The sequence below is a fragment of the Henckelia pumila genome, chromosome 1, assembly GCF_033568475.1.
Source record: "Henckelia pumila isolate YLH828 chromosome 1, ASM3356847v2, whole genome shotgun sequence".
Lineage (NCBI taxonomy): Eukaryota > Viridiplantae > Streptophyta > Magnoliopsida > Lamiales > Gesneriaceae > Henckelia > Henckelia pumila.
Window position 1 is genome coordinate 31,630,563 of NC_133120.1, and position 69,817 is coordinate 31,700,379.

The 69,817-nt window shown below is 38.9% G+C and overlaps 2 protein-coding genes across 4 annotated transcripts; both read right to left on the reverse strand.

Moving 5' to 3' along the window:
• Window positions 1-4,136: 4,136 nt before the first annotated feature.
• On the reverse strand, window positions 4,137-7,467 carry LOC140860918 (uncharacterized). The gene is made up of 7 exons (XM_073263918.1): window positions 7,146-7,467; window positions 6,692-7,049; window positions 6,310-6,532; window positions 5,796-5,992; window positions 5,651-5,738; window positions 4,683-4,717; window positions 4,137-4,323 (listed from the first exon to the last, which is right to left on the reverse strand). The coding sequence occupies exons 1-7, from the start codon at window positions 7,465-7,467 to the stop codon at window positions 4,137-4,139; spliced, it is 1,410 nt and encodes a 469-aa protein (XP_073120019.1).
• Window positions 7,468-47,937: 40,470 nt separating this feature from the next.
• LOC140863260 (protein DETOXIFICATION 21-like) lies at window positions 47,938-52,527 on the reverse strand. Of its 3 annotated transcripts, none has more exons than XM_073266564.1 (9): window positions 52,426-52,527; window positions 50,587-50,870; window positions 49,513-50,054; window positions 49,237-49,323; window positions 49,106-49,162; window positions 48,765-49,003; window positions 48,514-48,632; window positions 48,303-48,389; window positions 47,938-48,189 (listed from the first exon to the last, which is right to left on the reverse strand). In XM_073266564.1, exons 2-9 carry the CDS (start codon window positions 50,845-50,847, stop codon window positions 48,112-48,114), a joined length of 1,470 nt encoding a protein of 489 aa, XP_073122665.1. In that variant the 5' UTR covers window positions 50,848-50,870; window positions 52,426-52,527; the 3' UTR covers window positions 47,938-48,111. The 3 variants fall into 3 exon arrangements, with proteins under 3 accessions (XP_073122665.1, XP_073122671.1, XP_073122675.1); XM_073266570.1 differs by having other exon boundaries at window positions 50,587-50,867; window positions 52,426-52,461; XM_073266574.1 differs by lacking the exon at window positions 52,426-52,527 and adding an exon at window positions 51,869-51,996.
• Between the last annotated feature and the right edge of the window lie 17,290 nt (window positions 52,528-69,817).

Below are 69,817 nucleotides of genomic sequence, written 5' to 3' on the forward strand. Positions count from 1 at the left end.
ATGAAACGAAGATAATAACCTGCTAGACCCAGAAAACTACGGATCTCAGCGACCGTCGTTGGACGCGACCAATTAAGCACAACTTCAATCTTGCTCGGATCAACAGAAATCCCATCCCTAGATATGATATGGCCAAGAAAAACCATTCGATCCATCCAGAACTCACACTTGCTCAGCTTGGCGTACAACTGCTCATCCCGAAGAGTCTGCAGTACAAACCGCAAGTGAGAAACATGCTCTTCCGTATTACGCGAATACACCAAGATGTCGTCAATGAAGACCATGACAAACTTGTCCAAATACTCCCTGAAGACACGGTTCATCAGATCCATGAACATAGCCGGCGCATTAGTCAAACCAAATGACATCACTAGGAACTCGTAATGCCCATAGCGAGTACGGAATGCAGTCTTGGCTACGTCCTGATCACGAACTCTCAACTGATGATACCCAGATCTCAAGTCAATCTTGGAGTAAACTGACGTGCCCTGCAGCTGATCAAACAAGTCATCAATACGAGGCAACGGATACTTGTTCTTCACAGTGACTCGATTCAGTTGCCGATATTCAATGTACAGCCGCATCGACCCATCCTTCTTCTTTACAAAAAGAACAGGAGCTCCCCAAGGAGATACACTAGGACGAATGTACCCCTTGTCCAAAAGATCCTGTAGCTGATTCTTCAACTCACGCATCTCTGACGGAGCCAGACGATACGGTGCTCGAGAAATAGGTGAAGTACCCGGCATCAACTCTATGCCAAACTCGACTTCCCTAGCAGGAGGAAAACCCGGAATCTCATCAGGAAATATATCTGGGAATTCATCCACAACAGGAATGCTCTCTATCCCAATACTCTCAGCGGACAAATCAACTGCAAAGATAAGGTAGTCTTCCCCGCCAGACTCTAGAGCTCGACAGGCTCTCAAAGTTGATACCAAAGGCATCGGGGGTCGCGCTCCCTCACCATAGAAAAACCAGCTCTCACTCCCCTCTGGATGAAAGCGTACTAATCTCTGATAGCAGTCCACTGAAGCTCGATAGGTAGTCAACATATCTATTCCCAGAATGCAATCAAAGTCTTTCATCGCCAGGACCATGAGATTCGCTAACAGAATGTTCCCTTCGAACTCTAAAGGGCAACCCATCACTAGACGCTCAGCCAAAGCAGATTGGCCCGTCGGAGTAGAAACAGACATCACTACGTCTAGTGCAATGCATGGTAACTTATGCCTCTTAACAAAACGTGCAGAAATGAAGGAATGAGATGCACCAGTGTCAATAAGTACAAGAGCAGGTATACCATAAAGCAGAAATATACCTGCGATGACTTTCTCATTCTCCTCCACTGCCTGATCATGCCTCAAGGCAAACACCTGGCCAGAAGCTCGTGGCCTCAAATGAGAACTCCCAGCAGGCTGTCCCTGTGACCTCTGCTGTACGGTGGCCTGAGAACCAGATCCTGAACCAGAACCTGAACCAGAACCGCCTCCCCCAGATAGTGGACAATCCCTTCGGATATGACCAGTCTCTCCACAATGGAAACAAGCTCCAGAAGCTCTACGGCACTTGTCGGATGGATGGTTATTTCCACAGTGATCACACTTGTCCTTCTTTCTGAAACGGACAACACCAGCAGAGCCAGAGGAAGAAGAAGTAGATCCAGACTTCTTGAAAGATTGGGCACGGAGACCCAAAGAACTAGCAGGCCTCGACTGAGGGAAAGACCTGTTCCGCCGAATGTTGTCCTCCGCCTGGTGACAACGGCTCACCAAATCCTCGTAGGACATGTCGTCGCCAACCGCCACACAGTCATGAATCTCAGGGTTAAGGCCCTGAAGGAACAGATTATACTTCATCCCAGAGCTATCAGCAATCTCGGGGCAATAGGATAGCAGATCAAAGAACCTCTGCTGATACTCATCGATAGACATGGCTCCCTGCCGCAGACTCAGTAGCTCGCCTGCCTTTGACTGACGGAGTGCAGGAGGAAAATACAGCTTCTGAAAAGCTGTGCGGAACTCGGCCCAGGTGGCCACTCCTCTCGCTGCAACAAAAGGTGCAGAAGTAAACCTCCGCCACCTGCGCGCACGTCCATCCAGAAGATAACCCAGAGTCTCCATCTTCTGCTCCTCGGTGCAGTGGAAAGTCTGAAAAGTCGTCTCCATGCGGTCTAACCAGTTCTTCGCATCCTCCGGAGACTCACCTCCAACTAAGGGCTTAGGACCCATAGCTAAGAATCGACGCACAGTGAAACGCTCGTCATCATGATGACGATGACGCCGTTCTCGACGACGCTCTCGGTCGGCATCGCCCCAACGACCGCCTCCACTTCCGTGGCTACTCTCATCATCGTAGTTTGCCATCTACAAAAATACCTCATGATGAGACTAAATCCCAAGAATACTTTTGCATGCTCTGATACCATAAATGTAGTGAACCTTACCCGGATCACCTACTAAACAGAACTTAGGCATGCAATTAACTTAATAAAACAGATATCAGAATAAACTTGCGGAAACCATAAATAAATACAATCCCAAGAAAAGGAAACTGTGATTTGTCCAAATATTATACAACCAAATCGAATAGCTGTATCAACCCAAAACAACAGAAATAAAACCTAGACGAAGCTCCAGCTGGCCAACCACTGCCTAGCCCCTCTTGGGTCCACCCGCCTCGTCCAATCGCAAACCTGCCCCATGGAATAGGGTGTCCAGAAACACAGAGTACGAGAAGTGAGCATAAAACGCTCAGTACGAGAGTATGAGTATACATGCATGCAAAGTGAACTCCCTATAAAATCGAGGTCAAGGATCAGATAACAGAGACAGACCGGGCCCTGGTATGTAGCACGCTGTGCCATCGCTTCAGGAGGTGGCTCCCATACCGAAATACAAGTGGATATGCCGGACCCAAATCGATGGATGTCCAGCCACTAACAGGATAGGGAAAAACCCTACTAACAGACATCTCGAAGGAGATAGCTCAGTATGCAAATGAATGCAGCATAAATCAATGACATATAAACCATGCAGTCACATAATACATGCATACACAGTCAAGATATCTCGAACAGTACTTTCGTACCTCAAATCAGTGCAAGCTCTACCAACTCTAGGTCCACGCCTATAGTCTGCTCTACACTGTCAAATGATACTACTATCATTATAGTGCTCTAAAAGCCTTAACTAAGCTATTGCATACTCCTAAATATTTATAGGAAGCAAAAGCTATACCTTCGTCCGTCTTTAGCCCTTTGATGTCGATGCCTCCAGAACTTGGGCACAACTCCGCTACGACTATCGAACGCCTCGACGACTCCCGGGGCAAGCCTAGGAAGGCTAGAACAACTTGAATACGACTAGAGTAGAGAGGAAATCCGGAATTGGCAATTGAAAGTGAATTCTCGGCCCTCTATTTATAGACAACAATCGGAGCCTCCGATCCTCGATCGGAACATCCGAACCTCGATCGGAACGTCCGATCTTGCCATCGGAGCTTCCGAAGATCCTGATCTGCCGCGTGTCAAAATATCACTTGTTGACTTTGGATAGGGGTGATCGGAGCTTCCGATCCTGATCGGAACTTCCGATCCTGACACACGTCATGCCTGACACAATACCATCGGAGTTTCCGATCCTGCATCGGAGCTTCCGATCCTGTCCGGAGCTTCCGAACTCACCTTCGGAGCTTCCGAACTCTTCCCAAGTAATTATGATTAATTCCTTAATTACTGATTTTGGTTACGGGCTACTACAAAAACTTAGCCACTAAAATTCATGAATTCCTAAGAAAAATTCAAGAAATAAAAGTAAATCTAAGAACAAGAGAGAAAACCTAGCCGCCAAGATGTTTCTCCACTCTTCAGCCGTCCAAAAGATCATCAAATTCGGGTTCTATATGATATTTAAAGAATAGAGTCCTTCTCAAGAAAGTTTTCTAATTAAAATATAATTCGCCGGATTTTTGTCTCGCTCGATCGGTAAGAAACTACTGATCGATCGAGAGTTCCTCTGATCCTTGTCATTTTTTCCTTCTCTTCTCCCGCTCGATCGTTAAAAAGTTACCAATCGATCAAGACCTTCTCTGTCCGAGACTTTGTACGCATATGTAGCCTAGCACAACAGCGCTTCTCAAAGGCTCACAAAGCGCTGCTCCATGGCGCTATAGCGCTTCTCAAAGGCTCTATAGTAGAGCTGTTCAAAGGAGCTGTTTTTTAGAGCTGTAGCTCTAAACAACAGCTCTACTTCATCCTTCTTCCATGGCTTCTTTCTTTGCTTTTCTTTTCTTCTATTCTTTTGCTCCAATTCTTCTATTTTCCTATATCAAAACACAAACAATGATTAGGAACTATAAAATGAATTTAATCAATGCAAATTCTCCTAATCATACAAATTAACATAAATAAATATAGAAAAATATCATCACATCAAACTCTCCCATACTTAACCTTTGCTCGCCCTCGAGCAACACAAAAAAAAAAATAAGTTCGAGCTCATATCTCATAATGAAAAATAACCATGATTTACACATGTGTGCCTCAGAAATTAACTCAATGCATGATCAAGAAAGGCGTTAAAATTCTAACAGCGGAACAAGTTCAATATCCAGACATTTCAACTAGAGATATAGCCCCGAACATGTGTGTGTGTATGATCATTAGCAAGTGTCATGCACACTTCACAGATCCATTCAATGTAAGACCCCACAACAGCTAAAGTTGCACACACCAATCAAGTTGAACCTTTGAGAAAATAATTTTTAATTTTTTCACATTGTCGGATAATTGCACCCGGTTATCCTCAACTTCATACATTCTTCTCCATATTTAGCTATTGGAATTTGTAGGATTAGAATTTCAATCCTCATTCCAATGCCTCCCCACACCTTACTAACTCCATTCTTTTCTTTTTTTTTTCGATTAAGCTCAAAAGAGAGGTTGATAGACTAGCGAATTCCTAAGACTATCACAAGGCTCACACGACCTTCACTATGTCATATACATTTCACAAGCCATGACACATGCGTGCTCAAAAATATTCAACAACCATATCAAAGTTTAATTTGTATTGGAGATCAAAGTGTTCCAAGGTTATCAAATCATCTATTTTCAAAAGCATGCATGTCATCAATTAGATATCATCATGGGCTAGTGAATTTCAATAGTCATATTCATCACTAACTATGAGCTCTAAAAAAAAAAATTTCAAAAACTGGGTAGATTCTCTAATTGACTGGCTAATTCCTCTCCCCCATACTTAAAATTTTACATTGTCCCCAATGTAAGTAAAAATGCAAAACAAAAATAAATACTAAAAATGAAAAGGAAAAAAATCCCCTTGGGTTGCCTCCCAAGCAGCGCCTCTGTTTACTGTCGTCGGCCCGACTGCATGCTTCAGTTTGTCATGGTGGTTTAGATCTGGTTCCTTTGTCCACCTTCACCCACTTGAAAATTTTCACAATTAATTTTTTTATATTCTTGTTCTATTTTGATTTCTTTGATATCTCCATCTCTGGATGATTTCTTCCTTTTACCATGGGTATTCCTTTTGATTGATCCGGAGGAAGTTTTGGCTCAGTTTTAAATGCATGCAAATCAAAAAAAAAAAAATTTAGCATTAGAATTCTCAACAGGTCTTGCATTAACCTTCTTCAACTTATCCTCATTCATAACTTTCTTGTTTTCTTGTGACAAGTGATCATTGATATCAAGATTATTAACAGCACTTTCACAACTAAGAAATTTCAGGGTATCAAAAATATTAAACTTAACAACCTCCCTATCAAATTACATAGTGAGAGTACCATTATTAACATCGATGATAGACTTTGAAGTTTTTAGAAATGGTCTTCCTAGCAAAATTGGACTATTAAAATCATTATTTTTCATGTCAAACACGTAGAAATCAGCAGAAAAAACCAATTTATCAACTTTCACAAGAACATCCTCAATCACACCCCTAGGATAAATAGTAGACCTATCAGCCATCTGGATAACAATTGCAGTTTCATTCAAGGGCCCTAGTTTTAAGGAAGCATAAGTAGAATATGGCATGACATTAATCGATGCTCATAAATCTAACATGGTCGTATCAAGCTGAACATCTCCTATCTTACAAGGAATCGAAAACCTGGATCCTTGCATTTTGCAGGTATCTTTCTCTAAATCACAGCAGAAACCTGTTCTCCTACTTTTATTTTTTGAGATCCTTTCAACTTTTGTTTTCTTTTCGCAGTACACAATTCTTTTAAAAATTTAGCGTAGCGAGGTACTGGTTTAATAGCATCTAACAAGGGAATATTTACCTCACATCTACGAAAAGTATCATACAGCTCCTTAATGCCTTCATCTTTCCTAAACTCCTTCAATGCAAGGGGAAACGGGGGTACGGGTTTATAGTCAGAAAGGGGAGGAAACTTACCTTTTGGTGCATCTTTTTGAATTATCTCATTCTCCTCCACCTTGGATTCCTTGACATCTTCGTTCTTTACTGGTGCTTGCACCACATCTTCACGAACCTTCAACTCCCTTCAACTCCTCAAAGTGATTGCACTTACATTTTCTTTTAGATTCAGCACAGTCTGAGATGGTAAACTGTTAGAATGTTGTGCTTTTAACTTGTTGATTGTGGTTGCCAACTTTCCCACCTGAGTGTTCAAGTTTTGGATACTTGCTCTCGTTTCCTACTGAAAATTCAAAGTGTTAGTGGCAAGATCCTTAACAATATTTTCTAAAAACTCACCAGGAGTTGGAATTTGAGGACGCTGTGGTTGTGGAGGATATGGTGGCCTGTATGCTTGATTATTTTGTTGCACATTAGGTGTTGGCTGGTTCATCGCAGGATTGCCATATCTAAGGTTCGGATGATCCCTCCAACCTGGATTGTATGTGTTTGAATAAGGGTCATAATTTTGCTGTGGTGGCCCTGGAAGTCCTCCTGTTGCATTCACTTGCTCGACCGATTCCTCTTGAAGTATGGGACACATGTCAGTTGCATGTCTCATTGCAGTGAAAATTCCACATATCTTCACATTTTGTCCATTCCCTGCAGCCATTTGACGCACAAGAGATGTCAGTTCAATCAATTTTTGTTCAAGGGAAGAAACATTTACCACGTTGCCCCTTCTGGGTGCTGGATCACTTCTGTTGGTGCCAAATTGCTGAGAATTGGCAGTCATGTTCTCGATCAAGTTTCTTGCATCATGCGGTGTTTTGTCTACGAACACTCTTCCACTAGCCGCATCCACCATGCTCCTATCATGAGGCAACAAACCTTCATAGCAATATTGAATCAAAAGGTTTTCACTTATCTGATATTGAAGACAGCTAGAACAAAGATTTTTGAACCGCTCCCAATATTCATGAAGTGACTCTCCCATATGTTTCTTGATGCCATAAATCTCTTTTCTGATGTTCGCTCCTCTCGAAGCTGGAAAATACTTTTCTAGGAAAATCCTCTTCATTTCCGTCCAGGTTGTAATAGATCCAGGAGGTAGGTAGTATAGTCAATCCTTTGCAACTTTCTTTAAAGAAAAAGGAAAGGCTCTCAGTTGAATTTGTTCCTATGGTACTCCATGGGATTTCATGCTTGTGCATACCACGTGGAACTCCATCAGATGTTTGTGGGGATCATCACCTGCAAGACCATGTAAAGAAGGCAAAATATGTATTAGTCTATATTTTAGTGTTCGAAATTGGCATTAACTTCTAGAGTAGGAAAAGTAATGCATAAGGGCTACTGAATCAGATCAGGGGTGCCAAGATGCCTCAAGCTTAGATTCGCATTTGCAGTCATCTCTTCTCTAGAATCTTCAATTCGAAATTCTTCTTCCTCTTCTAATCTTCTTTGAGCTTCCTTCTTTCTTCTATGGAGTGTTCTCTCTATCTCCTAGTCTTAGGGAATTTCTTATTCAAAAGATTCACCTGCAAGCATGAACAAACCAGAGAAGCACTGGGGGGAAAAGAATATAAATAAAAATAAAAACAAAAACACAAATAAATTAAAAGCCTTCCCCGGCAACAGCGCCAAAATTTGGTAGAGCTTAGTCGTATCACACCCAAATTAACCCAACTCAGATTAACTAAATAAACATGTAGTAGCGAGAGTAAGGATCGTTTCCACGAGAAAAGTGAATTTAATTGTGTTCCTAAAATTACTGAAAATAAATAAAAAGGGGTTTTCAATTTTGAAATTAACTAACTAAAATTAAAAGCAATTTAAAACAAATTTTATTGACTAGCATGCAGGATTAAGAGTATGAAAAATCAATGAATTAAACAAGCCTTAAGATCGGTCGACTACGCCTTTGAATTTATTCACTCGATCATCGATTTTCTAAAAATAATTAATTAACATTTGAATATTCATCATTGAAAATTAAATTACTATCTCACCTTAATCTTAGTTAATTAGACACAAGCGTTCTAAATTAACCCTTACCAATGAATAAACCAAAATACAAGCGATTAAGATTTAAATTCAAGGTAGCATTCAAACTAGTGAAATATTTGATGAAGCTAAACAATACAAACACAAGCGGTTGTATTTAATCTAGTCAATTGTTGTTCCTACGAATTAACAAATTCACAAGCGAAAATTATTAATCATAGTTGCTTCACAAATTAGATGGATCAAACAATTACGGATTCGATATCTAATTTAGCTTTAGATTGTATGAGAAAATTATTAGGTGATCAAGCAAATAATTAAACATGCAAGCATGACAATCAATTCCAAACAACTCTTGATACTCAAATAAAAATTAAACGATGACAATCAATGTAGTAGCCCGTACCCAGTTTTAGTAAGTAATTGCTAATTAAACCGATAAACAAGATTAAGAAGACTGCTAATGGATTAACGGAGCCCAGGATTAGACCCAAAATGATCAGAAATGGTCCGGAGGGTCAGGCAGAACGGAAGCAACATTCTAGGAACGGATGCAACGTTCGTGCCATCAGAAATGCTTCACTGCTTACGTACTTGATGTGACATTGGCACCATCGGAAGCAACGATGGTGAACGGACGCACCGTTCGTCAGGAAGAATGGACGCAACATTGAGGAACGGACGTTCCGTTCGTGTAGTAACCCGCATTTCTAATTAGTGATAATGAGTAATTAATCACGTGATCATGTTTAGATTAAGTAAAACATGATTAAGTAAGTTCCTGTTGGGATAAAGGACTTCAGAAATGGATTTAGGACACTCGAAAATAGCCGGAAAGGTCCCAAGGGTTCGGATGGTTCGGAAGCTCCGAACCAAGTTAGGAGGCTCCAAAAGGGTTCGGAGGATCCAAACTCAGGATCGGAAGCTCCGTCGGTAAGATCGGACGTTCCGATCGGGACCAGGGCACATGTCATCGCTTACATCAGCAAGGTGACGTCATGGCTGACGTAATATTGGGCGATCGGACGCTCCGAAGGAGGGATCGGAGGTTCCGATCGTGTTCGGATGATCCGAACCAGGTTCGGAGCCTCCGAACCTTGCTTATAAATAGAGGGTCCGAGAATTCATTTTCTCGCACCAATTCCCTCTCTTCTCTCTCAATTCCTAAGCCTTCTAACTCAGATTTAGGGAGATCTAGGCATCCTATGGGGAATCCGGAAGTGGCTTAGTGATCTAGACGTCGTCGTGGAGCTACGGCCTAGTTTTGAGGCTATCGACAGCAAAGGGCTAACGACGGACGCAGGTATAGCTTTGGCATCCTAAAAATATTTAGGAGTATGCAACAGCTTAATTAATGCTTTTAGAGCTTAATTGTTGATGCATGGATATTTGAATTGTAGTAGCCAGTAGACAGGACTAGTAGGCTTGGAGTCTAGGTCAGTGGAGCTAGGTTTGACCAGCAGTGTTAGAGGTACGTAAGTACTGACCGAGATAGCCGGCATGATATATTTGCTTATATGTTGCATGAGTATGTACTATATGTTTTATCATGTTTTAGCATGTTTTACCGTCTTAGCACATACATGATTTTACGTGTGACTGCATCCGGAGAGATGTGAGTCATTGACAGTCTCTATAGGAAACAATGATCTTATTTTGGACTCGAGTCAGGTATGACAGTTTTCACATGAAACTTGTATCCTGTTTTGGATTCGGGTCAGGATGGGGTTGGCTCAGCCCTAATATGGAATATACAAGTACCCCGCAGAGTAGCTCTCTAGCCGGTACTGTATATTCCCGGCGCCATGAGCAAGTGTTTTCACTTGAGTTTTAAACCATCTGTGTGCGCATATTTGTATTTATATCATTGCTTCGTATTGAGCGTTCTAGCTCACGCCCCTGTGTTTGGGTATCGTGTACCTTGTGGCGGGGCAGGTTTGAGGCTGGACGGTCCAGGCGGCTCTCAGCAGGATTGAGCTTGGGGAGTGCGAGGTTGTAGAGTTTAGGGATTTATTTACCCTGAACCTTTGATTTGGTTGTATAATAGTATTTATACACTTGTGATAGCGTCGGCTGTATTCTGCCGATTGGATTTTCTGTATTTTAATTATCCGCACTTTACGCTTTAAGCTTTTATTGCGTGCGCTTTTACTATAAATCTGATTAGGTAGTGGATCCGGGTTGGGTCACTACATTTTTGGTATCAAAGCGACGCATTGCACTGGAAATTTTGTAAAGCGGATTAAGTAATTATCTGTTCTTATGTAACAGATGGCAGATTACGAGGAGAGTCATGGTAGCATAGACGGCGGTCATTGGGGCGATCCGAATGATCGTAGACGTCGGGGACAGCCCAAGGAGCGCAGGCGAGTGAGCATGCGTAGATTCAAGGAAGTTAGCCCGAATCCTTTGACGGGTGGTGAGACAGCTGAAGAGGCGGAGGATTGGATGGAGAGGATGGAGCAGTGCTTCCAGGAGTTCCGTTGCATCGGCTGAGGATAGGATGGAGATCCTTGCCTTGCTTGAGGGCAGAGCAAGGAAGTGGTGGAGATCTACTTCCGCACCGTTCATAGCAGCTAGAGGTGCAGCTACTTGGGTTGAGTTCCATACTGCTTATCAGAGATTTTATTTTCCTCCAGCTCTTCGTCAGGCGAAAGCCAGTGAGTTGTTGAGTTTGCGACAGGGGAAGATGACGATCGAGGAGTACCAGCAGAAGTTCTTTGATCTGCTACCTTTTGTCCTCATATTGCTGATAGTTCTATGGCGAAGTTTGATCACTTTCTTCAGGGTTTGAACCCTGACATTTATCGTATGGTTGTTGTGGGCGGCGATGGGACTTACGAGGATTTGGTGGACCGTTGTCGCCAGGCCGAGGACAGTATTTGGAGGAACAGGGGATTTTACTCTTCTTCTTCCAGGCCAGCGAGCTCTAGTCCTTTGGGTCCGAGAGGAAAGTCCTTCAAGAAGCCAGGAGGTACTTCTTCTTCTTCCTCTGGATCTGGTGGAGTGCATCGTTTTGGTGGACAGAGACCGAACCGGTGTACTCAGTGCCGACGCAGACATCCGCCAGGACAGTGTGGTCGATCGACCACTGCATGTTTCCAGTGTGGCCAGGAGGGTCACATGAAGAGAGATTGTCCTATGCTGATTGGGGCAGCGAGTGGTTCTGGAGGTTCTCAGGCATCTGTTCAGCCACCTCAGTACCAGCAGCCATCTTTCCAGCAGCAGTATTCGCAGCAGCGCCAGCATCCGCAGCAGTCTCAGAGGCAGCCTACTTAGACTCCTTCTCGGGGTCATTCTTCTTTGAGGCCACGCACCCAGGATCAGGTCTTTGCGCTTAACCAGGAGCAGGCAGAGGCTGACAACGATCGGATGATTGCAGGTATCTGTAGTTTATGTGGTTTTCCTGCATATGTTTTAATTGATACCGGTGCATCGCATTCTTTTGTCTCAACACGTTTTGCTAAGAAGTATAGATTGCTGTTTATTACTTTAGACGTGTTGCTAGTGGTTTCTACTCCTATGGGGAGCGAGGTTTTAGCCAAGCGTTTAGTTGTGGGTTGTGTTTTGGATTTTGAGGGACATCAGCTTAGTGCTAACCTGATGATTCTAGCAATGGAGGATTTCGATTGCATCATTGGGATAGATCTATTAACTACCTACCGAGCGATAGTGGATTGCTATCAGAGGTTTGTTCAGTTTCGTCCAGAGGATGACGAGTCATGGTATTTCTATGGTGAGGGAGCGCGACCCCCGATGCCAGTGGTTTCAGCTCTGAAGGCACGACGTGCTTTAGAGTCTGGCGAGGAAGGCTACCTTATCTACGCCATTGACGCATCCTTAGGAGAGCCAGATATCCAAGAGATACCAGTGGTTCGTGACTTTCCAGATGTGTTTTCGGAAGAGATTCCAGGTTTGCCACCAGTAAGGGAGATTGAGTTTGGCATTGAGTTAGTGCCAGGGACTACACCGATTTCAAGAACTCCTTACCGATTGGCACCGTCAGAAATGAAAGAGCTGCAGAAGCAATTGCAAGATCTTCTTGATAAGGGTTATATTCGACCTAGCGTTTTGCCATGGGGAGCCCCAGTACTGTTTTTCAAGAAGAAGGATGGTTCGATGCGGTTGTGTATTGACTACCGTCAGTTGAATTAGGCGACAGTGAAGAATAAGTATCCTCTTCCGCGGATAGATGATCTCTTTGATCAGTTGCAGGGTACTTATGTCTATTCGAAGATTGATCTTCGGTCTGGGTATCATCAGTTGCGAGTTCGACAGGAGGATGTTCCTAAGACAGCATTTCGTACGCGGTATGGACACTATGAGTTTCTAGTGATGCCGTTTGGTTTGACGAATGCTCCAGCTATTTTTATGGATCTGATGAACAGAGTTTTCCGCGACTTTCTGGATAAGTTCGTGGTGGTGTTCATCGATGACATTTTGTATTCTCGCAGCATGGATGAGCATTCCTACCATCTCTATACTGTACTGCAGGTCTTGAGGGAGAGACAGTTGTACGCAAATTTGAGTAAGTGTGACTTCTGGATTGACCGAGTTGTGTTCCTTGGTCATGTCATTTCTCAGGATGGCGTATCTGTTGATCCTAGCAAGACAGAGGCTATTCTGAATTGGTCACGACCGACTACAGCTTCTGAGATTCGTAGTTTCCTTGGTTTAGCAGGATACTATCATCATTTTGTGGAGAATTTCTCTCAGATAGCTAAGCCTTTGACTCAGTTGAAGAAGAAAGACGTTTCTTTCGTTTGGTCTGATGCTTGTGAAGACAGTTTTCGTGAGTTGAGACGTCGTCTGACGACAGCTCCAGTTCTTGCTTTACCGTCTGGATCAGGTGGTTTTGTAGTCTTCACTGATGCTTCTCTCCAGGGTTTGGGGTGTGTGTTGACTCAGAATGGCCACGTGATCGCTTATGCTACCAGACAGTTGAAGACTCACGAGGAGAACTATCCCATACATGATTTAGAGCTTGCAGCCATTGTCTTTGCTCTTAAGATATGGCGTCACTATTTGTACGGAGAACGATTTGAAATCTTCACCGATCATAAGAGTTTGAAGTATCTGTTCACTCAGGCTGAGTTAAACATGCGGCAGTATCATTGGATGGATCTGTTGAAGGATTACGATTGTGAGATCAAGTACCATCCAGGTTCTTCAAATCCCGTTGCTGATGCGCTTAGTCGCAAGGTTTATGTGAGTTCCCTTCGTACCAGTTTGGTTTCGAAGGAAGTGGAGGAGTGTTGTTCTTTGGGATTCACGTTCCGTCATAAGAAAGAACAACAAGGGATTCGTGTCTCTTCTGTGCTTGCAGAGCCAGCGCTATACAGACGAATCCGGGAAGCTCAGAATTATGATCCGAAGACTCAGAAGTTGGCCCGGCTGGCTGAGGGTGATAATACTTCTGGTTTTCATCTGCGAGGAGACGGTCTGTTGTGTCTTTCTGGTCGAGTTGTGGTACCCGAGGATTCTACTTTGAGGGATGAGATCTTATCGCAAGCTCACCGCAGTCGATTCTCTGTACATCCAGGCAGCATGAAGATGTATAAGGATCTTCGCACTCAATTTTGGTGGAAAGGGATGAAGCGCAACATTTATCAGTTTGTGTCCCGATGCCTTGTGTGTCAACAAGTCAAGGCAGAGTTTAGACGACCCGGAGGGTTACTTCACAGCCTAGAGATTCCTAAATGGAAGTGGGAGCATGTGATGATGGACTTTGTCACCCACTTGCCTATGTCTTTCAGGAATTGTGACGCTATTGGGGTTGTCGTGGATCGGTTGTCGAAGTCAGCGCATTTTCTTCCCTATAACCGCGATTACACCTTTGATAGGATGACGCAATTGTATGTGCGAGAGATTGTTCGATTGCATGGGATTCCGTTGAGCATTGTCAGCTATAGAGATCTGAGGTTCACCTCGAGATTTTGGGGTAGTTTTCAGTGAGCCCTTGGTACTACTTTGAGCATGAGTACGGCTTATCATCCAGAGACGGACGGACAGTCGGAGCGTACTATTCGCACTCTAGAGGATATGCTTCGAGCGGCGGTGATGGATTTTGGTCCAGCGTGGCATGATCATTTACCCTTGGTGGAGTTCGCCTACAACAATAGTTTCCATCGCAGCATTGGCATGGAACCATTTGAGGCTCTTTATGGATGCCATTGTCATACACCTTTGTTTTGGGACGAGGTTGGTGAGCGTCAGGTTGAGAGTCCTCAGATGATTCAGCAGATGATTGATGCTGTAGAGTTGATCCGACGCAGGGTTAAGGCAGCCCAGGATCGACAGGCTAGCTACGCGAACACTCACCGCAGGCCACTTCATTTTGAGGTAGGAGAGTATGTTTTCTTGCGTGTGTCACCTTTTCGAAAGGTGATGAGGTTTGGTCGCAAGGGTAAGCTGACACCTAGATTTATTGGTCCTTTTGAGATTCTCGAGAAGGTTGGGGATGTGGCTTATCGTCTGGCCTTGCCACCCGATCTTTCGGAGATCCACGATGTGTTCCACGTGTCCTTGTTGAGGCAGTATGTGGCGGACGAGTCGCATATTTTGCATCCGACCGAGGTAAAGGTAGATCGGGATCTGTCGTATGTGGAGAAACCCCTACGGATTCTTGATAGAAAGGACAAGGTACTTCGTAACAAGCGCATACCATTGGTTATGGTACATTGGCAACGTAGAGGGACAGAGGAAGCTACTTGGAAGTTGGAGAGCCGGATGTTAGCCGAGCACCCCGAGTTATTTTGAGATTTTGTACTTCTTTGTATCGAGTTATACTTGTTCAGTTGTAATAAAGAACATTTGGTTGGCTATTTATGTTTTCCTATAAGAATTAAATTTCGAGGACGAAATTTCTTAAGTGGGGGAGAATGTAGTAACCCGCATTTCTAATTAGTGATTAATGAGTAATTAATCACGTGATCATGTTTAGATTAAGTAAAACATGATTAAGTAAGTTCCTGTTGGGATAACGAACTTCAGAAATGGATTCAAGACACTCGAAAATAGCCGGGAAGGTCCCAAGGGTTCGGAAGCTCCGAACCAAGTCAGGAGGCTCCGAACTCAGGATCGGAGGCTCCGAAGTGGATCGGAAGCTCCGTCGGTAAGATCGGACGTTTCGATCGGGACCAGGTCACACGTCATCGCTTACATCAGCAAGGTGACGTCATGACTGACGTAATATTGGGCGATCGGACGCTCCGAAGGAGGGATCGGAGGTTCCGATCGTGTTCGGACGATCCGAACCAGGTTCGGAGGCTCCGAACGTTGCTTATAAATATAGGGTCCGAGAATTCATTTTCTCGCACCAATTCCCTCTCTTCTCTCTCAATTCCTAAGCCTTCTAACTCAAATCTAGGGAGATCTAGGCATCCTACGGGGAATCCGGAAGTGGCTTAATGATCTAGACGTCGTCGTGGAGCTACGGCCTAGTTTTGAGGCTATCGACAGCAAAGGGCTAACGACGGACACAGGTATAGCTTTGGCATCCTAAAAATATTTAGGAGTATGCAACAGCTTAATTAAGGCTTTTAGAGCTTAATTGTTGATGCATGGATATTTGCATTGTAATAGCCAGTAGACTGGACTAGTAGGCTTGGAGTCTAGGTCAGTGGAGCTAGGTTTGACCAGCAGTGTTAGAGGTACGTAAGTACTGACCGAGATAGCCGGCATGATATATTTGCTTATATGTTGCATGAGTATGTGCTATATGTTTTATCATATTTTAGAATGTTTTACCGTCTTAGCACATACATGATTTTACGTGTGACTGCTCCGGAGAGTTGTGAGTCATTGACAGTCTCCATAGGGAACAATGATCTTATTTTGGACTCGAGTCAGGTATGACAGTTTTCATATGAGACTTGTATCCTGTTTTGGATTCGGGTCAGGATGGGGTTGCTCAGCCCTGATATGGAATATACGAGTACCCCGCAGAGTAGCTCTCTAGCCGGTACTGTATATTCCCGGCGCCATGAGCAAGTGTTTTCATTTGAGTTTTAAACCATCTGTGTGCGCATATTTGTATTTATATCATTGCTTCGTATTGAGCGTTCTAGCTCACGCCCCTGTGTTTGGGTATCGTGTACCTTGTGGCGGGGCAGGTTTGAGGCTGGACGGTCCAGGCGGCTCTCAGCAGGATTGAGCTTGGGGAGTGCGAGGTTGTAGAGGGTAGGGATTTATTTAACCTGAACCTTCGATTTGGTTGTATAATAGTATTTATATACTTGTGATAGCGTCGGTTATATTCTGCCGATTAGATTTGTTGTATTTTAATTATCCGCACTTTATGCTTTAAGCTTTTATTGCGTGCGCTTTTACTATAAATCTGATTAGGTAGTGGATCCGGGTTGGGTCACTACAGTTCGTGGTCTATAAATAGAGGTGTCGAGATTTATTTCAAAGCACACCATTCACCTCTTCTCTCTCGATTCCTTAGCCTTCTAACTCAGATCTATGAAATTCTAGGCGTCCCATTGGGAATCCGGAAGTGGCATAGCGATCCAGGCGTCATAGCGGAGCTGTGGCGTAGTTTTGAGGCAATCGACAGCAAAGGGCTAACAACGAACGAAGGTATAGTTTTGCTTCCTAAAAATATTTAGGAGTATAAAATATCCTAGTTAAGGCTTTTAGAGCTCTTTAATGATATTAGTATCATTTGGCAGTGTAGTGTGGATTATAGGCGTAGACCTAGAGCTGGTAGAGCGCGCCTAGTATTTGAGGTACGAATGTACTATTCGAGATATCCTGACTGAGTATGCATGTATTATGTGACTGCATGATTTATATGCCATGATTTTATGCTGCATACATTTACATCTTGAGCTATCTCTATTGAGATGTCTGTTAGTAGGGTTTACCCTATCCTGTTAGTGGATGGACTTCCATCGATTTGGGTCTCGCGTATCCACTGGTATTTTCGGTATGTGAGCCACCTCCTAAAGCGACGGAACAACGTGCTACATACCAGGGTCTGGTCTGTCTTTGTTATCTGATTCTTGACCTCGAGTTTTAGGGAGTTCACTTGCATGCATGCATACTCATACTCTCGTGCTGAGCGTTTTATGCTCACGTCTCGTACTCTTTGTTTTTGTATACCCTATTCCTTGGGGCAGGTTTGCGATTGGACGAGGAGGGTGGATCCAAGAGGGGCTAGGCAGTGGTTAGCCAGCTAAAGCTTCGTCTAGGTTTTTATTTCTGTTGTATTAAGTTGATACAGCTTTCGATTTGGTTGTATAACTATTTGGGTATTTACAGATTCTTTTTCTTGGGATTGTATTATTGTTTATGGTTTCCGCAGCTTATTTTGGTTTACTGTTTGATTAAGTTAATTGCATGCCTAAGTTTTGTTTAGTAGATAATCTCGATAAGGGTTACTACATTTATGGTATCAGAGCATGCATAGTATTCTTGGGAATTTAGATTCTACATAAGATAACCGTGAGGAAATTTTTGTAGATGGCGGATCATGATGATCAGAGTAGTCACGGCAGTATTGGTGGACGTTGGGGCAATGCCAGCCGAGAGCGTCGTCGGGAATGCCATCATCGTCGTCATGATGAGGATCATTTTAGTGTGCGTCGATTCCTGCAGATGGGTCCTAAGCCCTTGGTTGGAGGCGAGCCTCCAGAGGATGCGGAGAACTAGTTAGACCGCATGGAGATGACTTTCCAGACTTTCCACTGCACTGAGGAGCAGAATATGGAGACACTGGGTTACCTTCTAGATGGGCGAGCCCGTAGGTGGTGGAGGTTTACTTTGGCACCCTTTGTTACGGCGAGAGGAGTGGCCACCTGGGCCGAGTTCCGCATAGCTTTTCAGAAGATGTATTTTCCTCCTACACTCCGTCATTCGAAGGCGGGAGAGCTACTGAGTCTGCGACAGGGAGCCATTTCTATTGACAAGTATCAACAGAAGTTCTTTGATCTGTTGTCTTATTGCCCTGAGATTGCCGACAGCTCTGAGATGAAGTATAATCTGTTCCTTCAGGGCCTTAACCCTGAGATTCATGGTTGCGTGGCGGTTGGTGATGACATGACTTACGAGGGTTTGGTGAGCCGTTGTCACCAGGCAGAGGATAGGATTCGGCGGAACAGGTCTTTCTCTCAGTCTAGGCCTGCGAGTTCTTTGGGTCCCATGCTCAGACTTTCAAGAAGTCCGGATCTACTTCTTCTTCCTCTGGTTCTGCTGGTATTGTCCATTTTGGAAAGAAGGACAAGTGTGATCATTGTGGGAAGAACCATCCGACCGACCGATGCCGCAAAGCTTCTGGAGCTTGTTTCCGATGTGGAGATGTTGGTCATCTCCGGAGGGATTGTCCATTGTCTGGGGGAGGCGGTTCTGGTTCTGGTTCGGGATCGGGTTCTCAAACCACTGTTCAGCAGAGGTCGCAGGGACAGCCTGCTGGGAGTTCTCATTTGAGACCGCGGGCTTCTGGCCAGGTGTTTGCCTTGAGGCATGATCAGGCTGTGGAGGAGAATGAGAAGGTCATCGCAGGTACATTTCTACTTTATGGTATACCTGCTATCGTACTTATTGACACTGGTGCATCTCATTCCTTCATTTCTGCACATTTTGTTAAGAGGCATAAGTTACCATGCATTGCACTAGACGTAGTAATTTTTGTTTCTACTCCGAAGGGTCAATCTTCTTTGGCTAAGCGTCTAGTGATGGGTTGCCCTTTAGAGTTCGAAGGGAACATTTTGATAGTGAATCTCATGGTTCTTGCGATGGATGACTTCGATGGTATTCTATGGATAGACATGATGACTACCTATCGAGCTTCAGTGGACTGCTATCAGAGATTAGTACGCTTTCATCCGGATGGGAGTGATAGCTGGTTTTTCTATGGTGAGGGAGCGCGACCCCCGATGCCTTTAGTATCAGCTTTGAGAGCGTGTCGAGCTCTAGAGTCTGGCGGGGAAGGCTACCTTATCTATGCAGTTGGTTTATCCGCTGAGAGCGTTGGGATAGAGAGCATTCCTGTTGTGGATGAATTCCCAGATGTATTTCCAGATGAGATTCCGGGTTTTCCTCCTGCTAGGGAAGTCGAGTTTGACATAGAGTTGATGTCGGATACTTCGCCTATTTCTCGAGCACCGTATTGTCTGGATCCGTCAGAGATGCGAGAGTTGAAGAATCAGTTACAGGATCTTTTGGACAAGGGGTACATTCTTCCTAGTGTATCTCCTTGGGGAGCTCCTGTTCTCTTTGTGAAGAAGAAGGAAGGGTCTATGCGGTTATGCATTGACTACCGTTAGCTGAATCGAGTTACCGTGAAGAACAAGTATCCTTTGCCTCATATTGATGACTTGTTTGATCAGCTGCAGGGTACTTCAGTTTACTCCAAGATTGACTTGAGATCTGGGTATCATCAGATGAGAGTCCGAGAACATTACATAGCCAAGACTGCATTCCGTACTCGCTATGGGCATTATGAGTTTCTAGTGATGCCATTTGGATTGACTAATGCGCCGGCTATATTTATGGATCTGATGAACCGTGTCTTCAGGGAGTATTTAGACAAGTTTGTCGTGATCTTCATTGACGACATCTTGGTGTATTCGCGTAATGCGGAAGAGCATGTTTCTCACTTGCGAGTGGTACTGCAGACTCTTCGGGATGAACAGTTGTACGCCAAACTGAGCAAGTGTGAGTTCTGGATGGATCGAATGGTTTTTCTTGGCCATATCATATCCAGGGATGGGGTTTCTGTTGATCCGAGCAAGATTGAAGTTGTGCTTAATTGGTCGCGTCCAACGAAGGTCGCTGAGATCCGTAGTTTTCTGGGTCTAGCAGATTATTATCGTCGTTTCATTCTAAATTTTTCTCAGCTAGCTCGACCGTTGCGAGTGCGAGGAGAATTTTTGTGAGCTTCGACGACGGTTTACTTCTGCGCCAGTGTTGGCATTACCGTCAGGATCTGGAGGGTATGTGATGTACACGGATGCTTCTCTTCAGGGGTTAGGTTGTGTCCTGACTCAGAATGGGCATGTGATCCCATACGCTTCTAGATAGTTGAAGTTGCACAAAGACAATTATCCAGTTCATGATTTGGAGTTGGCAGCCATTGTGTTCGCTTTGAAGATCTGGCGTCATTATCTGTATGGTGAGAAATTTGAGATCTTCACCGACCACAAGAGTCTCAAGTATTTGTTCACTCAGGCGGAGTTGAACATGAGGAAGAGGCGTTGGATGAATTTGCTTAAGGACTATGATTGCGAGATTAAATACCATCTGGGAGCTGCTAATCTCACTGCTGATGCCTTGAGTCGCAAGGTTCGACTGTCCACACTTCAGACTTGTTCTATGTCTTGTGCGATCGGTTATTGTTGTTCTTTAGGGTATACCTTCAAGCACAAGAAAGGTATGCAGAGTATCCATATTTTTGCGATATTATCCGAGCCAGCTTTGTATTCGCGAATTCGAGATGCTCAGATGTCGGATTCAAAGACCCAGCATTTGGCTTGTCTAGCCAACGAGGGTAGTACTTCTGGATTTCACTATCAGTCATATGATTTTCTGTGTTTGTCTAGTAGACTTGTGATTCCGTAGGACGAAGAGTTGCAAGAGGAGATCTTGTCTCAGGCACATCGAACCAAGTTGAGTATTCATCCGGGGAGCAACAAGATGTACAAGGATCTACGTACTCAGTTTTGGTGGAAGGGGATGAAACGCAGCGTGTATCTGTATGCTTCGAGATGTTTGGTGTGTCAGCAGGTCAAGGCAGAGCACCGACGACCTGGAGGTTTGCTTCATAGTCTGCCTATTCCGGAGTGGAAATTGGAGTTTATCACGATGGATTTTGTGAACCATTTGCCGATGTCCTCAAGGAATTGTGATGCTATATGGGTTGTGGTGGACCGGCTCACCAAGTCAGCGCATTTCATTGCCTATAGCCAAGAGTACACAGTGGATCGTATGGCCCGTTTGTATGTTCAGGAGATCGTTCGACTTCATGGAGTGCCTGTGAGCATTGTTAGCGATCGAGAAGCCAGGTTCACTTCTAGGTTCTGGGGGAGTGTTCAACGTGCGATGGGCACTATTCTCAGCTTGAGTACTGCCTATCATCCGGAGACAGATGGTCAGACAGAACGCACTATCCGTACTTTGGATGATATGCTTCGAGCTTGCACTATGGACTTTGGTACAGCCTAGCAGGATCATTTGCCATTGATCGAGTTCGCGTACAACAACAGCTATCATACTAGCATTGGGATGGCACCTTTTGAGGCATTGTATGGGCGACGTTGTCGTACTCCACTCTTCTGGGAAGAAGTGGGGGAGAGACAGGCTGAGGGACCGGAGTTTATCCAGCAGGCAGTAGATGTTGTTGATCAGATCAAGAAATGGATTAAGACTGCACAGGATCGTTAGGCCAACTATGCTAACACTTAGCGTAGGCCTCTGCAATTTGATGTTGGGGAGAAAGTGTTTCTGAGGGTGTCACCTTTCCGCAGGATTCTCAGATTTGGCCTTAAGGGCAAGTTGTCTCCCATATTTATCAGTCCGTTTGAGATCTTGGAGAGCAATGGCAATTTGTCTTATCGATGGCTTTGCCACCGTATCTGTCCAGTATTCACAACGTGTTCTACGTATCTCTATTGCGACGGTATGTGGCAGATACGTCTCATATTCTACAGCGGTCTGAGGTTCAGGTGGATAAGGATTTGATCTATGTTGAGAGACCTATTCGTATCCTGGATCATAATGATAAGGTCTTATGAAATAAAGTCATTCCTCTGATTTTAGTTCAGTGGCAGCACCGAGGCACTGAAGAAGCAACTTGGGAACTTGAAAGCAGGATGCGTATAGAACATCCTGAGTTATTTTGATTTCCTTTTCGAAATTGTATTCAGTTGTAAACTCTGTAAACGTATGATTTGAATAAAGAATGTTTCTGCACCTAGTTTTACATTCAGTACTTAAGATCTGATTTCGAGGACGAAGTATCTTAAGTGGGGGAGAATGTAATAGCCCGTTCCAAGTTTTAGTAAGTAATTGCTAATTAAACCGATAAACAAGACTAAGAAGACTTCTAATGGATTAACGGAGCCCGGGATTAGACCCAAAATGATCAGAAATGGTCCGGAGGGTCAGGCAGAATGAAAGCAACGCTCTAGGAACGGATGCAACGTTCGTGCCATCAGAAATGCTTCACTGCTTACGTACTTGATGTGACATTGGCACCATCGGAAGCAACGATGGTGAACGGACGCAAAGTTCGTCAGGCAGAACGGACGCAACGTTGAGGAACGGACGTTCCGTTCGTGGTCTATAAATAGAGGTGTCGAGATTCATTTCAAAGCACACCATTCACCTCTTCTCTCTCGATTTCTTAGTCTTCTAACTCAGATCTAGGGAATTCGAGGTGAAACATCTACTACTAATAAATGCGGAAAAACTTTTTTTTATTTATTTTATTTTAATATACTAAAAATAATACTATACATATACGCCCATACATATATGTATATAAAAATAACATACTTTTCTTAAGTAACCTAAAAAAAATATTAAATAAATAAATCCTTAAAAATGTTTCATGCATCAATTTAAAATAATAAACAATACTGCTGAAAAAATCTCATACGCGGAAACAATAGTAAAATAAATCATGTTTCAAAACTCAATGCAATAATCTAAATAACTGCGACGGTCACGGGGTCCACTGCCATGCTCGCTCATACGTCCTCGCCACCGGTAGGAGCTACATAGACATCATCATACTCACCTGCACCATATAAGCGTAGTGAGCCTAGAGGCTCAACATGTCTAATCTTTGATAACGAGATTTAAAATAATGCATCACATAATCATACTAATACATATAACTTACATGGACATGCATGCATGATCTTAAAATAAATGCATCATAAAAATTATTCATCATCAGTCGTACATACATCATAACTAATCATACATAACATAATTGAGCATGTCATAATCATAAAAACTGAGTATGGTCATATCCATGAATGTGACTAATAACTGTGCCGACTGATCAGTCTAAGAACCATCGTACGTGGCGGTGGATAAATCCACCTCTATGCTGGTAGTAAACTACCTCTGTGCCAGTGGTAAAACCACTTCTATGCCGGTAGTAGAACTACCTCTGTGTCAGTGGTAAAACCACTTCTATGCTGTCACATCACTTCAATTTTCATAAAAATATTTTTCATGCTCAATTCTTAATCATAAACACATCATAAAATATTTCATGTATGCATGCACTTAAAATATGTCCGTAATATATATTTAATTAATTTTAATAATAAATATATTTTTACTTAAAATAGACTTCATGCATAAAAATAATTAAATATATATTCCGGACTTAGTTTATTTTCATGGGTTGGTCCAGCCGATCACCCCTCTCCTTCTCTTCTCTTCTCGGCTGGGCGAGCAGCAGTCATTCCATGGCTGCGGCCGCCCTGCTCCAGCCGCCCCTGGCCGGAGCACCACCGCCCATGGATAGCCCACATCCAGGGGGTTCTAACACAACAAGAATCAGACCAAACCATGGCCCGAGGAGTGAGAACGAAGCTCTGCACCAGACGCCTTCCTCCTCCTCGCGCGCAGACTGAGCAGTCGCCAAACTTTCGTTCGTGCGGCTTCCTCCGAAAACCAAAGACCGTGAAACCACTTCTCAATTTTAGCCAACATCTAAATCTTTTAAACCCAACAAACCACGCACAAATCCATGGCCTGAGGAAGGAGAACGACCCCTCTCTTCCCAAAGCCCTAATCTGCGCGTCTGTATGCATCAGAAGTGAATAGCTTCGTTTCTAGCCTTTGACACCTTAAAACTCTGAAAAAACTCGACCTTAAGGCACCCTGGGACCCCTCTGACTCGAGCCCTCAGCCCTGGACCGTACCATGCTTGGCAAAAACGTGAATCATGACCCAAACAAGCAAGAACATGCATCAATACAAAGCATACATGCATAAACTCTAAATTTCCTTGAAAAGTCTGATATAAAACACGTCATGCATGATTAATAGCTTATATGGTGGCCAAATGAAAGTTTTAGACATGCCTTTTAAATTAAATACGAGGAGTATTGCGTATTCGGGGCTCCGGGACGACGAACGAATGAAAAACCACCAAAAATCCTTGAAGAATCGGCTATGGAGGTTGAAGAAATTCTGAAAATCTGATGGTGAGGGTAGGAGAGGGTTGAAGGCGGCTAAGCGAGACAACGTAGGGTAGGGAGTGTTTTATTTTGGGTAGATATAGGTCAATAATTGGTATAAATTTATTAGGTAGATAATATAATCATAAAATATAACATTTTAAACTCCTAAAATACTTACCAATCTGATAATAAATTAAAATCCCGAAATACTAATTTATAGTATTTTAAAAATTAATAAAATTCATTAAAATAACTTATTTTGGCTAAAAATCAAATCTTAAATAAATATATAAATAAATACTAAAATTTTCTTGACAAAATACATTAAAATAATATTTTAAGCCTCATAAAACTCATAAAATATTTTTGGCTAAAAAATATTGGTATCTCGTCCGTCCACGGTCCCGTCTACGCGATCAACTCAATAAAATTCTTAAAAATCTAAAAATACAATAACTGCGGGTTAAATGATAAAATAAATTTAAATCATGCATATAATTCACATAATAACACATAAATGTCATTTAACCCAAATATAAATTTTTAAATAATTAATTTCCCTAAGTATGCATGCGAATTTACGTATTAAAATTTTCGGGTATTACAATTCTCCCCCCCTTAAATTGAATTTCGTCCTCGAAATTCGACTGATCAAACTCTAATAACGAAGTCCCTCAAAATTCTAGTTTACTAACTCCACGATTAGTTATCTAGTTTTCAAGTTTCAATATCCCAAAATCACGTAAATCGCAATGCATAACTAAGTATTTTAAAACTTTGATAACATAAAGTCTTAAGTCATAATATATGCTCCTGATAAATCATAATAAAACATTTAAAACTTACAGACCGGTAGTGGGATTTCTGAGCTTCACGTGGCAGACGGACACCCTCCAAGGACCGTGCTTTGATACCAATTGAAACATCTACTACTAATAAATGCGGAAAAACTTTTTTTTTATTTTATTTTAATATACTAAAAATAATACTATACATATACGCCCATACATATATGTATATAAAAATAACATACTTTTCTTAAGTAACCTAAAAAAAATATTAAATAAATAAATCCTTAAAAATGTTTCATGCATCAATTTAAAATAATAAACAATACTGCTGAAAAATCTCATACGCGGAAACAATAGTAAAATAAATCATGTTTCAAAACTCAATGCAATAATCTAAATAACTGCGACGGTCACGGGGTCCACTGCCATGCTCGCTCATACGTCCTCGCCACCGGTAGGAGCTACATAGACATCATCATACTCACCTGCACCATATAAGCGTAGTGAGCCTAGAGGCTCAACATGTCTAATCCTTGATAACGAGGTTTAAAATAATGCATCACATAATCATACTAATACATATAACTTACATGGACATGCATGCATGATCTTAAAATAAATGCATCATAAAAATTATTCATCATCAGTCGTACATACATCATAACTAATCATACATAACATAATTGAGCATGTCTAATCATAAAAACTGAGTATGGTCATATCCATGAATGTGACTAATAACTGTGCCGACTGATCAGTCTAAGAACCATCGTACGTGGCGGTGGATAAATCCACCTCTATGCTGGTAGTAAACTACCTCTGTGCCAGTGGTAAAACCACTTCTATGCCGGTAGTATAACTACCTCTGTGTCAGTGGTAAAACCACTTCTATGCTGTCACATCACTTCAATTTCCATAAAAATATTTTTCATGCTCAATTCTTAATCATAAACACATCATAAAATATTTCATGTATGCATGCACTTAAAATATGTCCGTAATATATATTTAATTAATTTTAATAATAAATATATTTTTACTTAAAATAGACTTCATGCATAAAAATAATTAAATATATATTCCGAACTTAGTTTATTTTCATGGGTTGGTCCAGACTGCTGATCACTCACTCTAAGCCCATTAAACTTAAATAAAATCAAATAATCATATTTTAGCCCAAATAACTTAATTAAACTTAACTTGACCTAAATAAAATATTTAAGCCCAATTACTTAACTTAAGCCCAATAAAACTCTAGACTGGCCCAAAATCCACTGACTGGCCCAAAAATTCTCATGGACTCCCAAGCCCATAAAAATCATTGTGTTAACTTAAATAAATTATTTAAGACCCAAATAAAATTATTGGAGGTCCAAATAATTTTATTTCTAATTAATTGGCCCAAAAACCAATTAAAACATTAAACATTTAAAAATTAAAATACTCAAGCCCGGCCCACCTAACCCGGACCCGGACCGACTTAACCCGACCCATGACTACCTGACCCGACCCAGAACTCAACCCTGACCCATAACCCGACCCAGCAACCCCCCAAACCCGATCACCCCTCTCCTTCTCTTCTCGGCTGGGCGAGCAGCAGCCATTCCATGGCTGCTGCCGCCCTTCTCCGGCCGCCCCTGGCCGGAGCACCACCGCCCATGGATAGCCCACATCCAGGGGGTTCTAACACAACAAGAATCAGACCAAACCATGGCCCGAGGAGTGAGAACGAAGCTCTGCACCAGACGCCTTCCTCCTCCTCGCGCGCAGACTAAGCAGTCGCCAATCTTTCGTTCGTGCGGCTTCCTCCGACAACCAAAGACCGTGAAACTACTTCTCAATTTTAGCAAACATCTAAATCTTTTAAACCCAACAAACCACGCACAAATCCATGGCTTGAGGAAGGAGAACGACCCCTCTCTTCCCAAAGCCCTAACCTGCGTGTCTGTGTGCATCAGAAGTGAATAGCTTCGTTTCCAGCCTTTGACACCTTAAAACTCTGAACAAACTCGACCCTAAGGCACCTGGGACCCCTCTGACTCGAGCCCTCAGCCCTGGACCGTACCATGCTTGTCAAAAACGTGAATCATGACCCAAACAAGCAAGAACATGCATCAATACAAAGCATACATGCATAAACTCTAAATTTCCATGAAAAGTCTGATATAAAACACGTCATGCATGATTGATAGCTTATATGATGGCCAAATAAAAGTTTTAGACATGCCTTTTAAATTAAATACGAGGACTATTGCGTATTCGGGGCTCCGGGACGACGAACGAATGAAAAACCACCAAAAATCCTTGAAGAATCGGCTATGGAGGTTGAAGAAATTCTGAAAATCTGATGGTGAGGGTAGGAGAGGGTTGAAGGCGGCTAAGGGAGACAACGTAGGGTAGGGAGTGTTTTATTTTGGGTAGATATAGGTCAATAATTGGTATAAATTTATTAGGTAGATAATATAATCATAAAATATAACATTTTAAACTCCTAAAATACTTACCAATCTGATAATAAATTAAAATCCCGAAATATTAATTTATAGTATTTTTAAAAATTAATAAAAGTCATTAAAATGACTTATTTTGGCTAAAAATCAACTCTTAAATAAATATATAAATAAATACTAAAATTTTCTTGACAAAATACATTAAAATAATATTTTAAGCCTCATAAAACTCATAAAATATTTTTGGCTAAAAAATATTGGTATCCCGTCCGTCCACGGTCCCGTCTACGCGATCAAGCCAATAAAATTCTTAAAAATCTAAAAATACAATAACTGCGGGTTAAATGATAAAATAAATTTAAATCATGCATATAATTCACATAATAACACATAAATGTCATTTAACCCAAATATAAATTTTTAAATAATTAATTTCCCTAATTATGCATGCGAATTTACGTATTAAAATTTCCGGGTATTACACTAGGCGTCCCATTGGGAATCCGGAAGTGGCATAGCGATCCAGGCGTCGTAGCGGAGCTGTGGCCTAGTTTTGAGGCAATCAACAGCAAAGGGCTAACGACAGGCGAAGGTATAGTTTTGCTTCCTAAAAATATTTAGGAGTATGCAATAGCCTAGATAAGGCTTTTAGAGCTCTTTAATGATATTAGTATCATTTGGCAGTGTAGTGCGGATTATAGGCGTAGACCTAGAGCTGGTAGAGCACGCCTAGTATTTGAGGTACGAAAGTACTGTTCGAGATATCCTGACTGAGTATGCATGTATTATGTGACTGCATGATTTATATGCCATGATTTTATGCTGCATACATTTACATCTTAAGCTATCTCTATTGAGATATCTGTTAGTAGGGTTTACACTATCCTGTTAGTGGATGGACTTCCATCGATTTGGGTCCCTTGTATCCACTGGTATTTTCGGTATGTGAGTCACCTCCTGAAGCGACGGCACATCATGCTACATACCAGGGCCCGGTCTGTCTTTGTTATCTGATTCTTGACCTCGAGTTTTAGGGAGTTCACTTGCATGCATGTATACTCATACTCTAGTGCTGAGAGTTTTATGCTCACGTCTCATACTCTGTGTTTCTGGATACCCTATTCCTTGGGGCAGGTTTGCGATTGGACGAGGCGGGTGGATCCAAGAGGGGCTAGGCAGTGGTTAGCCAGCTGAAGCTTCGTCTAGGTTTTTATTTCTGTTGTATTAAGTTGATACAGCTTTCGATTTGGTTGTATAACTATTTGGGTATTTACAGATTTCTTTTCTTGGGACTGTAATATTGTTTATGGTTTCCGCAGCTTATTCTGGTTTACTGTTTAATTAAGTTAATTGCATGTCTAAGTTTTGTTTAGTAGGTAATCTCGGTAAGGGTCACTACAATCAAAATCTCACAAGATAAATAAAACTTCAAAGGGTTTTTCTTCCTCAACCAAGTACTAAAACTTAGCCACTAAAATTAATGAATTCCTAAGAAAAATTCAAGAAATAAAATTAAATCTAAGAACAAGAGAGAAAACCTAGCCTCCAAGATGTTTCTCCACTCTTCAGCCGTCCAAAAGATCCTCAAATTCGGGTTCTAGATGATATTTAAAGAATAGAGTCCTTCCCAAAAAAGTTTCCTAATTAAAATATAATTCGCCGAATTTTGGTCTCGCTCGATCGGTAAGAAACCACCGATCGAGCGCGAGTTCCTCTGATCCTCATCATTTTTTCCTTCTCTTCTCCCGCTCGATTGGTAAAAAGTTACCGATCAATCGGGACCTTCTCTGTCCGAGTCTCTGTAATAATATTTAGCCTAGCGCAACAACACTTCTCAAAGGCGCACAAAGCGCTGCTCCATGGCGCTATAGCACTTCTCAAAGGCGCTATAGTAGAGCTGTTGTTTAGAGCTGTAGTTTAGAGCTGCAGCTCTAAACGACAGCTCTACTTCTTCCTTCTTCCATGGCTTCTTTCTTTGCTTTTCTTTTCTTCTATTCTTTTGCTCCAATTCTTCTATTTTATTATATCAAAACATAAACAATGATTAGGAACTATAAAATATATTTAATCAATGCAAATTCTCTATATCTGCCAATCGTGGTGTCAAATTCTTCAAATCTTCACAAGCTGTAGCAGAACCAAAAGCTATCAAAATTCTGCTCCAACTCTACTTGATCGTCAAGGCTTAACTTCACAAACCTTGTCTAATTCTATCTTGGTTCGATGCTGATCTTCGCGAGCTCGAAGTACTTCAATACAAGTCTGAAATAAATCATATTCAAGCTAAACAAATCAACAATGACTCAATTCAATTCAGCTCAATCAATCTCAACTCAAACACTTGCCAATTCTTGACTTAACGACATAACGGTTAAAAGTCGGCAACCGTAACTCATTTCCAACAATTCTAACAATCATATCTAACTCATAAACATCTCATACTAGCAAAAATACATCATATATCAGTTACATCAATAGGCATAGGATCGAAGACAATTCTGAAAATTCATAACAAGTTCATACGGCATCCGTTCTTCGATCCGGTTTCGTTATAACAATAAAACTAATCCTCTTCACTTAAACCAACACATATCATCATGTATATCATCGATAAACCAGCATAATCAATTGAGTAATAAGTCGAACACATGCTGGAATTCATAATCATTCTTGATCAAGTCTCATTTCAACTTCAAACACTTCAACTAAATCATCATTCGAACTAAATTTGTCGATTCGAATTCGATATTATTCATTTCAAATCTGAAATGAAATCATACAATCTCACTCATCTGCTCTATATCAAATTACAATTGAAACAAAGCTTATTCAACTTCAATTCTTTGATCAATTGACCGGAATGCAAATCGACAGCGTAACGATTCGAATTCGATCATTCCAAAAGCTCAAACATCATTATAACAATGATCTTAACTCAATATCAATCTCAATTCATCATCAAAATCTCGAAATCCAACAGCCCATAAATTCAGATTTTCGAAAATACATCTAAAATTCGAAAATATGTTCAAACGACGATCTTTTCTCAATCCGTCTTAGATATGCTATCGTCGTCTGTACTAGAATATTTTTATACAATCATATCTCAATTCTAACAAGATCATAAAATTTCAAACATCATATAACTTCATCGTACTTACATCAAAATGTATCACTCGAAACCGTGATCGCAAATATATGATCAATCAGAAATTCTACCGGTCGGATCAATTTTTATCGGAGCTCGAAAGGGTCAAAAATGGTTTGGAACCCTCCTTTCCTTCTCTCTCGGTTACCTACTGACTTTGGGCTGAGAAATCTGATACATTTCACATCTTACACGTATAAACAAAGCAAGTTGCAAAGAAATTGCACTTTGATCCCTGAACTTTGGCCTAATTGAAAATTAGTCCCTGGACAAGCGATTTAATTCAATTTAAATCATAAATAATTTAATAATATTAGAATTTAATTCTAAAATCTAAATATTCTCAAATTAAATAGTCTTGGATTAAAATTAAATAATTTCGAACCTTATCGCAGTTTAGTACTTGAACTACACAATATTTGCAATGTGGTCCTTGCTCGGATTTTATCCTCAAATTAAATCTTGGTTAATTCCAAACTCAAAATTTCAATCTTAAATCCCATAAATATTTAATTCAAATATTTTATTCTTTTAATTTAAGAATTCCGGAATTTAATTCTCAAAATCCGTACATTCTCAAATTAAATATTTTCGGCTTGAAAATTAAATCTATAATTTTTCATAAATTCTCCAATCAATATTTTTCCAAATACTGAATTTAATCTCAAATTCCATAATTAATAAATTAATATTTTCGGGCCTTACAATTCCTCCCCTCTAAGGAATGATTTCGTCCTCGAAATCGCATTCATTCGGAATATCAAATCTGATAGACTGAATGTTCACCTGCAGTAATTATTACTTCAATTATATAACTCTGAACTTAGTATCTCACCTCTTAATCTCTTGTCAGATTATCTCTTTTATTCTTCGTCTATTTAGTGTCTATTCTATTATACTTTAATTACTGAAAAGAAGTGTCTCGGAGTTATTTCTCTCCCCAATCAAGGATCTGTTGAATATTCGACTTAGCTCAAACTCTTTTCAATATAAATCTTGCCTGATTAAAGTACATAGGAAGAATCTAACTGACACTTTCATAACTGAGATACGTGGAACAAATATGATCCATCATATCGAACTGAAAAGAATAAATCTTTCAATAAAATCATTAATTCTGTCTGAAATCTCATACAGTGAAATTCAACTTTTCTGACGACTTGTTTCTTTTTATATATCGTTTCATGCTCTGTATAGAACATATATCAAATCTACGTTCTCATTCTATTCATAGCTTCAAGATCTGTATTCAACATTCATGTTTTGAATCTGTATTTTATACACTGCTCTTCTTTTATTCTGTACATATTCATATTCACAATCTCTGTGTTTATCAAATCAAATTTAGTCTGATATCTCTTTTCGGAAATATCAAGCACAATTATAAATCAATCCCAATAGCATTCATGAGCCCAAAACGTAATACATTCATCTCATCAATTAAAACATGAAAGAACTATTCAATACAAGATCAAGTAATATCGGTTCTAACATGTTTGACAACATCTAGAGACAACAACTTTATCTAAACCCGAGTCACCACGTGCTACATCTCATTCTCAAGCCACCCAAGTTCTCCCTAGCTAGCTTCTGCCCCACCTGTTGCCATGCACACATACAAAACAGTGCATGGAAACAGGTGGGGAAGAAGCTAGCCAGGGAGAACTTGGGTGGCTTGAGAAAGAGATGTAGCACGTGGTGACTCGGGTTTAGATAAAGTTGTTGTCTTTAGATGTTGTCAAACATGTTAGAACCGATATTACTTGATCTTGTATTGAATAGTTCTTTCATGTTTTAATTGATGAGATGATGTATTAAGTTTTGGGCTCATGTATTCTTGTTTACAAATGTATATCCATGTTTATATACTTGCTTTGGAGTGTTTGAAATGAGTTTTGATGGCACCAGAAGCATTCTGAAATGTTGTTTTTTTTAACCAGGCGTGACAGGATCGATCCTGTGAGTTGGTAGGATCGATCCTAGCACAAAATTGATTCTGGACAGGAACTTGATAAAAGTTCCAGGATCGATCCTGAGAGTTCGTAGGATCGATCCTGACTGAAAAAAAAATTTAGTTCTTGGTTTGATTTCTCTTTAAATTGTATGATTAATGATACTTAATTGTACTTTGCCCTAAGACGAGATTAGTAACCCGAGGTCCCCACAACAGGTGGTATCAGCCGGATAACATCCGGTGAGAATATAATTCCCAGTATAATCGACATATAAAGCGTTATATAAATCATATCAACTCTAATCATAATCGACTCAACCATAGAGTAAATAACGCATATATCAAGTCGAAACATATCAATCAAAACTTCAAATCATACTTTAAATCAAAAGATTTATATAGCGCGCTATCAAGAATTGATTCATATAATCTCTCGGCCATCAAGATTCGTATCCGATCTTGACATGGATATCCATCCATCGTAGTCCCATCAGACTCGAAAATAAGGTTCATCAAACCTTGGCATTAGAATCAATTCAAACATCATATCATATCGAAATCGAAATCGAAATCAAATATCCACTACCTGTGATGGATCGACAATAACATCATCAAGTTCTAACTCAAGAACAAATAATAGTCAAGTATGTGATTTAGCGGGACAACTCAAGAAGCATCATTTTTTAGTTTCAAATCCCTGACTCTCGATGTCGTCTTATACCTGTCAATCGTGGTGTCAAATTCTTCAAATCTTCACAAGTTGTAGCAGAACCAAAAGCTATCAAAATTCTGCTCCAACTCTACTTGATCGTCAAGGCTTAACTTCACAAACCTTGTCTAATTCTATCTCGGTTCGATGCTGATCTTCGCGAGCTCGAAGTACTTCAATACAAATCTGAAATAAAGCATATTCAAGCTATATAAATTAACAATGACTCAATTCAATTCAGCTCAATCAATCTCAACTCAAAATACTTGACAATTCTTGACTTAACGACATAACGGTTAAAAGTCGACAACCGTAACTCATTTCCAACAATTCTAACAATCATATCTAACTCATAAACATCTCATACTAGCAAGAATACATCATATATCAGCTACATCAGTAGGCATAGGATCGAAGACAATTCTGAAAATTCATAACAAGTTCATACGACATCCGTTCTTCGATCCGATTTCGTTATAACAATAAAACTAATCCTCTTCACTTAAACCAATGCATATCATCATGTATATCATCGATAAACCAGCATAATCAATTGAGTAATAAGTCGAACACATGCTGGAATTCATAATCATTCTTGATCAAGTCTCATTTCAACTTCAAACACTTCAACTAAATCATCATTCGAACTAAACTTGTCGATTCGAATTCGATATTATTCATTTCAAATCTGAAATGAAATCATACAATCTCACTCATCTTCTCTATATCAAATTACAATTGAAACAAAGCTTATTCAACTTCAATTCTTTGATCAATTGACCGGAATGCAAATCGGCAGCGTAACGGTTCGAATTCGATATTCCAAAAGCTCAAACATCATTATAACAATGATCTTAACTCAATATAAATCTCAATTCATCATCAAAATCTTGAAATCCAACAGCCCATAAATTCAGATTTTTGAAAATACATCTAAAATTCTAAAACATATTCAAACGATGATCTTTTCTCAATCCGTCTTAGATATATGCTATCGTCGTCTATACTAGAACATATTTATACAATCATATCTCAATTCTAACAAGATCATAAAATTTCAAACATCGTAGAACTTCATCATAATTACATCAAAATATATCACTCAAAGCCGTGATCGCAAATATACGATCAATCAAAAATTCTACCGGCCGGATCAATTTTTATCGGAGCTCGAAAGGGTAAAAAATGGTTTGGAACCCTCCTTTCCTTCTCTCTCGGTTACCTACTGAATTTGGGCTGAGAAATCTGATACATTTAACATCTTACACGTATAAACAAAGCAATTTGCAAAGAAATTGCACTTTGATCCCTGAACTTTGGCCTAATTGCAAATTAGTCCCCGGACAAGCGATTTAATTCAATTTCAATCCTAAATAATTTAAGAATATTATAATTTAATTCTAAACTCTAAATATTCTCAAATTAAATAGTCTCGGATTAAAATTAAATAATTTTGGACCTTATCGCATTTTAGTCCTTGAACTACACATATTTGCAATGTGGTCCTTTCTTGGATTTCATCCTCAAATTAAATCCTGGTTAATTCCAAACTCAAAATTTCAATCTTAAATCCCATAAATATTTAATCCAAATATTTTATTCTTTTAATTTAAGAATCTCGGAATTTAATTCTCAAAATCCGTACATTCTCAAATTAAATATTTTCGGCTTGAAAATTAAATCTATAATTTTCCATAAATTCTCCAATCAATATTTTTCCAAATACGGAATTTAATCTCAAATTCCATAATTAATAAATTAATATTTTTGGGCCTTACAGAGCACATAAAGTCCTTCGTTTAAGGATAGCCTTCATTATGACCAGTGAACCTTTTACTACTTTGAGTGTACCATTCTGAGCTTTGTAGCTTAGCCCCTTTTGATCTAAAGTACCTAAAGAGATCAGGTTCCTCCTTTGGTCAGGAATGTATCTTACATCAGTTATTATTTTTACTGAGCAATCCCACATTCTCAACTTTATAGATCCAACATCATGAATTTTACAAGATTCATTGTTTCCCAACAACACAGCCAAAGGTTCTTAGATGTTTATTGAAGTTAATAGCAGAAGATGGTGATAGATTTATAAGACAACAGGCTGTAGAGGCAGCCTCTGCCCAAAACTTTATTGGTAATCCACTCTCACTTAGCATGCATCTTACTTTGTTCATGATGTTCTATTCATACGTTTCGGAACCCCATTATGTTGTAGTGTATATGTGCAAGTTCTATGCCTATCAATGCCACTCTTAGCACAATATTCATCTTAATTTTATTGTGGGACATTTTGAGGATCAAATCACCTTCGACGCCCCCTAACCATTTTTTTGTCTGTGCAGATCACTATTCGCCCGACCCGACCCGTGTGATGTGATAATATTTCCCTATATTTATTTGTGTTAATTTGTATGATTAGAGATGACATCGAGAGTCAGGGATTTGAAACTCAAGAACGATGCTTCTTGAGTTGTCCCGCTAAATCACATACTTGACTATTATTTGTTCTTGAGTTAGAACTTGATGATGTTATTGTCGATCCATCGCAGGTAGTGGATCTTTGATTTCGATTTTGATACAATATGATGTTTGAATTGATTCTAATGTCAAGGTTTGATGAACCTTATTTTCGAGTCTGATGGGACTACGATAGATGGATATCCATGTCAAGATCGGATACGAATCTTGATGGCCGAGAGATTATATGAATCAATTATTGATAGCGTGCTATATAAATCTTTTGATTTGAAGTATGATTTGATGTTTTTATTGATATGTTTCGACTTGATATATGTGTTATTTACTCTATGGTTGAGTCAATTATGATTAGAGTTGATATGATTTATTTAACGCTTTATATGTCGATTATACTGGGAATTATATTCTCACCGGATGTTATCCGGTTGTTGTCCTATTTTGTATGTGTGCATGGAAACAGGTGTGACAGAAGCTCGCCAGGGAGAAGTTGGGTGGCTTGAGAAATAGATGTATCACGTGGTGACTCGGGTTTAGATAAAGTTGTTGTTTTTAGAGGTTGTCAATAATGTTAGAACCGATATTACTTGATCTTGTATTGAATAGTTCTTTCATGTTTTAATTGATGAGATGGATGTATTAAGTTTTGGGCTCATGTATGCTTGTTTAAAAATGTATATCTGTAATAGCCCGTATCCTAATTGAGTAATTAAAGGATTAATGCTAATTAATTGAATTGGGTATCGGAAGGATCGGAAGCTCCAAAGGCACGATCGGAAGCTCCGATGAGCGATCGGAGGCACCGATGTTATTACGTCAGGCATGACGTGTGGTTGGATCGGAAGCTCCGATCAGAACCGGAAGCTCCGATCACCCCTATCCGGAGTCAACAAGTGATATTTTGACACGTGGCAGATCAGGATCTTCGGAAGCTCCGATGGCAGGATCGGACGTTCCGATCGAGGTTCGGACGTTCCGATCAAGGATCGGAAGTTCCGATCGTTGTCTATAAATAGAAGGCCGAGGCTTCACTTTCATTTGCCAATTCCGAGTTCTCCTTTCCTTTCTAGTCCTTTTGGAGCTGTTCTAGTCTTCTCAGGCTTGGTCCGGAGGTCGGCGAGGCGTTCGGTAGTCGTAGCGTAGTTGTGCCCAAGTTCTGGAGGCATCGACATCAAAGGGCTAACGACAGACGAAGGTATAGCTTTTGCTTCCTATAAATATTTAGGAGTATGCAATAGCTTAGTTAAGGCTTTTAGAGCACTTTAATGATAGTAGTATCATTTGGCAGTGTAGAGCAGACTATAGGCGTGGACCTAGAGTTGGTAGAGCTTGCACTATTTTGAGGTACGAAAGTACTGTTCGAGATATCCTGACTGAGTATGCATGTATTATGTGACTGCATGATTTATATGTCATGATATTATGCTGCATTCATCTGCATCTTGCTGTATCTCTTTCGAGATGTCTGTTAGTAGGGTTGTACCCTATCCTGTTAGTGGATGGACTTCCATCGATTTGGGTCCGGCGTATCCACGGTTATCTCGGTATGGGAGCCACCTCCTGAAGCGACGGCACATCGTGCTACATACCAGGGCCCGGTCTGTCTCTGTTATCTGATCCTTGACCTCGAGTCTATAGGGAGTTCACTTTGCATGCATGTATACTCATACTCTCGCACTGAGCGTTTTATGCTCACGTCTCGTACTCTGTATTTTCTGGACACCCTATTCCATGGGGCAGGTTTGCGTTTGGACGAGGAGGGTGGATCCAGGAGGGGCTAGTCAGCGGTTGGCCGGCTGGAGCTTCGCTTAGGTTTTATTACTGTTGTTTGGGTTTATACAGCTATTCGATTTGGTTGTATATTATTGGATAAATTACAGATTCCTTTACTTGGGATTGTATAATGTTTATGGTTTCCGCAGTTTTATTCTGATATCTGTTTCATTAAGTTAATTGAATGCCTAAGATCTGTTTAGTAGGTGATACGGGTAAGGGTCACTACATTTATGGTATCAGAGCATGCAAAAGATTTCTTGGGATTTAGTCTCATCTTGAGGTATTTTTGTAGATGTCAAATCGTGACGACCAGAGTTCTCATGGCAGTGTTGGTGGGCGTTGGGGTGATGCCGACCGGGAGCCTCGTCGAGAACGGTGTCATCGTCACCATGACGACGAGCGTTTCACTGTGCGTCAATTCTTAGCTATGGGTCCTAAGCCCTTAGTTGGAGGTGAGTCTCCGGAGAATGCGGAGAACTGGTTAGACCGCATGGAGACGACTTTTCAGACTTTCCGATGCACCGATGAGCAGAAGGTGGAGACCCTTGGCTATCTTCTGGATGGGCGTGCGCGCAGGTGGTGGAGGTTTACTTCTGCACCTTTTGTTACGGCGAGAGGAGTGGCCACCTGGGCCGAGTTCCGCACAGCTTTCCAAAACCGGTATTTTCCTCTTGCACTCCTTCAGTCGAAGGCAGGCGAGCTACTGAGTCTGCGACAAGGAGCCATGTCTATCGATGAGTATCAGCAGAGGTTCTTTGATCTGCTATCCTATTGCCCCGAGATTGCTGATAGCTCAGAGATGAAGTATAATCTGTTCCTTCAGGGCCTTAACCCTGAGATCCATGACCGTGTGGCGGTTGGCGACGACATGTCCTACGAGGGTTTGGTGAGCCGTTGTCACCAGGCGGAGGACAGCATTCGGCGGAACAGGTCTTTCCCTCAGTCGAGGCCTGCTAGTTCTTTGGGTCCCCGTGCCCAAACTTTCAAGAAGTCTGGATCTTCTTCTTCCTCTGGTTCTGGAGGTGTTGTCCGTTTCGGTAAGAAGGACAAGTGTGATCACTGTGGAAAGAACCATCCATCCAACAAGTGCCGTAGAGCTTCTGGAGCTTGTTTCCGTTGTGGAGAGACTGGTCATATCCGGAGAGATTGTCCACTGTCTGGGGGAGGCGGTTCTGGTTCTGGTTCAGGATCGGGTTCTCAGGCCACCGTACAGCAGAGGTCGCAGGGACAGTCTGCTGGGAGTTCCCATTTGAAGCCACGAGCTTCTGGCCAGGTGTTTGCCCTGAGACATGATCAGGCTGTGGAGGAGAATGAGAAAGTTATCGCAGGTACATTTCTGCTTTATGGTATACCTGCTCTTGTACTTATTGACACTGGTGCATCTCATTCCTTCATTTCTGCACGTTTTGTTAAGAGGCATAAGTTACCATGCATTGCACTAGACGTAGTAATGTCTGTTTCTACTCCGACGGGCCAATCTGCTTTGGCTAAGCGTCTAGTGATGGGTTGCCCTTTAGAGTTCGAAGGGAACATTCTGTTAGCGAATCTCATGGTCCTGGCGATGGACGACTTTGATTGCATTCTGGGAATAGATATGTTGACTACCTATCGAGCTTCAGTGGACTGTTATCAGAGATTAGTACGCTTTCATCCGGAAGGGAGTGAGAGCTGGTTTTTCTATGGTGAGGGAGCGCGACCCCCGATGCCTTTGGTATCAGCTTTGAGAGCCTGTCTAGCTCTGGAGTCTGGCGGGGAAGGCTACCTTATCTATGCAGTTGATTTGTCCGCTGAGAGTATTGGGATAGAGAGCATTCCTGTTGTGGATGAATTTCCAGATGTGTTTCCAGATGATATTCCGGGTTTTCCTCCTGCTAGGGAAGTCGAGTTTGGCATAGAGTTGATGTCGGGTACTTCGCCTATTTCTAGAGCACCGTATCGTCTGGCTCCGTCAGAGATGCGTGAGTTGAAGAATCAGCTACAGGATCTTTTGGACAAGGGGTACATTCGTCCTAGTGTATCTCCTTGGGGAGCTCCTGTTCTCTTCGTGAAGAAGAAAGATGGGTCGATGCGGCTGTGCATTGACTATCGGCAGCTGAATCGAGTCACTGTGAAAAACAAGTATCCGTTGCCTCGCATTGATGACTTGTTTGACCAGCTGCAGGGCACGTCAGTTTACTCCAAGATTGACTTGAGATCTGGGTATCATCAGTTGAGAGTCCGTGATCAGGATGTAGCCAAGACTGCATTCCGTACTCGCTATGGGCATTACGAGTTTCTAGTGATGCCATTTGGTTTGACTAATGCGCCGGCTATATTCATGGATTTGATGAACCGTGTCTTCAGGGAGTATTTGGACAAGTTTGTCGTGGTCTTCATTGATGACATCTTGGTGTATTCACGTAATACGGAAGAGCATGTTTCTCACTTACGGTTAGTACTGCAGACTCTTCGAGATGAGCGGTTGTACGCCAAGCTGAGCAAGTGTGAGTTCTGGATGGATAGAGTGGTCTTTCTTGGCCATATCATATCCAGGGAAGGGATTTCTGTTGATCCAAGCAAGATTGAAGCGGTACTTAATTGTTCGCGTCCGACGACAGTTGCTGAGATCCGTAGTTTCCTGGGTCTATCAGGGTATTATCGTCGCTTCATTTTGAACTTCTCTCAGTTAGCTCGACCGTTGACGCAGCTTACCCGCAAGGGTGTGGATTTCGAGTGGTCCTCCGAGTGAGGAGAATTTTCGTGAGCTTCGACGGCGGTTGACTTCTGCGCCGGTGTTGGCATTACCGTCAGGATTTGGAGGGTATGTAGTTTACACGGATGCTTCTCTTCAGGGGTTAGGTTGTGTCCTGACTCAGAATGGGCATGTGATCGCATACGCTTCTAGACAGCTGAAGCTTCACAAGGACAACTACCCAGTCCATGATTTGGAATTGGCAGCCATTGTGTTCGCTTTGAAGATCTGGCGTCATTATCTTTATGGCGAGAAATTTGAGATCTTCACCGACCATAAGAGTCTCAAGTATTTGTTCACTCAGGCAGAGTTGAACATGAGGCAGAGACGTTGGATGGATTTGCTTAAGGACTATGATTGCGAGATTAAGTACCATCCGGGAGCTGCTAATCTCACCGCTGATGCTTTGAGTCGCAAGGTGCGACTATCCGCACTTCAGACTTGTTCGATGTCTAGTGCAATCAGGGACTGTTGTACTTCAGGTTATACCTTCAAGCATAAGAAAGGTATGCAGAGTATCCAGATGTTTGCGATATTATCTGAGCTAGCCTTGTATTCACGGATCCGAGATTCTCAGATGTCTGATTCGAAGACCCAGCGTTTAGCTCGTCTAGCTAACGAGGGTAGCTCGTCTGGATTTCATTATCAGTCAGATGGCTTTCTGTGTTTGTCTGGTAGGATTGTGATTCCGCAGGACGAAGAGTTGCGAGAGGAGATTTTGTCTCAGGCACATCGCACTAAGTTGAGTATTCACCCTGGGAGCAACAAGATGTACAAGGATCTACGTACTCGTTTCTGGTGGAAGGGAATGAAACGCAGTGTTTATCAGTTTGTTTTGAGATGTTTGGTGTATCAACAGGTCAAGGTAGAGCACCGACGACCTGGAGGATTGCTTCACAGTCTGCCTATTCCTGAATGGAAATGGGAGTTTATCACAATGGATTTTGTGACCCATTTGCCGGTATCTCCGAGGAACTGTGATGCTATCTGGGTTGTGGTGGACCGACTCACCAAGTCAGCGCATTTCATTGCCTATAGCCGGGAGTACAATGTGGATCGTATGGCACGGTTATACATTCAGGAGATCGTTCGACTTCATGGAGTGCCTGTGAGCATTGTCAGCGATCGGGACCCCAGGTTTACTTCTAGATTCTGGGGGAGTGTTCAGCGTGCGATGGGTACTACACTCAGTTTGAGTACATCCTATCATCCGGAGACTGATGGTCAGTCAGAGCGCACTATCCGTACTTTGGAGGATATGCTTAGAGCGTGCGTCATGGACTTTGGTTCAGCCTGGCAGGATCATTTGCCGTTGATCGAGTTCGCTTACAACAACAGCTATCACACTAGTATTGGGATGGCACCTTTTGAGGCGTTGTATGGGCGACGTTGTCGTACTCCACTCTTCTGGGAAGAAGTGGGGGAGAGACAGGCTGAGGGACCGGAGTTTATCCAGCAGGCGATAGACATTGTTGATCAGATCAAGAAACGGATTAAGACTGCACAGGATCGTCAGGCCAGCTATGCTAATATCAAGCGTAGGCCTTTGCAGTTCGAGGTCGGGGAGAAAGTGTTTCTGAGAGTGTCACCTTTCCGCAAGATTCTCAGATTTGGCCTTAAGGGCAAGTTGTCTCCCAGATTTATCGGTCCGTTTGAGATCTTGGAGAGCATTGGCGATTTGGCTTATCGACTAGCTTTGCCACCGCATCTATCTAGTATTCACGACGTTTTCCACGTATCTCTGTTGCGACGGTATGTGGCGGATGAATCTCATATTCTGCAGCGGTCTGAGGTTCAGGTAGACAAGGATTTGACTTATGTTGAGAAACCTCTTCGTATCCTGGATTATAAGGATAAGGTTTTACGGAACAAAGTCATCCCTTTGGTTTTAGTTCAGTGGCAGCGCCGAGGCACTGAGGAAGCTACTTGGGAGCTTGAGGACAGGATGCGTAAAGACCATCCTGAGTTGTTTTGATTTCATTCTTTAAGTTGTATTCAGTTGCAGACTCTGTAAACGTTTGATTTGAATAAAGAATGTTTCTGATTTTTGTACTTTGCATTCGGTACTTAAGATCTATTTTTCGAGGACGAAATATCTTAAGTGGGGGAGAATGTAATAGCCCATACCCTAATTGAGTAATTAAAAGATTAATGCTAATTAATTGAATTGGGTATCGGACGGATGGAAGCTCCGAAGGCACGATCAGAAGCTCCGAACAGGATCGGAAGCTCCGATGAGTGATCGGAGGCACCGATGTTATTAAGTCAGGCATGACGTGTGGTTGGATCGGAAGCTCCGATCAGGACCGGAAGCTCCGATCACCCCTATCCGGAGTCAACAAGTGATATTTTGACACGTGGCAGATCAGGATCTTTGGAAGCTCCGATGGCAGGATCGGACGTTCCGATCGAGGTTCGAACGTTCCGATCAAGGATCGGAAGTTCCGATCATTGTCTATAAATAGAAGGCCAAGGCTTCACTTTCATTTGCCAATTCCGAGTTCTCCTTTCCTTTCTAGACCTTTTGGAGCTCTTCTAGTCTTCTCAGGCTTGGTCCGGAGGTCGGCGAGGCGTTCGGTAGTCGTAGCGGAGTTGTGCCCAAGTTCTGGAGACATCGACATCAAAGGGCTAACGACGGACGAAGGTATAGTTTTTGCTTCCTATAAATATTTAGGAGTATGCAATAGCTTAGTTAAGGCTTTTAGAGCACTTTAATGATAGTAGTATCATTTGGCAGTGTAGAGCAGACTATAGGCGTGAACCTAGAGTTGGTAGAGCTTGCACTGTTTTGAGGTACGAAAGTACTGTTCGAGATATCCTGACTGAGTATGCATGTATTATGTGACTGCATGATTTATATGCCATGATATTATGCTGCATTCATCTGCATCTTGCTGTATCTCTTTCGAGATGTCTGTTAGCAGGGTTGTACCCTATCCTGTTAGTGGATGGACTTCCATCGATTTGGGTCCGGCGTATCCACGGTTATCTCGGTATGGGAGCCACCTCCTGAAGCGATGGCACAGCGTGCTACATACCAGGGCCCGGTCTGTCTCTGTTATCTGATCCTTGACCTCGAGTCTATAGGGAGTTCACTTTGCATGCATGTATACTCATACTCTCGCACTGAGCGTTTTATGCTCACGTCTTGTACTCTGTATTTTCTGGACACCCTATTCCATGGGGCAGGTTTGCGTTTGGACGAGGAGGGTGGATCCAGGAGGGGCTAGTCAGCGGTTGGCCGGCTGGAGCTTCGCTTAGGTTTTATTACTGTTGTTTGGGTTTATACAGCTATTCGATTTGGTTGTATATTATTGGATAAATTACAGATTCCTTTACTTGGGATTGTATAATGTTTATGGTTTCCGCAGTTTTATTCTGATATTTGTTTCATTAAGTTAATTGCATGCCTTAGCTCTGTTTAGTAGGTGATCCGGGTAAGGGTCACTACAATATCCATGTTTATATACTTGCTTTGGAGTATTTGAAATGAGTTTTGATGGCACCAGAAGCATTCTGAAATGTTGTTTTTTTTAACCAGGCGAGAACAGGATCGATCTTGTGAGTTGGTAGGATCGATCCTAGCACAAAATGGATTCTGGACAGGAACTTGATAAAAGTTCCAGGATCGATCCTGGGAGTTCGTAGGATCGATCCTGACTGTAAAAAAAAATTAGTTCTTGGTTTGATTTCTCTTTAACTTGTATGATTAATGATACTTAATTGTACTTTTCCCTAAGACGAGATTAGTAACCCCAGGTTCCCACATGCTCCAAGGGACAACCTTATCCACAGAGGTTAATTTTTATATATTAGAAAAGGATAACACACATGAGGCTTGGTCATATGAGCCTAAAGTGACTTCAAGAGATATGCAAGGAAGGCCTACTGGACGCCAAGCAAATCAGCAAGTTGGACTTCTGTGAGAACTGTGTTTTAGGCAAAACTTATAGACTGAGATTCAACACAGCCACTCACAAGACTAATTCACCTCTGGATTATATAAATGCGTATTTTTTGGGTTCTTCTATGGTACCCTTGTCACTCTCTAAATGTCAATAGTTCATTCCTTTGATTGATGATTACTCAAGAAAGGTTTGGATTTATTTCTTAAAATCAAAAGACCAAGCTTTAAGTAAGTTTGTTGAATGGAAAACATTAGTTGAGAATCAATCTGGAAATAAAATCAAAACAATGAGGATAGATAATGGACTGGAGTTTTGCAACCATGAGTTTGATGAATATTGTGCTAAGAGTGGAATTGCTAGGCATAGAACTTGCACATATACACCACAACATAATGGGGTTGCAGAATATATGAATAGAACCATCATGAACAAAGTAAGATGAATGCTAAGTGAGAGTGGATTACCAATAAAGTTTTGGGCAGAGGTTGCCTCTAGCACCCTGGTGTCTTATAAATCTATCACAATCTTCTGCAATTGACTTCAATAAACATCTAAAAACCTTTGGCTGTGTTGTGTACATTCATGATAACCAAGATAAGCTAAATCCTAGAGCAAAGAAATGAATTTTCCTTGGTTATCCTAGTGGTGTTAAAGGCTATAATTGGCTTTTAGATGATCTTAAATGTATAATAGGTAGAGATGTAATCTTTAATGAATCTGAATTTTATAAGACTAACATGCATGCCACATATTTGAATAATATTTTGCCTCATTTACTTGAATTTATACTATTTTTAAGTGTCAAAACTGTATATTATTTTTACCTGAATTAATATAATATGTACCTGTTAACTAATGGATAGTTTGTACTCAGTGATCAGTACAAACTATTTCTCAATAATTAAATATACCAAAATACAGGGAATGATAATCTCAAAATGTGCATATGTTTTCCACCAACAAAGTTGAATACAATCATAATTAAACACGAACAAAATACACAAGCTAGATGGTTTTCAATAATCCATGCGCATCAGATAATATGATAGATGTAATACGGGCTCGATAAGCACTCATACTTACATCCCTTTGATACGCCCATATTTAATTTCAGTTGTGTTATGGGCCAGGCACTCGACCCACATATGCATGCATAGACCCCACATTCAAGTGTAGTACCTTGATCACGACACTCTACTCTCACCACTTCCTCACTGGTTATAGCGAAACCTGACAGGAAGCGCATGCATCCAGCTAAATATGATAGCTGCAAAAATAGTAATGTTTTAGAAAAGTCATTCTTAATAGTTATCACAATAGAATATGGTCACACTCATACTCACAAAAACATTTGCAGTTTCAGCTAAATATGTTTTACTACCACTATTGCATATTTCTCGGTAAAGATAAAACTAGAGGTATAATAATTTTCAGTGGAAAATAATATACAGTTGAAGATGAACAAAATGTAAAATCTAAAAAAATCATCTATTTCTAACTCATCATCGGTGCATGCAAGAGAAATAAGTTTTTCATGTATTGCCGCTCGCTTTGCTTTTTCAACTTGGCCTCCAAACTGCCAAGCCAAAAACGTAGACTCCACTTTTAGATACAAGTCCACTGGTTGACCAATATTACGCAAACCAAGAATAATTAAAAAAAATTGATTGTAGTGAAAGGAATCTTAATATCGTCACCGACAATCAAAGAGCATGAATTAATGTAAAATCTATTCAATATGAGGTCAATTCTATTACAACTAATAGCGAATTCGGGCATGTCAATCTAATTAGCAAAAGGCGTACCCTTAATCCTAATTCTTTGTTGTTTCCCTAGTATTGGTTTCAGTTCTTCCATCGCATCTTTAAAAATAGTGGGAGAGCATCGACTATAATATACTTTCATATTTTTCTTCTCTTCTACCTCATCAGATATTTTTTTCTTAACCAGCAGTTCCTAAATTCAAATAACATAAAAATAATTTACATATAAATCACAAAAGACAAAAAAAATAAGTTTGATCATCACATTTTCATTACCAACTGTAAAACCATTTAATTAAGGGATAAAAATCTCTATTTTCATCATCGCTGCCTTGATTTTAAAATTCAGCTTATAATTATATAAGCATTTCAAATACTCAATTCAATATAAAAAAGAATAAATATACAAGTTTCAGTTCAATATACCGATGTCGAAAGTTAACATTCAAAATTAGGTAACCGAAGTAGAGAATTTAAGAAACTATCCGCCAAAAATTTATCTTTTTGACAATCAACATCAGTTCCTAAATGCAAAATTACAAAAAAAAAAAAGTATGATCATCACATTTTCATTACCAAGTGTAAAACCATTTAATTAAGGGATGAAATTATCTATTTTCATCATTGTTACCTTGATTTTAAAATTCAGCTTATAATTATATAAGCATTTCGAATACTCAATTCAATCTAAAAATAAATAAATATACAAGTTTTAGTTCAATATACTGATGTTGAAAGTTAACATTCAAAATTAGGTAACGTAGAGAATTTAAGAAACTATCCGCCACAAATTTAACAAGAGAACAGGAGGTGTTGTCTTTTTTGCACTACAGAGAAATATTTTCGCCACTATAACATAATTTCTATATTTCATCAAGAAGAATAAACACTCAGTTTAATAATAAAACAATTAACTGTAAGAGAATGAACAAGAAAAAAACCCTAGAATTTGAGGATTAAGATTTAGCATACGAAAAAAGAATATAACATCAACAACAACCAACAATAACAAATAATAATAGAAAAGAATTACTGAAATGGATTCACAAGAACATTACGCTGTGAAGCTCTTTTCGATTTCAGATATTGAGAAGCATCTCTCAACTTCTTCTGCTTATTACTTCTGATGTTCTTCGACTTTTTGGGTTTAGGAGACTTTTTCATCTCGTTCACACCAAATTTGCTAATTAAGTAGAAGAGGGTTGGTGAGAAGAAATGGAGAAAGGGATTGATAGGATGGATGAAAGAAATGAGGAAGAAGGAGACATTTTTTTATTATTTAACATATATAAAAGATATATATATATATATATTTAAAAAAGGTATATGAGTAATTTTTGGTAAAATGAGGAGGTGAAACTAAGAATTAATATTGGTCAGAAACCGAAAAAATATATTTACTGGCACAAGGACCTGAAACCAATAAATAATTGGTTTTGGAATTTCTCCTTAATTTACCGTATTTAAACTCCCTTCTTCATACATTATTTTTTTATGTTTAAGAAATAATAATAATAAACCGAAAAAATATATTTACTGGCACAAGGACCTGAAACCAATAAATAATTGGTTTTGGAATTTCTCCTTAATTTACCGTATTTAAACTCCCTTCTTCATACATTATTTTTTTATGTTTAAGAAATAATAATAATAATATTATTATTATTTTTTAAAAAAAGCATCATCATTAAATTAGCATTAACTTCAACACATAGCATTTGTCAATCAAAAGTTGCTACAAGTATCATATACCATTTTCTCCCACCCAAATGCTCCAAAAAAAAAAATGCAAAAAAAATACAAGGGGAGAGAGAATTTCGAAGCCAAAATAAAAGGGAATGCCGGTAATCCAACTTAATCTTGCTCCTTCAGGCATCTAGCAAGCCGTCATCTTTTGTTTCCGGCTCCACAAACCACTTGTTAACTCGTGTTTGAGCTATCGATACCTACGACAAACGATAAATAAACAATCGAAGAGGGTGTAATAGCTTCGGATTATCTTCTAGAGCCTTGGAAAACATCTTGCAAGAATCGAAATCGTGTGAAAAGTAGCCATTACCTGTCTATCCCAATCAGTTTTCCAAGTTAGTACGACGAGTATAATAGTTTGGATGAGTGTGCCGGTGAGCATCCCAATCCAAACACCCTGTGAAACAAAATAGACTCTGTTGTCTTAAGTGTTCAGACAATAAATGATGATCACACAAGTCTTGCATAAATATTTATACTGAAACCAGAAAAAGAATTTGATGAATCGAGTGGCTGCGAACCTGGACTTGTAATTTGATTACATAACCAAGAACAGCTCCGAAAGGGATCCCGATAAGGTAATAGCATCCTATGTTGATGTATACCACAGTGCTCTGCCATCCAGCCCCGATGGCAACACCTGTGATTATAGGAAAACGCGTGATCATTCACATTTGTTTACTTAGTTTTGATCTGAGGACAATTGCTGCCCTTCAATTCCTAGAACATAGGATCGTAAATCGTTTATTTGAACTGAGATAGACGTTGTTACCAGAAAGAACGGGTTGAACGCTGTTCATAAGAATGGAAAACGCGAGAAGAGGAGACAAGTTGGCCACTTCTGCTGCAACTTCAGGACTATTTGTGAATATGTAAGCTAGACGCTCCCGCAAGAAGAGGAAAGCTATGAAGAGAATGAACCCAATAGAGAACGATGTAATGACTATCAGTGCGATAGAGAACTTCGCAGCTTTAGGATCTCCCTTTCCAAGCTCATTCGAGACACGGACACTAGGATTGAAGAGCATTTATCGTGAGTTATAATCAATTTTTATGAGTTCTTGTAGAGTCAACATAAAATGAATCGCGAGCTGTTAAGAATGATCATAGTACCTTGCTGCAGCCAAGAAACCAAGAGATATCATCATTTCCCATCCATTGATGTTGAGGCTGCAAGAAATAACACAGTTCTAGTGTCCTCACCATACATATGAAAATCGAGAAGAATAGAGGAAGAGAGCTACCATATGGAGAGTGCATCAATTTCAACCTCAGCATTTTTCAAGTTCCCTGTCAAGAGAATCAATACGGAATTGTACCAGACTTCAAGACTGACATCGAATAAAATCAAACACATAGTTAAACTCTGCGGATTAAGGGCATAGAGAAAGCTGAATATCCCAAATTATATAGATGACAAGATGCGACATCGGAGTTGGCTTCTGAAAGTGTTTACAATACAAACTACTAACTAGCATTGAACAAGGAGTATATTCATGAACATTGTAAAATAGCCTAACCAGAGCATGGCACCAGCAGATAAAGAAAGCTTGACTACGGGCCAAAGATCTTTGAAAGCCAACATCGAAAAACCTTTCCACGTTTCTTTACACCCTCCAGAGATTATAAATATTAGTTGACCTATATTGGGGATCCAGTATGCCAAGATAGTGGATATGGCTGCACCAGCAATTCCAAACTTGTATTTTACTGTCAAGAGCCACGAGAGGAAAATGTGGATGCATAGTGATAATGCTGCCAAATAAGAGATAATCCTGTTCTTGCTCTGTGCTTGTAGGAACATTTGACAGCTGAAGGATGTGATAAATGAATATATCACGGGAATGAACCAAAGAGAAATAGTTCCCGCCATGTCCGCAATACTTTCATCCTGTCCTAAAGCTTTGAAAATGGGGCCAGCAAAAACAAAAACAGGCAACAATAAAGTCGACGTTAAAACCAAAACCACCCATGATCTTTGAAGATATATCCCAAGCATGTGATATTGTCTTGCACCATACGCTTGCCCACATAGAGTTTCCAATCCGCTAGCAACACCTAACTGCAAATTTCGAATTTATATAAATCAAACAAAGTTGAAAGATATTATGCAAAGAAGTGAAGGTATATATGGGTTGGGACAGCCCTCATAGATGTTCCAAAAGCCTGATTTCCAACATCTTTTGACCACAAGTCTCGAGCTGTTAATTTAAAATGGAAGCATTCTCAATTTTCCAAGATCTTATTTGTGCTTTTCATCTTATGGACAATATCACAATTTATCAAAAGCTCATGACTCATGAGCTGCATATCCAGTCTTAGTGCAGCAGGTGTTTTGACAGGTCCAAATGCTTGACGGATTGCAATTTAACATGAACCCAACTTGTTCAGACGTTACTTCGTATTTATTTATTGTGGTTTATTAGTATGAAAAGTACATAGTGAAGGCTAAATTCATTTAATGCGACTCACACATTTGATTGTTGTGAGACAGATCACATACAACGGTGCTCCATCACATAAATTGGCCATACTTTTCTCATGTTTAGAGCGTTTTGCTATTTCTTTATGGAAACTCAAAGAGGATCATTTACCAACAATCCATTAGCAAATTTGATGAGGACAGTAATAATCAGAGCAAAGGCAGCAAGCTCAGTGGCACCGATGTGTCCAACAAACGCCTGGCTGATGACGTTCACCCCAAATGTTGAGAACCGAGTGAATATAGCAGGGCCAGCCACAACCCACATTTTTTTGCTTTCATTCCAGATCTTCTGTTTAAGATTCACATCCTCATTCCCATTACTTTCGGCTTCTACCTTCTTTAAAAATGTTTCACTACTACTGCTTTCCATTAACTGTCCTTTGTGTTTTCCTTCTGAGACAAATGGGAGAAAGGTGAAAATATCATCACATTACGATCATACAGTTTATATACATAAACAACATCAAAAGACTGTATATATATAGACTTGTGAAATGTGAGAAAATGGCAAAATTCACATAAGATGCACTCCAAGTTCTTGGCACAGTAAATTTCCACACCAAAAAACTGGATATAAACACATCCAAATTTCATCATCATCCAGTGATGATTTCTCCTTGAGAATTATGGTTTTCTAGTAAAGATCATATTAGAGTTTACAAATTTGTGATTTCCTTGAGGATTATGGTTTTCGATAACAAGCAGTTTTATGGCATTACTGACGGTGTTCATTTTCATCGACGGCCATGTTGGTTTCCCCTTGAGAATAACCATTTTTCTAGTCAGAGACCAATCATAGTAGACTTTATATAATCACAATCTTCATGTGTTTTTCCATGAACAGTAGTTTCTTTGGCTTTGATGGTGTTTATTCGACCGCCATCACGTTTTCCCCTTGAGTATTACAGGTTTCTGGTCAAAGGCAGATCATATTAGAGTTAACAAAATTGTTTAGTTGTTACACAATGAATTTCCATAGTTTGTTATGTGTCTGGAATCTGGATATGAATATGTCGGCCCCGGCTCACCCTTTCATCGTTTTCGTTTTTCAAGCGACAAGGTCGAAGCTAGAGGTGGTCGGCCAATTGAGCTTTCGGCGGATGGGAGATTGGGGTGACACCTCTTATATCGTCTTAGGAACCTAGTGTGTACAAGACATTTCATGTCATGATATTGTTACAAGGGGAGTTTGTTACCGCTGAATCATGTATTAATCTCATATTGGTTTATATATGATTGTGCTATGCATCACATCTTCATATAGTGGTTTGATATAACTATGTTCCAAAAGTAGAGAACCAAATACGAATATAAAGTAGGCAGCATGTTGAACCCATACAAAGAGGGAAGATTACATTATTATTTCTTTTATCTTGTTACCGACTACTAACCAATCAAGTCACTGTCTTGATCTCCTTGCTTGTACTTTTTTCACTTCTAGTTTTTTCCACCCGAGGGTGGACTTATCAATCTCCGGAGACAAAGTATCAATTTTTTTATTTATTTATTTTTTTTTAATAGCATGTCAAGGCTCCGACGGGAAAATACAAAAATCGAAAAAAAAAAATTACAAGATACGTTACCAACATTATAGTTTTCCTCACTCTCAAAAAAAAAACATTATAGTTTTCCAAACAGATGAAATCCAAACAAAACGAGCAATGGTATGTATACAGAATTATGGAACAATTCCAAGATTCTAGCCAGGAAGTACGAATCAAGGAAACATAAGAAGATGACAAAAACAGAAAAACTAAAACGAAGCAAAAGACAAACAAACAACAAAAAACCATTAATTACTCAAACAAACAAACAAACAAACAAATTTCTTTAAAAAGAAACATATATATACACACAAACAGAACACAAAAATAGAAACTGCCCACACAGATGTAAGCACACACATGTATTTGAAGAAAACAAAAAGCTTAAAATAAAAAAAGTTTACCTCTCAAAAGCACGAGAAGTGGATTTTGAAATAGGTTTTTTTTTTTGATAGAATGAACTTGGGCTGCACGAGGTACCACAAAATAGCAGTGTAGGGACGCAAAATGAGTCCAATCGAATTAATGAAGGGGGGCACTGTGGCAAGATACAAATAAAATAAAATAAATACAATATATTTATTTAGAAATTAATAATTAATAATTAATAATTAAATAAATATATCAATTGATACAAATTATTGTTTTAAAACTAAATGCATTTTTCTTTATTAAAAAAATACAATTTTGATACACAGTGTTATCGGAATGTCATGTAAGAAAAATTGCAATTCACCGTCTCGAATACATACTTTTTTTTTCGATTATCCCAAATATATAATCCAATTTCTACGTTTAACATTTTTTCTTGTTTTGTACTGACATATTACACATTCCTATTAAGTAACTATAACTCTAAAAAAAACATGCAACATTTTTTTTAAAATAAATTAAACAAGTATTAAATAAAATGTTTGTTTGTAAGCATTGATCTTCCTATTGTTTTCTTAATATATGTGAAAAACAAATCAACCTATAAATTTGGGATTTGGAGAGTATTATATTAATTAAAATTGTAAGCCTGAACCCATAACCTATAACTTTGTGGATCGTCATCTGCGTCACGAACACTCGTTAGATACGCCGGAGGTTACCCAGGGTAGACACTTCGACGCTCAAGTCAGTAAAAAGCACAATGATAATCTCTCAAAATAAAAAAGCTCAAATTAGAGAGCAAAAATGAGAGTGTACCTTGAATGCCGAGAATACTATTCTATTTATAGATTTTTAAGGGTGCTTAACGGGCTTGGACTCTTGTATCGTGGGCTTGGATAAAATTGGACTTAAGTCACTAAGAAATAAAATTAGACTTTATGCATCATGGACTTAATTAATAAACTCAGACCCATCAAAATCATTATTATGATTAAAAATTAGATGATTTCATTGCTCATATGTGTGCATTTCAGAAATTAGATTATTTCAGGAAGTATCTCATCCTCACTTATTGAATGACATCAAAATCATTATTATGATTAAAAATTAGATGATTTCATTGCTCATATATGTGCATTTCAGAAATTAGATTATTTCAGGAAGTATCTCATCCTCACTTATTGAATGACATACCTCGTGGCATATATAAAATAAGAGCAAAGATGAAATCAAAAGAGTACAAATGGAATTTTGGGACTATAGAAGTTGATCAGAAAATTCCACCATGTCGTCAGTTCTATTTCTAGAAATAGCTATTATTTACTTTTCTTGTTCACATTTGAAATTTTTAGTGAGCTATTGTATTTGTTTTTTTAGTTGTAAAATTTTGTATTCACTAATAGACTTCTTTTCGATCATTTTTATACCTTCGAAATAAAACATTTTCGAAATCAAGAATCTTTTTAATATGGTTACCATGTCATCTGCCCGGGGCGAGACACAATTATATAAATAAAGTTAAAATATTGTTTGTATATATTTCAAACAATTATACATAATTTGTTCTTTAGATTCATTGCCACGGTTTTACCACAAATAAATAACTTTTACGTGGCTATCAATTTTAAGTTAGGACTGAATCCCAAATTTCCTTAAATTTTTAAAAAGTAGGCAAGCAGGTGACTGACGACCCATTATCCTACTCAGTTATGTTATGTCTCTACGATTTTGGTAATGAATTAATGATCACTTTTTCTTTAGCAAATATTTAAATATATTTTTATACTATATATATATATATATATTATAAACACTAGCAAACCATGTACGAGATAATTTGTGTGCACATATTTTTCATGTAATTAAATATTTTGTACAAAACTCTTAGTTTTTCTAAGAGAATCTTTAAAATAATGACTATAATCAACAAATCATTTAGTTATTTTCAATTTACTAAAATAGGTTTGTTGTTACAATTTTCATTGGATAAGATAAAGGTATATTTTTTTCACCCATTAAATTATGACAAAAACTTCTATGAGACGGTTTTAAGGGTCATTTTTTTGAGTCGGGTCTCTTATATGGATTATCCATTAAAAAGTATTACATTTTATGTCAAAATATTATTTATTATTATAAATATGGGTATGATTGACCCGTCTCACAGGAGTGTTACTGTTAAATTATAGGTTTGTTGTAACAACTTTCATTGGATAAAATAATTAAAGTGTATTTTTGTTCATCCATTAAATTATCAAAATAGTTACTCTATGAAGTTTGTGCATTATAATATAATAGGGAAATTACAATTTTCTATTTTGGATTTTAGTCCTGTAACTTGTCAAAATTTGGTTCATACAATAAATTGATTTTTTTCTTTGGTTTTGGTCTTTTTTTCACCGGAAACTACTAAACCCACCGGATTTTACTTATTTGGCCTTGGTATATCATACATAGCATGTCTTAATTAAAATCCATTGAAGCAAAATAAAAGGAAAAAAAACAAGGAAAAAAGACACCTAATTAAATAACAACTTTCCATCTAATTTAAAATAATAATAAAAATAATGTACTCACAAATCCAACTAAATAAGAAAAATTCGATGGGTTTAATGTTCCGGTTAAAAAAGATCAAAACCAAAGAAAAAACCAACTTACTGTATGAAAACCTAAATTTGAAAAGTTACATGATTGAATCCAAAATAAACCAACTTACAGGACTAAAATTACAATTTTCTCTCTTATATAATATAACATTATAGATATTTCTAATAATTACATTGTCACTCACAAAATATAAACATCCCAAATTACAAATAGACACACTAGTCACGTCAATAAATAAATCCTTTTTTTAGTTTTTTTAACATGTTAAAAATAATAATTAAGTAACTTTGGTGAAAATATTATAAGACAATATATAGGGGTGTTCAACGGTCGGTTCGGTTTATTTTTCGATTTTTTCGGTTTTAGAAATATATAATCCGATATCCGAACTATTTTATTTTGGTTCGGTTAGTGTTGGGGATCGGGTGTGTGTAAAGGGGAGAGGGTGAATACACACTCCTTAAAAATATTTGTCTTAACAGTTGAGTAAATGTTACTTCACTTAACTAATTTTCTCAGCTTCCTAACTTAATATGAACTACTAATTTTAGTGCGGGACACAGCTCACACAAAGTAAGTGATAAAGGTTAAAATGTAAAGCATGCAAGAGTAAGAAAGACACGAGATATCGTAGTTCGAACGTTTAATCCTTCTACGTCTCCTCTTCTTCCACTTAGGAAGGAATGCACTAGAAGATTTTGGTTATTACAACGTATTGTAATATACTCACTCCAAATTAGGACTTATCAATGTCTAAAAAGGTACTCCTAGATTTTCACAGATAAGATTATAAGTTATTATCAAACTTCTTTCAACAGTAGTGTTTGTTACTCAGTTCGTAGACTCAGATTCTCAAATCCGTTGAATTTGTCTAATGTTCTTTAATCAGCAACTGGACTTGAGAAACCCTTGTATGATCTCTTGAAGATCAGATATGCTTATGCTTTGCAAGGGTTAGGATGAGCAATTCTAATATATGAGTATTTCGAGTGCTCGAGAAGATAGCTTGGAGGGATGCTTTGATTATATTCTTTTATTTTTCGTCAAGCTTTCTTTCTCTTTATATGTAAAATATCTCTTCAACGTCTTTATTTTCTCGAATGATGTGTCCATCCTATCTGATTAATGTTGTATTATAGGCTTCATCTGATAAATACTCTTATCGAGACACTTTTCATCTTTAAGTGGAACAGTGGCTGCTGAGATTTGAATATCTGCACTTTAAGTTTTCATTCTGTCCATTTCACTAGTCTTCACCATTAATGCTATATACGGATCATTAACTGCATCAGACGGCTTTTAAAATGCTTATATCTTCTGCATTTAAGTTGTCTTGTCAAAGTTAATCAATGCCTTTTGAATTTAGTGCTCGGCTGTTATCACTAAAGACAGTTTACAGATGTGTGATCGATAGATATAGACTTTAAGGAGGTTGGAATCTGGGGTCCGTTTGACATACTCGAATCGTTTGATATCTGTATATCGGTTGATATGCACTCATCGGTTGATAGCTGCTTGTTAATACAATGAATTGGCTACAATCCTATAACAATGATATATTGTTTTGTTATCAGCAAAAGTTAGGATTCAACAGTTTGGTTTTCTAAATCGGTTCGGTTATTTTGGTTTTGATATAATTATTTTAATTATTATTATAAATATATTTTAAAATATAATATGTTATATTTTAAATGATTCTTTTGTAAAGCCTTTTGTGGATGTTACCAAGTGCGAGTATATGGTGGGTTCTGCAAAAAAAATTTGTATAGTGAAGCTCGGTTGATTCGACCATACCCCATGGGGTAGGTGGCATGATTTTATTGGTGCATATCATGTGGGTCCCACATGATATGCACCAATAAAATCATGCCACCTACCCCATGGGGTAGGGTCGAATTTTCCGTGAAGCTCATCAATCATAATTTTTTAAAAAAATTATGAAAAAATACCAACGGCCATATTTTTAAAATCCAAACATTCTTATATAAATTTGTCTCAGTACACCTCGAAAAAACTCACAATATCTTCTGCTTTAATTCCAAAAGCTTAATATTCTTCAATTTCCATTTCATTTTCAATCCAATTTCGAAATTAAAAAAATACTTAATACTCATTCACCAAATACTTCTCAATTCACTGACGAGCAAATGCTGAGTTTTATGCTCAACCAAACTCAATTCTTCCAAAATCTCATCCAAGTCTATAATTTTTCTTTCGAAACCATGTCTACTAAATCTAGAAAGAAAAGGAAGAACATTGTTGCTCGCGATGGGGGTGAACCCGTCAAAAGAAAACCTTGGACGAAGGCCGAAGATGAACGTCTCACAAAGGCGTGGTGAAACACTTCCACAAATCCAGTGCTTGGCAATGAATAAAGCAACACCAGTTTCTAGGGATTGGTTTGGAATGGATGGAAACGACGCTCATCAAACAACATGCGGTAGCATTTGCATGATGTGGCAAGATGATTGTTTCCATTCCAAAGTAAATTGAACAAACTTGAAGCGCTCAACCAAAATGAATCTTCATTTGATATGAAGATATCAATACATAATTTTTTTAATTTAAATTCAACAAATTTCATACTCGTTTTTTTTTTGTTTAGTATGTTCAAGCTTATGATAAGTACATTTTGTTTGCATTATTTTGTGATAGTTTTATGTCTATTTTGTGTGCATTTATATTATTTTTAAGTGTTTTCATGTGTTTTAGTGCATGTGTGTGTATTTCACTCCTCGGGTTGATTTTGTAGGAAAATGTATTTTTGAAGTGTGAATTGCGTAGCAGCTTTGTTAGAAAAATCAAATTTAAATTTACAAATATCCGAATCCAATCTTTACCATTCAGATTAAAGTTCAAGATGTTTTAAAGCTGCTGTCCAAATTTCAGCTTGCTCGGACGGCTAGATCTCTAGATATGAATTTTTCAAAATTGTCGCTCGCAGCAGAATTATTGTACTGCGCACGCGCGAGAATCAAGCTCGTGCGCGCGCGAGTCGGAGTTCCAGACCTCTGTTTTTATGTGCTGCGAGCGCGCGAGACCTATTCCGCGCGCGCGCGCATGTTCCGTGGTCAGTTTTGTTCCGAAAAGTCCTATTTTGTGAGGGAAATTAATTGGTACAAGTTCCGGACCATATAAATAGAAGATATAACATATTTTTGAGGGTTCGGAAGTTCCAGAACGCAGAGAACGCAAGGGAGGCGGGCTACAAGGCTTGGGAGAGAAGATTTCTATTTTTTTTCTTCTTCTTATTTTTATTTTTTAATTATTGTTTTTAATTATTGAGTAGTTTATTTTCAACCAAGAAGACGTGGTTGGGCCGAACAAATTTATGTAGAAAACTTGAATGTTTGTTTGAGATTTTTCAAAGTTGATTTTATTTTATTGATTGTCAGATTTATATTTGTCTTGTGAATAGCCTGATCAACTGTTTGCTTGCATGTTAATCGATTCCAAGTTGACAGAGGAGGTTTCGATTTTGATCACTTTGATAATCAACATATTGTAAAACCGACTAGAAATAGAATTCGGTTTCAGTGTGCGGTTTGGGTGTAAACTGAATTTTCATAAATATTTAATGCATTCAAATTTGATTAAAATTATGAAAGATTAGTTTATCAATATTTGAATAGGTTTGATTGTTCTAGAAATATTCCTTTGAACAAATTAGGAGAATTCCCGTGAATTAAGATTAAATCTGAGTCCTGAATCGACTACATGTTACATGATTTGTTCGGTACCTACGTGTGTCTTGGTTGTCTTTTGTTTTAATTATTTTTATCTTTAGTTATTTTTATTCTTATTTCTTAAGCAGTTTTTATTGATAAATTCTTATTTTATTTAAATCAAATTGTTCTTTATGATTTTGTCTAGATTAAGTAAAATAATTAATTCTTGAGAATTGACTGCAGTTCCTGTGGGATCGATACTTGGACTCTCAGTCCACTTTACTATTACTTGACCTGGTACGCTTGCCAGTAGATTCATATCACACCGATTTAGCCGGTCAAGTTTTTGGCGCCGTTGCCGGGGACTGTTTAGTTAATATTATGATAGATTATTTTCTTGAGACTAGACTTTTTTTTTTCTATCTTTTCGTTCCCTTTCTTAATTTTTTAATCTTAATTTTATTGTTTCTTACTTGTGAGGTACTTGGAGATGGATCATCGACAGGTGTTCACAAGGTTTGGCCAACAATATTTGGAGCCTTTCTATGCTTCTTGGGGGAGATTCAATGATTTGGCGAAAAGATTTCAATGCCATCAGTTTTTGACTTACACCCTCACTAAAATTTTTTATGGTGGTTTGGATGAGATTACAAGAAGTTGGGTAGATTCTGGAGCTTTGGCCACTGGCAGTCAATTGTTTAGAAGAGATGAAGATAGTGCGATGCACTTGTTAAATGATATGACAGATTTCGACTACCATTGGCATTGTGATCCTTCATTGCAACGTTGGAGTCACAAATATCCTCTAGATATCAACTCTAAAAATTTTGCAAACCAACCACCGGAGAGTCAAGAAGAGTGTGTAGGGTGTTCTAAATATTATATGGCTCGGTTGGAGAATCTTTTGCGGCAACAGACAGAGACAAATCAATTCTTAGAAAGCCGTATCAAGTATTGGAGTCTTTTGGATGAACATATTGCGCTTCTTAGAGAACCAATTTTTGAGATCTGCCAAGAGAGTGAAGTAACTGAGCCAGCGCATGAAAAATAATTTTTGAGGAATTTTCTTGTGAATAAGAGCCAATAGTGGACTTGGAGGAGGAAGAAACATACAAGGCTACAGATTTTACCTCGTCAATGGTCGTTCCATGTACACTGTTAGAAGATTCTTTCTTTCCATTGACGCCACCTCCAAAATATTCCATCCTCCATGAGCTTCAGCCTGCAATCCGAGTCTCCTTCCAAACTAATCAGTTCCGACTGAGTGTTGTTGGACCGACGAGCTTCCCATGCATATATCACGCCAAGATTGAGGGCGTACACAATCAAGACCCATACGTAGAGTCGTATGATTCTTACTATGGGCGGCAGCCGCTCTTTGATGGTTGCTTCTGCATAGTCGGGCATTAGGCTATAAATTTAGCGCTGACTGGGAGGCAACCCAGTTTTCTTTCCCTTTTTTTATTTTATTTTATTTTATTTTTGGTTTTTGTTTTTATTTTATTTAATTTTTACTTCTTTCCCATTCCAGTTTGCCATGCCGGCTGCTATACCCAGTCTGCTGCTATCGCCCCAACTGCTACTGCCGAGAAGAAAGATGACGACTATAACCAGGGGAGTGTTGTTTTTGTTTTTCTTTGTGTTTATGTTCGTTTTGCATTTTGTTCATTGTTCTGAAGCATTGATGGCAATGCTTTGGATAAGTATGGGGGGGGGGGGGGGGTAGACTAGATTATTTCATTGTTCGTTGATCATTGTGTTTTGCATTCATTTGGTTTAGTTCATTGCAAATAGTTCGTATTCATGTATATCATTGTGTTTTGTGTTTATGTTGTGTGAATAAGTAGAATGATGAATGTTGGCCTATGATGATAGAGTTGAGAAAAAAAATATTTGAAAATGAAATGTTGCTTTTGATTGAACATGAGAAGCTGTTGGTTGAATCGTGAATATTTTTAAGCACGCATGTTAAACTAGTGTAGTGTAGCGATGTAATTGATGAAGTTCGTGTTTGCTTGATAATTGCACGACAATAGATGCTTGTTGATCATGATAGTGTCTTTGGATTCCCGATGATTGTTAGACATTGCATGTATGATCTTGGGCGTACCTATAAAATTTTTTGAAAAACTTTTGTTGAAAATTAAGTTAACTCCATCCGGGTTACGAGCAGAGATTGAAATCATAATCTCTTGTTCTTGACTAAGTATGCGGATTCCATGGGTTTGAAAATTTGAAATTTTAAAATAATAATTTCATCCGGGCTTGGACAATTATTGAAATATTAATCTTTGTTCCATAGCTAAGTTTGCGAATTAAATGGGATTGTAGCTTCATCCGGGCTATAGAAGAGGGGATTGAAATGCTAATCCTATCTTAGTTATAGCTAAGTATGCGGGTAATTATTGGGACATAAGAAAACTAATTGAAAAATCCGGAGGTACGGAATTAATCTCAAGAAAATCAATGTTTTTGTTTGGGATTGTTGAGATGACGGAGTGCTAGATTGTGACGCTTACACTGATTTGTCATAGGTCGCTAAGAATTCTTAGGACAGATTCTTTTGAAGTTGCATGACACTGGAATGACATGGCACACACACGTTTACGTTAAACTGACAGTGTATTGTGAACAATCAGAAGTTTTTGGTTTTTAATTTTTGAAGTTGGATTTATCGGAGGCTATGTTGTTCATGATTCATTCTTACTTATGTTGTTGTTTGCATATTGTTTTTGCATTTCTTATTCGAGGGAGAGCAAGATTTAAGTATGGGGGTGTTGATAAGTATATTTTGTATGCATTATTTCGTGATAGTTTTATGTCTATTTTGTGTGAATTTATATTATTTTTAAGTGTTTTCATGTGTTTTAGTGCATGTGTGTGTATTTTACTCCTCGGGTTGATTTTGTAGGAAAATATATTTTTGAAGTGTGAATTGCGGAGCAGCTTTGTTCGAAAAATCAAATTTAATTTTACAAAGATTAGAATCCGATCTCCACCTTTCAGATTAAAATTCAAGATGTTTTGAAGTTGTTTTCCAAATTTCAGCTCGATCCGACGGCTAGATCTCAAGATATGAATTTTTCAAAATCGTCGCTTGCAGCAGAATTATTGTACTGCGCACAAGCTCACGCGCGCGAGTCGTAGTTCCAGACCTCTGTTTTTATGTGCTGCATGCGCGAGATCTATTCCGCGCACGCGCGTGTGTTCCGGGGTCAGTTTTGTTCCGAAAAGTCCTATTTTGTGAAGGAAATTAATTGGTACAAGTTTCGGACCATATAAATATAAGATATAACATATTTTTTAGGGTTCGAAAGTTCCATAACGCAGAGAACGCAAGGGAGGCGGCTACAAGGCTTGGGAGAGAAGATTTCTATTTTCTTTTCTTTTTCTTCTTTTTATTTTTGAATTATTGTTTTTAATTATTGAGTAGTTTATTTTCAACCAAGAAGACGTGATTGGGCCGAACAAATTTATGTAGAAAACTTGGATGTTTGTTTGGGATTTTTCAGAGTTGATTTTATTTTATTGATAGTCAGATTTATATTTGTCTTGTGAATAGCCTGATCAACTATTTGCTTGCATGTTAATCGATTCCAAGTCGACAGAGGAGGTTTTGATTTTGATCACTTTGATAATCAACATATTGTAAAATCGACTAGAAATAGAATTCGGTTTCAGTGTGCGGTTTGGGTGTAAACTGAATTTTTATAAATATTTAATGCATTCAAATTTGATTAAAATTATGAAAGATTAGTTTATCAATATTTGAATAGGTTTGATTGTTCTAAAAATAGTCCTTTGAACAAATTAGGAGAATTCCCGTGAATTAATATTAAATCTGAGTCCTGAATCGACTACATGTTACATGATTTGTTCGGTACCTACATGTGTCTTGGTTGTCTTTGTTTTAATTATTTTTATCTTTAGTTATTTTTATTCTTATTTCCTAAGAAGTTTTTATTGATAAATTCTTATTTTATTTAAATCAAATTGCTCTTTATGATTTTGTCTAGATTAAGTAAAATAATTAATTTTTGAGAATTGACTGCAGTCCCTGTGGGATCGATACTTGGACTCTCAGTCCACTTTACTATTACTTGACCTGGTACGCTTGCCAGTAGATTCATATCACACCGATTTAGCCGGTCAAAGATCATAAGCATTCATGGTCTGATGAGAAAACTCTATATCTCCTTTCTCCACACCATATGATACACAAACCACTGAGGAAGGAGATGACGTGCAGGAATTGAACAAAGCAACACCAGTTCCTAGGGATTTGTTTGGTGTTGGAGATTTTAGTTTCGATGTTTCAATATAAACTGATCAATCCCTTAAATTGATAGTATCGAGGAACTGAACTAATCAAATTGCATCGTCAAAATAAAGTGCCCGAAGTAAACTACTTGAATGCACGACTGCAAAATCACATCATTTTACCATGTTACATCAGTTTATCTTTCGAGACTCAGTTGCTAAACTGCTTCAACATCTATCTACTCTCGGTCTACCTCCATATCACGTAGACTGACACTATCAGTAAACTGAAGATCATACTCAGAGAATATTCAAGCTTTCACCCAGTTTATCTAATCGGATAAGGTCTTTCGTACGCTGACATTTCTGCAAGAGACCATCGCCGCATATTCAGAGTGTACTTTTTACATAGAATGTTGACATGACATGTAGCGACCCAACCCTGATCCACTACTAATCAGAGATTAGTACTTAATTAAGTATGTAATATACAATAATCAAAGATAATTTGCGAAAACTTAAATAATGTTTAGACCGACAGAATACAACCGGATAATAAAAATATACAACTCAATTGAAATAATACAATAACTTAGCTACTACTCCTGCAACTCTTGATTGATCTCCACCTAATCCCAAATCCAGGTGAAACACCCGTAACTGCTTCGTCAAATGGGATGTCCAAAAAACACAAAAAATACTGGACGTGAGCGCTAAATCTCAATACGTTAGTACGGGTAAACATACATACATGATGCATGCAATATGAAAATGTTCGGGTATCCATATCTGGGATATACTATATCAACCTGCTCAGACTGGCGCCTAGGACATGAGCTGTAGCCTCTGGAAATCAAACTATTGGATCCAACCACTCATTTCTAACTGTACGTGGATCTAGGATGTCTTCGAAAACACTAGAGCCTGCATGACCCGTCGGTCAGAGTGACTCTCAATGTCCCAACCATCCAACAGGGCTGAGCGACCCTACTCAACTGGCTCATCTCAAAAGATGTACATGCACAATATGATATGCAAATGTCGTAAAATATATCAATGTAATAACATACAATCATGACACATAAATACAACACATAAGCATGCATACTAATAAGTGTATTTTATGCACTTATATTTCATATGATTTAATGAGAATTTTGTGATGTATCGAGCAGAATTATGAGTTTTTATTGTTGTTTGTATGCTTGTAGGAATATTCATAAGTTATTGAAAAAGAGAAGAAAAGAATATTGAAATAAAGGAATAAAATGACAGAAGAAAAGATCACGCACAACAGAAGCAGAGAAGTTAAAGTGCTATAGCCCTTGAAGAAGGCAACAACGCTAGATGAAGATTATTGAAGATGCGAAGCTTATGCGTAGCAACGCTTCTTGATAGGAGCAATAGCTCAAGGTGAAGAATTTGATATGCGAAAGTGAAGAGCAATAGCGCCCAATTTGAAGAGCAATAGTGCTAAGTCTAGGAAATAAAGAAAAGAAGAAGAAGCGTAGTAGCGCTTAATTTGGAGCATAAGCGCATCATTCAAGCGTGAGTTAAGCGCTTTAGCGCAGTGATGGAAAAGCGACAACTCTTCTGCTATTTTTGGAAAAATCTGGGTTTTGGAAATTTGAAACTCTTGATTTTTGGGCTTTCGTTTGTCGGGCTTTGGAGAAGATATAAAAGAAATTTTCAAGAGCACATTAAGGGGAGAAGTAGCCGCACAAAACAGGAAAATCACACGCACAGAATACGATCGAGAGAGAAACATAGGTGTGAAAAATTTGAACAGATTTCCGATGAAAAAGATGGAACATAGTTTGAAGATTGCATCATCTGGACACAGCATCGCATATTCGGCTTTGTTATCTTTCTTTTAAACTTATAAATTTCTGAATTATGTTTAGTTTCAAAAACATGATTTGTTTTTGCAATATTTTGAGTATGAACTAAATTTTTTTAGTCTAGAGGATGACGTAGCTGTTGAAAAACTGTGTTCATATCAATTAGAATTGATACCCGGTGCAGCGGAAGTTTAAAAATTTATTTTATTAATATGGAACGATTCCATATCTGGGTATCAAAACTTTTACGATTAAATTTGTGTAAGTAAAATAAATAATCACAATTAAATATTTTACCTTAAAATCTCGAAGCGAGATTATGGACACCAACAGAATTTAATCTGCTCTTGTTGTATATCCCCGGAACTGATGAACGAACGTTTCTTCAATCAGGTCCACGAATAGAAAACAAAACCCTCTGATTGACTGCACTAGAAATTAATCAGAAGTTTGCGTAGAGAATAAACAGATATGATCTGTTAATTCAGATTGTAATTTTTCATAAAAAATCACAAGCCGAATTTTCTCCGAAAGGGACAGAGGATTTCGAAAATCCTCTTGAATAATCTAGACTGATTTTCGAAAATTCAAGACTGAATGCTATATGATTTTCGAACACTGCAGTCCTATTTATACATAATTTCTAGACTGGATTAAGTTATAATTATATTTGGACTCTAACTCCTTAGGGCCCATAATCCATAACTTAAGCCCAACAAGCCAAGCCCGTTGTTCTAAAAATTAATATAAAATTCATCGTGACTCCGATTGATAAACTGATTTTACCAATGTGCACAGAAACCATTTCTGCATCTTTTAAAGTCAAGATAATTTTTCCGAATCCGAATTCAGTGATTTTCAAAAATGCCCATCCCTATGTCATTTTAGGAAATCCCACTCCCTTTAGTTAAGAAGTCCAACTTCTCTTTCATTAAATTTAACTCTTTAAATTTAACTATCTCTACGGGGTTTTAGTAATCCATTACTTGTGTAACCCTCAATGGTTCAGGAATACAGCTAGCCGTGGGCTCACAACTCCTTGTGACTCGGAACAACAATTTCTGACTTACCCATCGAATCATGGTAAGAGCGCCTAGCAATATCGCCCCATGATTCCCTAGGTATTTCTGATAGTGCCTGCAAGAACCAGTAGATTTTGGTTAGCGTACAGTACGGTCCCTTCAACCAAATATCCCGATCGAATCAACAACCATTGGTGCATCGAGAGTCTTTCGAGATTCGATAACTATGCATAACATCTTGGAGATCAAATAGTGACATCGCATGTGTTACTAGGATAACCCATTAACCTAAAACACATCATGTACTCTGGCCAGAGATTCGTCACACTAATATCTCCTCAGATTGCATAGGATATCCACACTCGCAAGTATGTGGTGAATCCTTGACAACAAAGCATCGACTCCTATATGTGTCGTAACTGTACCCAATCCCGACACCTGATGACCCCAATAGAGTCGGTAAACGAGTCAAAGTACAGTACTAGCATATAGAGTCTCAATGATGTTTCAAGTAATAAGGACTAATGGTGTACAACCAAAACCACGGACTTTATCCACTCGATAAGTGATAACCACTTGGAAAGTCCGAATAGGGTAGTTCGATCATTCATCATATGAATATCCATTTGCATGCTTTGAACATCTCTATGTTCCATACCAATGAAACGTGGTACTCGGCATCGCAAATGCTAGTCTCAATCTCGAGCGATCCTTATCCTTATTTGCGGACGGCTCAATTGACTAGGAACAGTTTAGAATATACAGTGACTATAAGATGTGTTTCATGATAGCCATCCCTATGTGCTACCACATCTTACATACACTATAGTATATTCAAGGTCTTTATCAAAACAACAATAGTATATCATAATATAACAATATGAAGAAAGATAAAGTCAATGCCATTATAAAAGTGTAAATTATATTAAACAAAAGATTGTTTTACATAGAGTCATAAAAGCCCTTAGCCACAAGTTGGCTAACCGGGCACCCACTCTTTCAGTAGCTTGGTATAGACGACTTTTATGACTTTTTGATTTTATTAGATTGAATTCTTCTAGATTAATTGTGTTTTCTAGAATTGATTATCTTTTCAATTTACTGGTCATAGATTGAATTTTTAAATTTATTTGAATTTTTTGCTCGGGAGAGGAAATTTTGAATATGATATTAGAAAATATACTGTTAATGTTTATATAGCTCGGGAGAGTGCATAACTTTAACGGAGCTTTGAAAGAATATCGTTTTTCACATATCATTAAGCCTAAATTTTTAATAGGGATATTGAAATCTTATCTTAATTGATACATTTTATTTGTTGCTTTGGAGATGGAAATAAAAATAATTAAGTGTTCTTGGCTATTGATTTAATGGAATTCATAAAAATAAATTAATTAGAAGTAGTTGTTATCGAAACTAGGTGAAATCAAATCATCTAGACATTTTTTTTCTCATTGATAATTTTCTAAGTTGTGTGCGTGCTTTGCTATTTTTATTGCATTATTAAGTTTGAAAACCAAAATTCTCTTATTTAATTTTCTTAATAAATTTTAGACTATTTTAATTACAAATACTTTATAATTTTTTAATATATACTTCTTGTGGGAACGATACTCTATTCATCATATATTAAAACTTGACAATCGTGCGCTTGCGAGAATATAGAGTGAATAAAGTATCGTTCCCACGAGGAGTATATTTTGAAAATTTTATAGTACTTATAATTAAAATAGGCTAAACTTTATTTAAAAAATTAAATAAGAGAATTTTTCTTCAAACTTAAAATAAATAATAGGAAAATATCAAGCCAACCACACAACTTAGAGGATTATCAATGAGAGAAAAATTTCTAGAGTATTTGATTTCACTTGGTTTCGACAACAACTACTTCTAATTAATTTATTTTCATGAATTCCATTCAATTAATAGCCAAGAACACTTAATTATTTTTATTTCCCTCTCCCGAACAACAAATAAAATGTATCAATTAAAATTCGATTTTAATATCCCTATTAAAAATCTACGCTTAATGATATGTTAAAAAAGATATTCTTTCAAAGCTCTGTTAAAGTTATACAGTCTCCCGAGCTATATAAACATTAACAGTGTATTTTCTAATGTCCTATTCAAAATCCTCTCTCTCGAGCAAAGATTTCAAATAAATATAACAATTCAATCTATAGTCAGTAAATTGAAAAGACAATAAATTCTAGAAAACACAATTAATCTAGAAGAATTAAATCCAATAAAATCAAAAAGTCATAGAATTTGTCTCTACGAAGCTACGTCATTCTCTAGACTTAAAGAATTTAGTTCATACTCAAAATATTTCAAAAAGAAATCATGTTTATGAAACTAAATATAATTCAAAATTTTATAAGTTTAAAAGAAATATAACAAATCCGAATATGCGATTTCGTGTCCGGATGACACAATCTTCAAACTCTGTTCCAGCTTTTTCTTCAGAAATCTGCTCAGATTTTTCACGCCTTTGTTTCTCTCTTGATAGTCTTCCGTGCATGTGATTTTCCTGTATTGTGCGGCTACTTGTAGTAGCCCGACTCCATTTTATCAGATTAATTAAGTAAAAATGGTTAAACATGGATTAAGGGCTTAAAATGGAATTAATTGGACAATTTTCGAAAATTGGGTCAAGATAGGTTCGGAGCGTCCGAACCAGGATCGGAGGGTCTGAACCCTTCGGAGGCATGAACCCTTGGATTGGAGGCTACGGACAGTTCGGAGCGTCTGAACCCAGATCGGACCGTCCGAACTCAGTTAGGCCATGCAGCTGATGCAGTGTCAAGATTGAACGGACACCTAGCAGTTCGGAGTGTCCGAAGGCAGGATCGGATCGTCCGAAGTGTGCATGCAGTGATGTGTCTCGCATGCAAGGTTTGGATCGTCCGAAGTCCCGATCGGACCGTCCGAACTCCGCCTATAAATAGGGGTTCCGAGGCTCACTTTTCTTCACACCATTCAGCTCTTCCTCTCTTGGTTCTAGATTGGTTTTAGGTGATTTGGGGTGTTTTCAGCCTTCCTAGGTTTGGTCCGGAGGTTGGCGAGGTGCTCCAGGGTTGCTGCTGAGAGGTGCCCAAGTTCTGGGGCAGTCTTCATCAGCGGGCTGACGACGGACGCAGGTATAGCTTTGGTTCCTTATAGTTAATAGGGAGTATATTTTATAGCGTAGTTAAGGCTTTTAGAATAAGATTATAATGCATGAGTACTCTGCATTGTAGTGCGGATTATAGGCTTGGACATAGTGCTGGTCTAGCTTGCCTAGTTTTTGAGGTACAGAAGTATTTATTTGAGATATCCAGATGAGTATGCATGTATTATGTGTTTGCATGTATTATGTGATTGCATGTTTTATATGCCTTTATATACAGCATGTCATAACTGTATGTTGCATACATGAGCATATTGAGCCTTAATCCTTGAGATATACGGTATTATGATATCCTGTCAGTAGATGGTTGGACACATTGACACATGTTAGGTCACCAAAATCAGTTGGACACAGGAACTCGTGTTAGGTCACTGATATTTGGTTGCACACATGTACTTGTGTTAGCTCAGTTGATTTATGAGCTTATTTCTTGACCTGAGAGTTTTGGTACCCAGTTCACTTGCATACATGCACATGTAATACTGTATACTCATACTCTCGTACTGAACTTGTTATGCTCACGTCCCGTACTTTGTTGTATCTGAACATCCTATTCCATGGGGCAGGTTTGCGGCTGGATGAGGCGGGTGGTTCCAGGAGGGCTTAGGCAATGATTGGCCAGCAGGGTTTTGTCTAAGCTTTTGTTTATAGTGTATTTGGGTTAATACACTGGATTATTCGATATGGTTGTATAATATTTTTATGGTTTATGTTTTTCTGCTGTTCTTATTTCTGATGTTTTATTTTATTAAGTTAAATGCATGCTTAAGCTTCTGATTAGTAGGTGATCACGGCGTGGGTCACTACACTACTTCTCCCATTAATGTGCTCTTGAAAATCTCTTTTATATCTTC

Excerpts from the sequence above, each read along its gene's own strand:
- LOC140860918 (XM_073263918.1), bottom strand. The coding sequence starts at position 7,467 with ATGAAGAGGATTTTCCTAGAAAAGTATTTTCCAGCTTCGAGAGGAGCG. Across the intron at positions 7,050-7,145 it reads GCAATTTGGCACCAACAGAA|GGAATGGACAAAATGTGAAG; the intron begins GTGATCCAGCAC and ends AAATGGCTGCAG. Across the intron at positions 5,739-5,795 it reads AATAATGGTACTCTCACTAT|TTGTGAAAGTGCTGTTAATA; the intron begins GTAATTTGATAG and ends GAAATTTCTTAG.
- LOC140863260 (XM_073266564.1), bottom strand. The coding sequence starts at position 50,847 with ATGGAAAGCAGTAGTAGTGAAACATTTTTAAAGAAGGTAGAAGCCGAA. Across the intron at positions 50,055-50,586 it reads AATTTGCTAATGGATTGTTG|TTAGGTGTTGCTAGCGGATT; the intron begins GTAAATGATCCT and ends CGAAATTTGCAG. Across the intron at positions 48,390-48,513 it reads TAATCAAATTACAAGTCCAG|GGTGTTTGGATTGGGATGCT; the intron begins GTTCGCAGCCAC and ends TTTGTTTCACAG.